This window comes from Kogia breviceps, chromosome 1 (assembly GCF_026419965.1).
Source record: "Kogia breviceps isolate mKogBre1 chromosome 1, mKogBre1 haplotype 1, whole genome shotgun sequence".
Lineage (NCBI taxonomy): Eukaryota > Metazoa > Chordata > Mammalia > Artiodactyla > Physeteridae > Kogia > Kogia breviceps.
In genome coordinates this window covers 115,481,514-115,553,602 of record NC_081310.1, presented here as the reverse complement: position 1 = coordinate 115,553,602, position 72,089 = coordinate 115,481,514, and the positions used below count along the sequence as shown (strand labels likewise).

The 72,089-nt window shown below is 36.5% G+C and overlaps 1 protein-coding gene across 2 annotated transcripts; it reads left to right on the top strand.

The window, feature by feature from the left end:
* Positions 1-49,203: 49,203 nt before the first annotated feature.
* On the top strand, positions 49,204-64,716 carry LRIF1 (ligand dependent nuclear receptor interacting factor 1). 2 transcript variants are annotated; one of them, XM_059081768.2, is made up of 4 exons: positions 49,231-49,749; positions 60,469-61,978; positions 63,184-63,456; positions 64,258-64,716. In XM_059081768.2, exons 1-4 carry the CDS (start codon positions 49,682-49,684, stop codon positions 64,693-64,695), a joined length of 2,289 nt encoding a protein of 762 aa, XP_058937751.1. In that variant the 5' UTR covers positions 49,231-49,681; the 3' UTR covers positions 64,696-64,716. The 2 variants fall into 2 exon arrangements, with proteins under 2 accessions (XP_058937757.1, XP_058937751.1); XM_059081774.2 differs by lacking the exon at positions 60,469-61,978 and having other exon boundaries at positions 49,204-49,749.
* The last annotated feature ends 7,373 nt before the right edge of the window (positions 64,717-72,089 follow it).

Sequence of the window (72,089 nt, the reverse complement as noted above, 5' to 3'; positions counted from 1 at the left end):
TTTTTATTATTATTTTTTAGTTCTACTAACTTTGCATTTATTTGTTTTTCTTTTTCTAGTTGTTTTAGGTGAAAGGTTAGGTTGTTTATTTGAGATTTTTCTTGTTTCCTGAAGTATGCTTGTATTGCTGTAAATGTCCCTGTTAGAACTCCATTTGCTGTGTCCCATAGATTTTGGGTTATTGTGTTTTCATTTTCCCTTGTCTCCAGGTATTTTAAAATTTCTTCTTTGATTTCATCAGTGATTCATTGTTTGTATAGTAGCATATATTTAGCCTCCATGTGTTTGTGGTTTTTTCCACTTTTTTTATAGCTGATACCTGGTCTTGTAGCACTGTGGTTGGAAAAGATGTTTGATATGATTTCGATTTTCTTAAATTTACTGAAGTTTGTTTTGTGGCCTATTATGTGATCTGTCCTGGAGAATCTTGCATGTGCACTTGAAAAGAAAGTGTATTCTGCTGCCTTGGGGTGGAATGTTCTATATATACATAAGTCTATCTGTTCTAACGTGTCATTTAAGGCCTGTGTTTCCTAATTGATTTTCTGTCTGGATGATATTTCATTGTTGTAAGTGGGGTGTTAAAGTCCCCCACTGTTACTGTCTATTTCTCCCTTATGTATTTTAGAATTTTCTTTGTATATTTAGGTGTTCCTGTATTGGGTGCATGTATGTTAATGAGTGTAATATCCTTTTCTTGAAGTGTTCCCTTTATCATTATATAGTGCCCTTCTTATTTTTTCTGATATGAATATTGCTACCCCACTTTCTTGTCATTTCCTTTTGCATAAAATATCTTGTCCCATCCCTTTATTGTCAGTCTGTGTGTGTTTTTAGCCCTGAAGTGAGTTTCTTGTAGGAACCATATTAAGTGTTTTTTTTTAAAAGTCCAATCAGACATGTATGTCTTTTGATTGGAGCATTTAGTCCATTGACATTTAAAGTAATTTTTTTTAATTAATTAATTTTTATTTTTGGCTGCGTTGGGTCTTCATTGCTATGCATGGGCTTTCTCTAGTTGCAGCAAGAGGGGGCTACTCTTTATTGTGGTGCATGGACTTTTCATTATGGTGGCTTCTCTTGTTGAGGAGCATGGGCTCTAGGTTCATGGGTCCCAGTAGTTATGGCAAATGGGCTCAGTAGTTGTGGCTCATGGGCTCTAGAGTGCAGGATCAGTGGTTGTGGCTTATGGACTTAGTTGCTCCACAGCATGTGGGATCTTCTCACACCAGGGCTCAAACCTGTGTCCCCTGCATTGGCAGATGGATTCTTAACCACTGCATCAAAAGGGAAGTCCAGTAAAGCAATTACTGATGGTTATGTACCTATTGCCATATTATTACATGGTTTCCAGTTGTTTTTGTAGTTCTGTCTTCATTTCTTCTTTTTATTTATTTCCTTGTGGTTTGATGATTTTCTTTAGTAGCATTTTATGTTCATTTCTTTTTGTTGTTTTCATATCTATTTTAGGCTCTAGATTTGTGGTTACTGTGGGGATTATATATGTTGACCAATAATTATCTCTACTTGTTTTATTCTTGGAGTCATTTAAGTTCAAACACATTCAAAAGAGCTATATTTTTTACTCTCCTCCCCAAATTTTGTATTTTTCATGTTCTATTTTATATCTTCATGCTTATCTCTTAACTGTTCATTGTAGTTATATTCACTTTTACAATTTTTTTTTGCTTTAATCTACATACTGACTTATTTAAGCCATCTTCAATCCTTACTATATATTTTCCTTTTCTAATGGGATTTTCCCTTGCCTATAGATTCTTATTTCTTTACATTTCTAACATTTCTTTTATGGTAGATTTAGTATTGATGAACTCTTTTTGTTTCTGCTTGTCTGAAGAATTCTTTATCACTCTTTGTATTCTAAATTATAATCTTGCTGAGTAGAGTATCCTATGTTGCAGGTTTTTCTCTTTCAGCACTTTGAATATATCACACCATTCCCTTCTGGTTTGCAAAGTTTCTGCAGAGGAATCAGCTGATATTCTTATGGGGATTCCCTCTTATGTGACTCTGTTTTTCTCTTGCTTCATTTAGAATTCAGTCTTTATCTTTCATTTTTGCCATTTTAATTGTGATATGTCTTGACATAGGTCTTCAGATTTGGGAACTTGTTTAGCCCTAATTTCTCCAAATAACTTTTTAAATCCCTTCTCTCTCTTCTCCTTCTGGAACCCTATAATGAAAATGTTGGTATGCTTAATGTTATCCCCAAGATCTCTTATATTGCTTTCATTTTTAAAAATTGTTTTTCTTTCTGCTGTTCTAATTGGGGGATTTCATTATTCTATCTCCACATCACTTTTGTGTTCTGTATTATTTAATCCACTCTTCATTCCTTCTAGTGTGTGTTTCATTTCAGCTATTGAATCATTCACTTCTGATTGGATCTTTTTTTGAATTTTCTAGTTTCTTGTTAAAATGTTCAAGTTTTAGATAAATTCTTTCCCCTAATTCAGTTAATATTGTTATTACCAGTGTTTTGAATTATTTTTCTGATAAATTGTTTATTTCTGTTTCATTAGTTATTTATTCAGGGGTTTCCTCTTGCTTTTTCAAGTGAGAGTAGTTTCTCTGCCTTTGCATTTTACTTAACTTTCTCTGCCTCTATGAATTTAGATGAAACAGTTACCTATTGTGGTCTTGAAGTGGTGTTCTTATGTAGGACCCTCCTGTGCAGACTGAGTGTGTCCATTGCCTTTGGTGGGGGGGGCTAGATTTGATGTGGACACCAGTCAAGTCTTTCATCACAGTGCGCTGGTAGCTATCACCTTGGTAGTGGGTGGGGCTGGATATGGAGTGGCTAGAGCCAGTGCTGAGTTGGGACTTCCTCTCTGCTCAGTGGTCATTAGTACCCTGTCAGGAACAAGATCTGTTCCCATTGCTGGAGCAGAAGCCTTAAGGGTCAGGCTGAAAGTGGCTCTGTCTCACGTAAGTGTTTGTTTTTCCCTCTCCCTGCACTGGGAGGGTAGTGCTAATGCAAGTAGGGCCTGTGTGCATACAGAGGTCTGATGCTCTGCCTCTGTAGGCATATGCAAATCTGCTCAGATTCAGCCCATGTTTCTGTATTTTCTCTGGACATGGCCACCCCAGATCTAGTGCCACACTGTGGTGTGCAATGAGTCAGGCCAAATTATTCAGTTGGCTCGGGCTTGGGCACACAATGAGGTTGTTGCAGGAAACTTGGCATCCTCTAAGGCAGACCTCTCTCCATCCTTCTTTGGGTTAATACCCCTTTGTCTCTAACCACTGATCCCTGTCCCCAGCCTCTTCCATTCATGCCCTGATGTGGAACTGCTCTGCAGGGCAGGTGGGCCTATGTGGTTTCTCTGCATGTATCAGGGTGTGTGCTGTGGTGGAGTGGCTGCCATCAGATTTCTAGTCTTCTTCTGGGCACTGCTTGAGTAAGCACCAACAATGGCCACCACTGCCCCAGCCAGGCTACACCCCAGGAATGGGTCACCACCTGTTCATCCCAAGGTCAATTCTTTCCCCTGGTTCTGGCCACCCCAGATCCAGTTACACACTGTGGGTTGGAATGAGTTGTGCCAGAGCATTCACTTGGTTTGGGCTGGGGAGCCCAAACCATCCCATATTGAGGCAGTGGCTGGAAACCTGGAAACTGCTAGAGTGGACCTCTCTAAGCCCTCCCTTGGGGGCTGTCGAGCATATGCATTCTCCTCATGCAAAGAGTCAAGACTTCTCTTGTTTTTCTATCTGACCCAGCATCATCCAGCCAGCCAAAGTGCTTGTATCCTCTTTGTAGGACCACAGGACTAGGACGTCCATTATGTGTCTTGACCTGCTTACTCCCCAGGGTGAGTGTCTACCCCTGAAATCTCCCTTTTCCTCTGAGTCTCCTCCCAGGGGCATTGGTCCTGACCCAATTGCTTTCCCACCATTCCTACTCAATTATGTGTGTATCTTTCTTACAGCCTTGGTTGTACAGGAGTCCTGCCAGTTTCCAGTTACTTTTCAGTGACAATTTTTCCACAAGTAGATGTATTTTTGATGTGTTTATGAGAAGAGGAGAGCTTCATGTTGTCTTACTCCATAATTTCGATCCTCCCCAAGATGAACTTATTTTGCAGCCTTCTTCTTAGATCAAAAAGATAAGACCTAATTATATTATGTTTAAAAGAAACACACATTAAGTGTAAGAACCAGGTTGAAAAAAGGATAGAAAAAGATACAACATGAGAATACTAATTATAGAAGAATCCAATAGGACAATATTATTATAGGGGGAAGTAGATTTCAAGACAAGGAATATTACCAAAGATAAAGACTACATTTTGAAGTGCTAAGAGACATTTATGAAAACATAAAAACAATAAATTTATATGCATTTAATAACATGGTTTTGGGCTTCCCTGGTGGCACAGTGGTTGGGAGCCTGCCTGCCAATTCAGGAGGCACAGGTTCGTGCCCTGATCCGGGAGGATCCCACATGCCGCGGAGTGGCTGGGCCCATGGGCCATGGCTGCTGGGCCTGCGGGTCTGGAGCCTGGGCTCCGCAGCGGGAGAGGCCACAGCAGTGAGAGGCCCGCATACCGCAAAAACAAAACAAAACAAAATAACATGGTTTCAAAATATATGAAGCAAAAATTGACAGAACTAAAAAGACAAAAAGACAAATCCACAATCATAATGTAAGATTTAACACACCTTTGGTAATTAATAGAACAATCATATTAAAAATTAGTAAGAATTTAGAAAATTTCAATTATTATCCAACTCAACCATAATCAATATTTATGGAAGACTATGCCCAATCACTTCAGAATATACATTCTTATCAAGTGTACAAGGGAACTGTCCATATATTAGGCCTTTAAGCAAGTCTGAATACATTTCAAAGGACTGAAATCACACAGAGTATTCACTTTGCCAAAAGTGAAATAAAGCTAGAAATCAATGAAAAGAAAGGGCAACTTTTTAAAAAGTCTAAATATTTGGAAATTAAGGAACATACTTCAAATAACCAATAGTTCAAAGGAGAACTCACAGTGGAAAATAGAAAATATTTTAAGTTGAAGAATAATAAAAACTATTTCAAAACGTATGGGACACATCTAAACCAGGGCTTAGAGGGAAATGTAAAGCTTTAGACACATCAATTATAGGAGAAGAAAAGTTTAAAAATATATCCTTCCACCTTAAGAGTAGAAAGAAAGAAAATTAAACCTAAGGAAAAGTAGAAGAAAGGAAACAATAAAGACAGGAGCAGAAATCAGTGAACAGAAAACAGACACACAATGGAGAAAATAAGAAAAGTTAAAAGTTTGTTTTGAAAAGTTTAATAAAATTACTAACCAGCTAGCCAGACTAATTAAGAGGAAAAAGTGAGAGAAACCATAAGTTTTTAACATCTGGAATTTTATTTATTTTTTTAAAAGATTTTTTTTATGTAGACCATTTTTAAAGTCTTTATTGAATTTGAATTTGTTACAATATTGCTTCTGTTTTCTGTTTTGGTTTTTTTTTTCCGTGAGGCATGTGGGATCTTAGCTCCCCAACCAGGGATCGAACCCTCACCCCCTGCATTGGAAGGCAGAGTCTTAACCACTGGACTGCCAGGGAAGTCCCAATATCTGGAATTTTAAAAGATGACATCTCTAATAGGAGATATTTGCTCTTGAGGGATATGAAAATTTTAAATCAGTCTTATTTTTTCATATCTGATCTGATAGTTGGGGAACCAGGGAAACTAGCTCCTACCTGGCTGTGTAGATTGCTGTAAGGACAAATGCAAGCTTTACTCCCACAAAAGAGGTATGCTTACAGCTGTCCCACTAGCAGCTGTGGTTCCTATCCTATATCATATTGAATAGACCTCTGTCAAGGAATGGTAGCATCTGCTGTGTCTTGGAAAGACACACTGATAACAACTTAATAAGGCCAAGGGACATTGGAAAAAAGGTTTTACCAAAATTCCCACTATGTGTGGGAGCAGGTAAATCACAGCCAGTCAGCAAAAACCATTCCAACCAAGTCAGCCAGTGCATTTTTATATAGTATGAACCTCTACTGGAGTTTAAATAATGTCCTTTGTTGTCACCTAGTGAAAACTGATGGGAATGCAAAAATTTCTTAAATGATTTCAAGTGACAAACTTTTTAGAAAAATTAAGCCAAGAGACTATGGACAAAAACTTAGTTCTGAGTTACTGAGATAAGACTGTTTCAGATTGGATAACCCCCTAATTTACTGATAGTATATGAAAGAAACATTTTACTGAAAAGAGAAAAATGATACTGCACTACATTTGGATTATTAAATGTTCTGATGTGTTGATATTTGATGTAAACTTACATTTGATCCATAGGATACAAAGACCTGTGGCATTCTAAAAACTAATTGGCTAAATAAAAGTCCAATTTGTTAAGGGACAGAAGGAATGTTAAATAAGTCCCACTGAATAATAAAAATTTTGGTGATTATACAATGTATTAATTTGTCTTTTCCTAAGTTAAAGGTGCTAATGTCATGGAAGATAGAGTATGAAGAAAGGGTTAAATTTTTTTCGTTTCTGCATGAAAATTTTATCTTCAGATTGTTTTCTAGCTCTGGAAATAAATGTGGATTGTATGTATCAACTATGTTACTAAGCAACATTTGCTTCAATTAAAATGAACCTGATTGGTAAATTGAATCTGGACTTGGAGAGCTATAAATACCTCATTAAAAGCCATATTTTGGGCATTTCCTTAGTGTGAGACTTATAACTGGACAATATCCTTGAGGGAACCCTAAAAGTTACGTCTATGGAGTTGTGGTAAGCTTCTGAGCATGGGGCTTTTAAGACAGAGAAACTTCCACATTTCACTCAATGTTAATCTCATTTCTTTGAAACTGAGCTCTTATTTGTGGGGTCAGGGAAAGTAGATCTGAAGTGGCTATGTGAACTATTACAAAGACTGCTGCAAGGTTTACTTCCAAGAAGAGGAATGTGTAGCATGCTGTGGTGCCTGTCTCATAGCCTCTGAGTAGACTAAGGGTGGCCTATAATAGTTTTGTAAGACTGAGTGCTTAGTTAAACCTGAAAAAAAAACTCAGTTTGAGAGGTGACATCAGCAAGATGATGGACGTGGGGATTTCAATGCTTGTCTCCCCCACAGAAACAACAAATAAACAGCTACAAACCAACAAAAACAGCTCTGTAAAAGCTGTGGACTGCAATGAAGGATCAGCAGAAATCCCATGGAGCACAAAAACTTAGGATGGCTGCATAAAAAAGTATAGGTAGTATTTTACCAGTATCACCCCATCTTCCAGTCCAAAGCATCTCAGCACCAAGAGGAATTCTTTGGAGGGAATTTAGGCATGGCAAAGAGGAGAACAGGAGGAGTCCAGCAATCTTTGTCACTGCTGGAGCATCTGTAACCTTTGCTACTAAGAATACCCACAGTCTTTACCAACTCTGAATGCACTTGATATAGCTGCCCAGAGCCCCGTGTCACTACATCTCTCCCACTCCCCCAGGGCTGTCGCTGTTTCTGTGCTGAGACCTGCTCCCTAGGACATGAGTCACTGCTGCATACCAATTTCCAAGATTTGGATGTCACAGTCTCTTACCATATATAGGACCAGAGCTGCTGCTGTGCTGTGCCCCATCCCCTGAGTCCTGAGTCAGGGCTTTGACCCACCATCAACAGTGCTCACTGCCACTGCTCTGGGCTCCAACTCTAGGGCCCAAGCTGTGTCTGTGACCGTAGTTTTGCTGCTCTGCACTCAGATACCTGAGGCCTGAGTTATAGTTATGACCTGACATCACCAGAGCTGCACTCCTGGTGCACCCTGTCCCCTAGGTCCAGGCTACCACTGCACCCTGTTATCCCAGGGCCCATGTCACTACTTCATCACCCCCACTCCACTCCCCTGGGGCCCAATTCACCACAGCAAGCTCTAACTTCACTTCTTTGGAGAGCCTCACATGACTGTATCTCAGACACTCATGCCACCACAGCATCAAATGTGTTTTGTGCCCCCAGCTCCAGGCACTATGGTAGTTATGCATGCTCCTGAGCACAAGACACCAGCTTTGCTGCTAATCTAAGTGTCATTGTTTGAGACATGGTGCCAGAAAGGATCTTATTGGCTAGAGTTTCCTCTCACAGACAAAAAGAACAGAAGGACCCCAGCAGACTTTGTCACCAAGAACCCCAACATCCCTAGTTACCACTGCCACCAAAGATACCTGCAGCCTTGGTCGCTAAAGATCCCACAGTCTTCGCTGACATTGACTACAGGTGATAGAACTTCATGGAGACTATATCATTGTGCCCTTCCCAGAACTGGAGACTGCACCTCATCAATCACTGCCCTTGCAACCACCTGCAGGTTAAAGTCTTTCCTCACTGAAGCCAATCCAAAAGGGCTTGAAGAGGTGATTGAACTCTCAGATGTACAGATATCAGCACAAAGCCACTAGAAACAGAAAAATATAAGGAAACCTGACACCACCAAAGGAACAAAATAATTATCCAGTAACTGACCCCAAAGAAGTGGAGATCTACCAGTTACCTGAAAAAACAAAAACTCAAAAGAATTAACTTAAGGAAGCTCAGGGATTTTCAAGTGAACACAAATAAACAGCTCAAAAAACTCAGAAAAACAATACATGAACAAAATGACAAGTTTAACAGAAAGATATCATGAAAACAGAACCAATAAAAAATGCTGGAGCTAAAGAATACAATGAATGCAATGAAAAATGCAAAAAAGAGTTTCAACCACAGACTTGATTAAGCAGAAGAAAGAATCTGTGAACTCGAAGATATATCTCTAAATTATCCAGTCAGAGAAGAAAATAGAAATAGAAGTGAAAAAGAATGAAGAAAGCCTACAGGATTATGGGACACCATTATGAGAGCAAATATACTCATTAAGGGAGTCCCAGAAGAAGAAGAAAGGAGTAGAAAGCTTATTTAAAGAAGTAATGGCTGAAAACTTTCCAAATCTGGGGAAAGACATGGACATTCAGGTACATGAATCTCAAAGGTCCCCAAACAGACTCACCTCAAAGGGTCTTCATCAAGACACACTATGATAAACTCAAAAATCAAAGATAAAGTGAGAATTCTCAAAAACAGTGAGAGAAAAACGTCTTCATTTACAAGGGATACTCAATAAAGCTATCAGAGGATTTCCCAGTAGAAACATTGCAGGTCAGGAGACAGTGGGATTATATATTCAAAGTGTTGAAAATAAAATAAATTCCAACCAAGAATACCTTGCCTGACCAAGTTGTCCTTCAGAAATAAAAGAAAGAAAAGGCCTTCTTTAGACAAACAAAAGCTGAGGGAGTTCATCACCACCAGAAAAACTAACCCCAAAGATAGCAGAAGGAAGGCTACAACAAAGATTAGAGCAGAAATAAATTAAATAGAATACAAGGAAAATAGAAAGGATCAATAAAAAAAAGTGTTGGCTTAAGAGGTACAAACTGCTATGTATAAGATAAATAAAATACATGGATATATTGTACAGCACAGGGAATACAGCCAATATTTTACAATAACTTTAAATGGAGTATAACCTATAAAAATATTGAATCACTGTTGTACACCAGAAGCAAATATATTCTTGTAAATCAACTATACTCTAAGGGGAAAAAATGGTTTGTTTTTTTTTGTTGTTGTTTGTTTTTTGCAGTACGCAGGCCTCTCACTGTTGCAGCCTCCCCGCTGTGGAGCACAGGCTCCGGACGTGCAGGCCCAGCGGCCATGGCTCATGGGCCCAGCCGCTCTGCGGCACATGGGATTCCCCCTGGACCGGGGCACGAACCCATATCCCCTGCATCGGCAGGCAGACTCCCAACCACTGTGCCACCAGGGAAGCCCTGGTTTCTTTTTTAAGATAAAATTGACAAGCATTTACCTAAGCTAAATTTTTTTTAAAAGACTCAAAATTATAAACAAAAGAAGAGACATTACAACTGATACCACAGAAATACAAAGGATCATAAGAGATTACTATAAGCAATTGTATGTCAACAAATTAGGTAAAATAGAAGAAATGATAAATTCCCAGAAACATACAACTTTCCAAGACTGAATTAGGGGAAAAAAAAAACAGAAAAAGTGAAAAACACTAATAATGAGTAAGGAGATCAAATCAGTGACCAAAAACCTCCTGATAAGGAAAAGTTCAGGATGAAATAACTTCATTGGTGAATTTTACCTAGTATTTAAAAAATAATTAATGCCAGTACTTCTCAAAATCTTTCAAAAAGTTGAAGAGGAAGAAACACTCCTAAGCTTATTTTGAAAGGCTAGCATTACCCTGATACCAAAGCCAGAAAAAGACACAAGAAAAGAAAGTTACAGCCCAATAGTCCTAATAAACATTGGTGCAAAAATCCTCAACACAATACTAGCAAACCAAACTTAAGAGTATGTTAAAACGATCCTACATCATGCTAAAGTGAGATTTATCCTTGGGTTGCAAAATGGTTTGATATACGCAAATCAATCAATGTGATATGCCACATTAACAGAACAAAGGATACAAATATAGGATCATTTCAGTCCATGAAGAAAAGCATTTGACAAAATTCAACAGCCTTTCTGGATGAAAGCTCTCAACATATTAGGGACAGAAGGAACATACCTCAACATAATAAAAGCTGTATATGACAAGCCCACAGCTAACATAAAACTCAACTTGAAAAGATAAAAACTTTTCCTCTAAGCTCAAGAACAAGAGAAAAATGCCTACTCTTGCTAATTTTATTCATCATAGTATTAGAAGTCCTAGCCACAGCAATTTGGCAAGAAAAAGAAATAAAAGACATAGAAATCAGAAAGGGAAAAGTAAAACTATCCCTATTTGCAAATTATATAATCTTATACATGGAAAACCCTAAAGACTCCAAAAAAAACTTTTATAACTAATCAATAAATTCAGGAAAGTTACAGGATACAAAATCAACATATAAAAATCAGTTGCATTTTTATACACAGTGAACTATCTCAAAGAGAAATTAAGAAAGCAATACCATTTAAAGCAGCATCAAAAAAAAAAAAAAACAATTAGGAATGAATTCAACCAAGGATGTGAAATATCTATACAATGAAAACTATAAGACATTGATTAAAGAAATTGAAGAAGACATAAATAAAAGGAAAGATATCCTGTGTTCTTGGATTGGAAGTACTTATATTGTTAAAATGTCCATAATTACTCAAAGCAATCTACAAATTCAATAGGATTCTTATCAAAATTCCAATGGCATGGCTTCCCTGGTGGTTCAGTGGTTAAGAATCCACCTGCCAATGCAGGGGACATGGGTTCGAGCCCCAGTCCAGGAAGATCCCACATGCTGTGGAGCAACTAAGCTCATGCACCACAACTACTGAGCCTGCGCTCTAGAGCCCATGAGCCACAACTACTGAGCCCAAGTGCCACACTACTAAAGCTCACGCACCTAGAACCCATGCTTTGCAACAGGAGAAGCCACCCAATGAGAAGCCTACACACCACAACAAAGAGTAGCCCCCACTTGCTGCAACTAGAGAAAAGCCCGTGCACAGCAACAAAGACCAATGCAGCAAAAATAAAAATAAATAAATAAATAAATAAAATAAATTTATTTTAAAAATTCCAATGTCATTTTTCACAGAAGTAAAAAATGCAATCCTAAAATTTGTATGGAACCACTAAGGACACTGAATAGCCAAAACAATCTTGAGCAATGAATCCAAAGGAACCCACACTGAAACACATTATTATCAAAATGTTCAAAGACAAAGGCAAAGAGAGAATATTAAAAGCAGCAAGAGAGATACAACTCATATATACAAGAGATTCTCAATAAGACTATCAGTCTATTTCCCAGTAAAACCCTTGGAGATCAGAGGGTAATGGGATGCTATATTCAAAGTGCTGAAAGAAAAAGTACTGTCAACTGAGAAGTCTATATCTGGCAAAACTGTCCTTCAAAAATAAGGGAGAAATTGACATTCCCAGATAAACAAAAGTTGAGTCAGTTTGTTACCACTAGACCTACCTTGCAAGAAATGCTAAAAGTAATCCTTAAGTTTAAAGTGAAAGGAAACTGGACAATAACTCAAAGCTGAAGAAAAAAAATGTTTGGTAAATACAAATGCATGGGAACTTGTAAAATTCACTATTATTGTAATATAACTTCACTTTTTCACTTTTATAGCTTCACTTTTTATTTTCCATAGGATTTAAAAGATGTATACATAAAAAGCAATTACTAAACGATGTTATTTGGCACTTCATGTATAAAGATGTAATTTGTGACATCAATAACAGAAAGTGGACAGAAGTATGTAGGAGCAGAGTTTTTGTATGCTTTTGAAGTTAAATTGGCATAATTTCAAATTGTATTTTTTTAAGTGTAAGATGTTATAAACCATCTGTATAGTAACCAAAAAGAAGATATGTATAGAAAATACATTAAAAAATTGGGAAAGGAATCAAAATATTTCACTACAAAGAACAGCTAAACACAAAAGGCAATAATAGAGAAAATGAGGGATAAAAAAGCTATGTTACATAGAAAACAAATAGCAAATTGGCAGAAGTTAAGTCCTTCCTTATAAATAACTACTTTAAATGTAAATGAATTAAACTCTATAATCAAAAGACAGATATTGGCACAATGGATTTTTAAAAATGATTCAACTATTTGCTGTTTACAAGAGATTCACTTTAGATCCAATGACACAAATAGGTTGAAAGTAAAAGTATATAAAAATTTATTCCATGCGAATAGTAACCAAAAGTGTGTTGGATGGCTATAATATCAGACAAAATAGATTTTAAACTCAAAAAAAGATTACAAGAGATAAAGAAGGACATGGTATATTGATAAAGGCTCAATACAGCAAGAACATATAACAATTATAAACATTTATGCACCTAATAACAGACCTTTAAAATATTTGAAACAAAAATTGACATAATTGAAAGGGAAAATAGATAGTTCTACAATAATAGTTGAAAACTTCAATACCCCACTTTCAATAATGAATAGATCAATCATTCAGAAATAAGTAGGAAAACAACAGATTTGAAAACATCATGGACTAAACTTAACATATATAAGAGCACTCTACCCGAGAACAGCAGAATATATATCCTTCTCAAGTTCACATAGGACATGCTCCAAGATATACTGTATGCCAGGCCATGAAACAATTCTCAATAGATTGAAAAAAATAGATGCCATACAAATTATTTTCTCCAATCAAACTGGAGCAAAGTTAGAAATAAGTAACAAGAGGAGTACTGGAAAACCCCAAAGTACACAGAAATTAAACAACAAAATCTTAAACAATGAATTGGCCAAAAAAGAAATCATGAGGGAAATGAGAAAATATTTAGAAGGAGATGAAATGGAAACACAACATACAGAAAATTATGGGATGCAGCAAAAGCAGTGCTCAGAGGGAAATTTATAGTGGTAAATGTATACAATTACTAGGAAGAAGGATCTTAAATTGATAACCTAACTTTACATCATAAGAAACAAAAAGATCAAACTAAACCTAAAGCTACCTGAAGAAAGGAAATAATAAACATTAGAGTGGGAATGAACAAAACAAAGAATAGAAAACCAACAGAGAAAATCAATTGAAACATAAGTTGTTTCTTTGAAAATATCTACAAAATTTACAAACTCTAGCAGGAATGACAAAGAATAAAATAGAGAAGACACAGTTATTAAAATTAGAAACATAAGCAGGGACTTTACCAGTGACCTTACAGAGACAAGAAGTTATAATAGAATACAAGATTAGGTACCTAGAAGAAATGAAAAATATTCCTTGAAATATACAAATGATCTAAACTGATTCATGAAGAAATAGAAAATCTGAAAAGACATAACTAGTAAGGAGATTGAATCCATAATTAAAAGCTTCTAAAGAAAGAAAAATTATAGACTTGAGGGCTTTATCAGTCAATTCTACTATATATTTAAAGAATTAACACCAATAATTCTCTAACTCTTGCAAAAAGTGGAAGAGGAAAAACTTCTAATTCATTCTATGGACCAGAATTACTCTGATAGGAGAATGAGATGATATCACAAAAAAAGAAAATTTAGTGTACCTTATGAATAGATTTCAAATCCTTAAAAATATTAGCAAACTGAAGTATCACCTCACACCAGTCAGAATGGCCATCATAAAAATGTTTACAAATAATAAATGTTGGAGAGGGTGTAGAGAAAAGGGAATTCTTGTACACTGTTGGTGGGAATGTGAATTGATGCAACCACTATGGAAAACATTATGGAAGTTCCTTAAAAAACTAAAAATAGTATTATGATATTATCTAGCAATTCCACTCCTGGGCATATATCCAGAAAAGATGAAAACTCTAATTTGAAAAAATACATGCACCCCAATGTTCATAGCAGTACTATTTACAATAGCCAAGGAATGGAAGCAACCTAAGTGTCTATCAACAGATGAATGGATAAAGAAGATGTGTTGTGTGTGTGTGTGTGTGTATATATATATATATATTCCATTGTATATACACAATGGAATAATACTCAGCCATAAAAAAGAATGAAATATTGCTATTTGCAGCAACATGAATGGACCTAGAGATTATCATACTGAGTGAAGTAAGTCTGACAAAGACAAATATTATATGATATCACTTATATGTGGAATCTAAAAAATAACACAAATGAACTCATTTACAAATCAGAAGCAGACTCACAGACATAGAAAACAAACTTATGGTTACCAAAGGGGAAAAGGGAGGAATGATAAATTGGGAGTATAGGATTAACAGATACACACAACTATATATAAAATAGCTAAACAACAAGGATTTACTGTATAGCACAGGGAACTATATTCAGTATCTTGTAATAACCTATAATGGAAAAGAATCTGAAAATGAATATATATTCATATATATATTCTGAAACTGAATATATATATATATATATATATATGAGTATACACACACAAAATCACTTTGCTGTACACCTGAAACTAATACAATGTCATAAATCAACTATACTTTTAAAAAGTTAGCAAATAGGGCTTCCCTGGTGGCGCAGTGGTTGAGAGTCTGCCTGCCAATGCAGGGGACACGGGTTCGTGCCCCAGTCTGGGAGGATCCCACATGCCATGGAGTGGCTAGGCCCGTGAGCCATGACCGCTGAACCTGTGCATCCGGAGCCTGTGCTCCACAACGGGAGAGGCCACAACAGTGAGAGGCCTGTGTACCACACACACACAAAAAAAAGTTAGCAAAGAGAATCCAACAGCATATTAAGAGGATTATTCACCCTGAGGAAGTGGGGTTTAGTTCAAGAATGCAAGTAGGTTTCAACATAAGAAAATCAGTCAATGTAATATATCACATTAATAGAATAAAAGGGAAAAATACATTTGACTATCTCAATTGATGCAGAAAAAACATTTGACAATATCCAGCACCCTTTCATGACAAAAACTCTTAGTAAACTGGGAATAGAAGAAAACTTCCTCAACATGATAAAGGATATTTATGAGAAACTCAATGTCATATCATACTCAGTGGTGAAAGACTGAAGACTTTCCCTCTAAGATCATGGACTTCTCTGGTGGTCCAGTGGTTAAGACTCCATGCTTCCACTTCAGGGGCATGGTTTCGATCCCTGGTTGGGGAAGTTCCACATGCCATGCCGTATGGCCAAAAAAAAAAAAAAAAAATTATATATATATATATATATATATATATATATGGAAGACAGCTATGACCACATTCAGCACCATTATGGAAGTTCTAGACAGAGCTATATGACAAGAAAAATAAAGGGAATCCAAATTGGAAAGGAAGAGGTAAAACTATATTTATTGGCAGATGACACAATACTGAAAATCTTGGAGAATCTCCAAGAAAGCTACTAAAACTAAAAGTTCACAGAGTACAAGATCAACACACATAAATCAGTTGTATTTCTATACACTAGCAATGAACAATCCAAAAAAGAATTTAAGAAAGCAATCCCATTTACAATACAATAAGTCCCCTACATACAATGAGTTCCATTCTGAGAGTGCTTTCATAAGTCCAATTTGTTCATAAGTCCAACAAAATTAGCCTAGGTACCCAACTAACACAATCAGATATATACTACTGTACTATATTAGGTTTATAATACTTTTCACACAAAGAATACATAAAAAATAAACACAAAAAATAAAGAAAAATAATTTAATCTTACAGTACAGTACCTTGAAAAGTACAGTAGTACAGTACAACAGCTGGCATACAGGGGCTGGCATCAAGTGAACAGGCAAGAAGAGTTACTGACTGGAGGAGGGAAAGGAGGTGGGAGATGGTAGAACTGAAGGATTGTCAACAATAGGAGATGGAGGGCAAGCTGCAATTTCACTCATGCCTGATGTTGATGGCACAGGTTCTAGTTCCTTGCTGGATTCAACTCTATCTACTCTCTTGAAAAATGATCTAGTGATGTCTGGGTAGCAGCTTTTTTTTTTTTTTCTCATCATAGATGACATGGTGGCCCTGGATTGCATTCTGAAAGGCTGCTGAAAACTGTGTACTGTTCTACGTTTGGGTTCTGTGCCTCCAAAACTAACAGTGCCTCTTCAAATAAAGAAAAACCCCTTGCCATTTCCTGCATCATGAGTCTGTTTGGTTCTTAAGTTACTTCTACTTCCTTTTGTCTCTCTCTCTTCATCCTTTCTCTGGGCCTCCAATTCCATCTTTTCACCTTGCTCCACTTTCTCAATTATTTTCACTTTTGTTTCCATCATTATCACTGGGCGCTTCTTAGCAGTACCAGCTACATCACTGCTGCTTTTATGCTTGCTTCCAGACATCCTGAGCTTGAAATAAAAATACTGTATTACTGTACTCTATACAGTACTGTACAGTAAAGTACACAAAAGCACAACCACTTATAGAGGACACACACACACACATAACAATGTATGCCAGACACGTGAACTAACGTGATTGGACATGTGAACTCACATTTGCATCTTTGAAAATTTGCAGCTTGAAGGTTAATATGTAGGGGACTTGCTGTAGCATCTAAAAGAATTAAATGTTTAAGAATAAATCTAACCAAAGGGGTGAAGATTTGCATGCTAAAAACTACAAAACATTGCTGAAAGAAATTAAAGATCTGAATAAATGGAAAGGTTTCCCATGTTCATGAATAGGAAGACTCAACATTGTTAAGATAGCAATACTACCCAAAGTAATCTACAGATACAACACAATCCCTATCAAATTCTGAATAGCTATATTTAGAGAAACAAAATCCAATATTCAAATTCATATGGAATTATAAGGGTTACCAAATAATCAAAACAATCTTAAAAAATGATTAAAGTTGGAGGTCTCATAATTCCTGTCTGAAACTTACTGAAAAGATACAGTAATTAAAATAATACAGTACTGGCGTAAGGACAGACATTACACCAATGGAATAGAATGTAGATCCCGGAAATAAACATTCACATATTGAGCAGCTGACTTTCAACAACAGTGTCAAGATTATTCAATAGAGAATGGAGAGTTTCTTCAACAAATGGTGCTTGGAAAACTGGATAGCTTCATGCAGAAGAATGGAGTTGAACTCATACCTTACACCATATACAAAAATTAACTGAAAATGGATAAAGATCTAAACTTAAGAGCTAAAACTATAAAACTGTTATAATAAAATATTGGGAAATATGACATTTGACATGACACCAAAAGCATATGCAATGAAAGAATAAATAAATAAATTGGATTTCATCAAAATTCTGTGCATTGGAGGATCCTACCAAGAAAGTGTATTGTAAATTTTAAAACCATTTTTTTTCTTTTTTTTTTGCGGTACACGGGCCTCTCACTGTTGTGGCCTCTCCCGTTGCGGAGCACAGGCTCTGGATGCACAGGCTCAGCGGCCATGGCTCACGAGCCTAGCTGCTCCGTGGCATGTGGGATCTTCCCAGACCGGGGCACGAACCCGTGTCCCTTGCATTGGCAGGCGGACTCTCAACCACTGCGCCATCAGGGAAGCCCAGTGAGAGTGTTTAATATGGGCTTGGAGCACCTGCCTTGGGCTGCAGAGATTAACCACCATCATTACTAAAGATTCTAAAATGCATAATTTGCTTAAAGATTCTTTGTCTCTTGGAACTCGATTCTTACAAGATATTTAGGTCTGAAGGTACCCAGGGAATATAGAGGGCATTCTCAAATCCAGGGAAAGTATGATAAACAGGTCAATGCTTTTGAGGAGGTTATAGAAGCTTCAGACCCTTCAGTATTCCAAAGCCTTTCCACTGCTAACTTGGATTTTCATGTCTTGGCAGTAAGCTCACCCCTCCTTTGCGATCACTGCTGTTAAGGCAAATGCCCAATGGAAAACTATGGTGGAGATCTGCATGCTCTTTGCAAAACTGGTATGGTTCAATTGGTCTATCATTTCTTTGAACATTCAGACAAGGAAGATCCTCAACACATTTCTAAATCAGAGGCAGCCCCCCTTTGACACAGACTCCATGGAATAGTTCCTTGCAGGGCACCCCTCCCAGCTACCAGGTGGAATTGTTTAATCTCATTGGCATTTCCCACACCATATGGGAAACCATGAATGGAATTGATCTTCTGGCTCTCCAGGAGGGCTCAGCCCACCCTGACTCACAAATTCTGATCTGTTAAACTCCGCGTCCTGGAGCAACAGGAACCCTGCTCCTCGCCACACACCCCCACTTAAACCAATTTTCCTGTTATTTGTTTTCTAACTCACTGACTCTCCCTACAGCCTCTGAGCAATCAAACTCTATTTATTGGCAATTGAATAGTGTGAGCCTCATGAAGTAATTACTAGACAGGTCATGTCCAAATCACAACTAAAGGAGATTGCATTAAAAGGATCTCATCATTTGACCACATATCTGGTGGCCAAGGGAACCTAAGATGTGTCCAGCCAGTACCCAGACCTCTGAAACTGGCAATTGCTTCAAACTCTTCAATAGGGATTTGGCCATTCCCAGGCCACGTCCCACCACCTTGGGGTAATTGCCCATATATGACTCTGGTGGTTAATCAGAACTCTAAAAATAAAGAATATTTTCTAGCTTTACCAGATATAGAAATTCAAGTTACCATCATTCCAGGCAACTCACCCAAATTTAAAGGAGGTATCTCTTTTAATCTGCAAGGTAATGTGGGTAAAACCATTCATGGCAAGAACAGATTCCTCTAGATGTCACTATTGGAACAATTCTTTCTTTCTTTTCTTTTTTTTTTAAACATCTTTATTGGAGTATAACTGTTTTACAATAGTGTGTTAGTTTTTCCTTTACAATAAAGTGAATCAGTTATACATATACATATGTTCCCATATCTCTTCCCTCTTGCATCACTCTCTCTCCCATCCTCCCTATCCCACCTCTCTAGGTGGTCACAAAGCACAGAGGTGATCTCCCTGTGCTATGCGGCAGCTTCCCACTAGCTATCTAATTTACATTTGATAGTGTATATATGTCCCTGCCACTCTCTCACTTCATCACAGCTTACCCTTCCCCCTCCCCATATCCTCAAGTCCATGCTCTAGTAAGTCTGCGCTTTATTCCCGTCCTACCACTAATCTCTTCATGACATTTTTTTCCCCTTAGAGTCCATATATATGTGTTAGCATACGGTATTTGTTTTTCACCTTCTGACTTACTTCACTCTGTATGACAGACTCCAGGTCCATCCACCTCATTATAAATAACTCAGTTTCATTTCTTTTTATGGCTGAGTAATACTCCATTGTATATATGTGCCACATCTTCTTTATCCATTCATCTGTTGATGGACACTTAGGTTGCTTCCATGTCCTGGCTATTGTAAATAGAGCTGCAGTGAACATTTTGGTGCATGAGTCTTTTTGAATTATGGTTTTCTCAGGGTATATGCCCAGTAGTGGGATTGCTGGGTCGTATGGTAGTTCTATTTGTAGTTTTTTAAGGAATCTCCATACTGTTCTCCATAGTGGCTGTATCAATTTACATTCCCACCAGCAGTGCAAGAGGGTTCCCTTTTCTCCACACCCTCTCCAGCATTTATTGTTTCTAGAGTTTTTGATGATGGCCAATCTGACCGGTGTGAGATGATATCTCATTGTAGTTTTGATTTGCATTTCTCTAATGATTAATGATGTTGAGCATTCTTTCATGTGTTTGTTAGCAATCTATATATCTTCTTTGGAGAAATGTCTATTTAGTTCTTCTGCCCATTTTTGGATTGAGTTGTTTGTTTTTTTGTTATTGAGCTGCATGAGTTGCTTATAAATTTTGGATATTAATCCTTTGTCAGTTGCTTCATTTATAAATATTTTCTCCCATTCTGAGGGTTGTCTTTTGGTCTTGTTTATGGTATCTTTTGCTGTGCAAAAGCTTTTACGTTTCATTAGGTCCCATGTGTTTATTTTTGTTTTTCTTTCCATTTCTCTAGGAGATGGGTCAAAAAGGATCTTGCTGTGATTTATGTCGTAGAGTGTTCTGCCTATGTTTTCCTCTAAGAGTTTGATAGTGTCTGGCCTTACATTTAGGTCTTTAACCCATTTTGAGTTTATTTTTGTGTGTGGTGTTAGGGATTGTTCTAATTTCATACTTTTACACGTAGCTGTCCAGTTTTCCCAGCACCACTTATTGAAGAGGCTGTCTTTTCTCCACTGTATATCCTTCCCTCCTTTATCAAAGATAAGGTGACCATATGTGTGTGGGTTTATCTCTGGGCTTTCTATCCTGTGGAACAATTCTTTCTTAAACAGCTTTCTTAAACATCTTGGTGGCTCTCTTGGCTTTGAGTTTTCCTATTGTAGGCATAAATGTTACTGCATGCCAGGTGCAACACTGGAACAAACTGAAGTCCCTGGCCCTACTAGTGAGACCCTGTGGGGATGCCCCTGCCAGAAAAGGTAGTGAACATGACACAAAATCCCATGACAAGACACTGTTGGCCTTCTACCTGTTTGTCAAGATTTACTAAAAGAAGGGAGCGATTATTTCCACTATTTCTCCTTTCAATAGTTCTCTTTGGCCAGTCTTAAAGGCTTCCACCAACTGGTTGTGCTTAACTATTAATTATCGAAATTTCAGTGTTCAGGTTCCACTCATTAAGGCTCCAATACCTAACATAATCAAATTAATTAAAGATATGCAAAGGTCATCTGGCTACTATTTCACCATGGAGTACCTGACCAATATGTTTTATTCAGTGCCTATTGCCAATCAGTCAGTCTCAGTTTAACTGTGCCATTTATTTATTTGTAAATTTATTTACTTATTTATTTATTTTTGGCTGAATTGGGTCTTCATTGCTGCCCACGAGCTTTCTCTAGTTGTGTTGAGCAGGGGCTACTCTTCACTGCGGTGCATGGGCTTCTCATTGCATTGGCTTCTTTTGTTGTGGAGCATGGGCTCTAGGCACACAGTCTTCAGTAGTTGTGACACATGGGTTCAGTAGTTGTGGCTTGCAGGCTCTAGAGCACAGGCCCAGTAGTTGTAGTGCACAGGCTTAGTTGCTCCATGGCATGTGGGATCTTCCCAGATCAGGGATGAAACCTGTGTCCCTTGCACTGGCAGGGGATGCTTAACCACTGCACCACAGGGAAGTCCCTGCCTTTGCCTTTGAAGGAACCCATTATACATTTACCCTGCTGTTCATGGGTTATTTAAACCTAGCCATTACCCATGATTTGTGCCTTCAGGACCTGGACATGATCCCCTTCAAGACTTCTCTTTGCTGGCTCTACATAGATAATATCCTGATACAGGGTTCCCTTTAAGGAGACTTTACATATACTTATACATCATTTCCAAAAACAGGGTTGGGCAATAGCTCCACACAAAATCCAAGGCCTGGTGACCTCAGTTTAATTTTTGGACATAATCTGGTCTTCTGGTGGTCACCAGATCCCTACTATAGTAAACATCAGCTTTTAAAGCTCAGCCTGCCCCAGGTGCCTTGTTAGGCCTGTTAGACCTCTTCATGTCTGGAAACATCACATTCTATGCCTTTCCATTTTAATTCTGCCTATTTACGAGTTCCCTGAAAAGTTGACCATCTTCCATTGTGGGAAGCACCAGCAAGGGGCATGGAAATTAACTCAGCAAACTATACCACAAGCCAGGCCACTGGTTCCCCCAAACTGATTTTGTACTTGAGCCATTGATCACCCCTTACTATGCTTCCTGGAGACTTTGAACTAAGCATGGTCAAAAATGCTCTTTATGGGCTTTTGAAGCTGAAGGCCACCATCATCCACTGCCTGATACAAACCTTTAGAGAGCCAAATATTAGCTGTCTACTGGGCACTGATAGAGACTGAGGCTCTCACTGTCCCAAACCAGATTTCTATCCTGTCATGGGTGAGAGATTCTTCCCAGGAGTGTCTTGGCATGACCATGGAAACTACTTTGCTTAAGTGGAAAAGGAACCTTCAGTAATTGGTTAAACCTTACAAAGAGGGTCTTTCTAAGTTACAGGAGTATGTGGCTTCCCCCTTGCTCAGCACCTTGCCCATGAACCTGGAGACAGCGATGGTGCCCCCATTGCCTCATCCTCTGGCAAAATGGGAAGCCCCTTGTGACCAAATGTCTGACACAGAAAGGAAGTTGGTGTTCAATAGCAGCACCACCAATATATGCAATACTGTCCACTGGAGTGCTGCAACCTATCATCCGGCCTCAAGTGACTAGGGATGATGTCCTTGGGCCTGCCCAGCTTACACTACAGGATGCCCTTTGCTAGGTAGATTCCCTATGTCTGGATTCTTATTGCTTCATGGGTGGTTGCAAATGGCCTTGTGGTCTGATGAGGCCAATAGCAGAAAGATGATATCCCAGCACTCCTGAGACTGGCACCCCAAAGCCTACATACATACATACCACATGTACATACCTACATGCACACATACCACTCCCATGAACACCTCTGCTCCCTGTCTCCACTCACTTATATTATATCAACTACCACGCCACCCTGGCTGCAAACCAAGACCTCTAACTCATATGTACAGGCCACTGAAGTTTCAGTCATGATACAAGCCCTTTAAAACTGTTGGGCTTGCCACCAAGTCCCTCTAGAGATGGGACCCCACCTTAATGTCCTCCTCATCAACACCATGCTAGACTAAGTTCTATCATGACTTCCAAGGAAAGCCCATATTCACTTAAACACACCTGCCTTTATTCCTAACTCTACTCACGTGGGACAGCTGCACATGATAGTCAAGTCATCCCCAAATTCTTAACCAATTTCACTGAGGAGTCAACTGTACTTGGCCACTTCCCCATGCTGAGGCTTTTACCCTTCTTATGATAACAGCCTCAAGGATACATTGTGCTCTGAATAATGGCACCTTCCAGTTATATTGTGGTCCAAACTCACAGGCATAACACCTCATGTATTTTTTCTTTGCCAACTTACCCACGTTTTCCCTAATAAAACCATACCCCAGTGTCCAATGATTACATAGGGTATTCCCCTATTTCCTTGTCCACTGAGTACCTCCTTGTTTCTATCAACCCAAAGACACCAGGCAAAATGGGCTATATTTATCCCTATCTTTTTTTTTTTAACATCTTTATTGGAGTATAATTGCTTTACAATGGTGTGTTAGTTTCTGCTTTACAACAAAGTGAATCAGTTATACATATACATATGTTCCCATTACTCTTCCTTCTTACGTCTCCCTCCCTCACACCCTCCCTATCCCACCTCTCTAGGTGGTCACAAACCACCTAGCTGATCTCCCTGTGCCATGCGGCCGCTTCCCACTAGCTATCCCCCCTACGTTTGGTAGTGTATATATGTCCATGCCACTCTCTCACTTCATCACAGCTTACCCTTCCCCCTCCCAATATCCTCAAGTCCATGCTCTAGTAGGTCTGTGTCTTATTCCTGTCCTACCCCTATTCTCTTCATGACATTTTTTTTCTTAGATTCCATATATATGTGTTAGCATACGGTATTTGTTTTTCACCTTCTGACTTACTTCAATCTGTATGACAGACTCAAGGTCCATCCACCTCGCTACAAATAACTGAGTTTCATTTCTTTTTATGGCTGAGTAATACTCCATTGTATATATGTGCCACATCTTCTTTATCCATTCATCTGTTGATGGACACTTAGGTTGCTTCCATGTCCTGGCTATTGTAAATAGAGCTGCAGTGAACATTTTGGTGCATGAGTCTTTTTGAATTATGGTTTTCTCAGGGTATATGCCCAGTAGTGGGATTGCTGGGTCGTATGGTAGTTCTATTTGTAGTTTTTTAAGGAATCTCCATACTGTTCTCCATAGTGGCTGTATCAATTTACATTCCCACCAGCAGTGCAAGAGGGTTCCCTTTTCTCCACACCCTCTCCAGCATTTATTGTTTCTAGAGTTTTTGATGATGGCCAATCTGACCGGTGTGAGATGATATCTCATTGTAGTTTTGATTTGCATTTCTCTAATGATTAATGATGTTGAGCATTCTTTCATGTGTTTGTTAGCAATCTATATATCTTCTTTGAAGAAGTGTCTATTTAGTTCTTCTGCCCATTTTTGGATTGAGTTGTTTGTTTTTTTGTTATTGAGCTGCATGAGTTGCTTATAAATTTTGGATATTAATCCTTTGTCAGTTGCTTCATTTGCAAATATTTTCTCCCACTCTGAGGGTTGTCTTTTGGTCTTGTTTATGGTATCCTTTGCTGTGCAAAAGCTTTTAAGTTTCATTACGTCCCATTTGTTTATTTTTGTTTTTATTTCCATTTCTCTAGGTGGTGGGTCAAAAAGGATCTCACTGTGATTTATGTCATAGAGTGTTCTGCCTGTTTTCCTCTAAGAGTTTGATAGTGTCTGGTATTACATTTAGGTCTTTAACCCATTTTGAGTTTATTTTTGTGTATGGGATTAGGGAGTGTTTTAATTTCATACTTTATTATGTACCTGTCCAGTTTTCCCAGCACCACTTATTGAAGAGGCTGTCTTTTCTCCACTGTATATCCTTCCCTCCTTTATCAAAGATAAGGTGACCATATGTGTGTGGGTTTATCTCTGGGCTTTCTATGCTGTTCCATTGATCTATATTTCTGTTTTTGTGCCAGTACCATACTCTCTTGATTACTGTAGCTTTGTAGTATAGTCTGAAGTCAGGGAGCCTGATTCCTCCAGCTCCATTTTTCGTTCTCAAGATTGCTTTGGCTATTCGGGGTCTTTTGTGTTTCCACACAAATTGTGGAATTTTTTCTTCTAGTTCTGTAAGAAATGCCAGTGGTAGTTTGATAGGGATTGCATTGAATCTGTCGACTGCTTTGGGTAGTAGAGTCATTTTCACAATGTTCATTCTTCCAATCCAAGAACATGGTATATCTCTCCACCTATTTGTATCATCTTTACTTTCTTTCATCAGTGTCATAATTTTCTGTAGGATCTGCCAGAATTGGCATCAGAACAGCAGTCTCTGTAAAAAAAAAATCAAATTATAACTACAAAGTAGCACCTTTTAGTTGACTTTTCGGTAATATTAAAAGGCTGGTCAAAATATTGTCTTTTTACAACTAGTCGATTAGTCTCTAGCCCAGGTGGTAATGGATAACGGACTGGCTTGTAGTTTTACTAGACAGGGAAGGAGGGTTTTGTGCCAGTCAGGATACCTCCTGTTGTATGTGTATGAATAAGTCTGGACAGGTACAGACCAAACTATGAGGAATGGCCAAGAGGTAAAGATCTTTTGTAATATAACCAACATCTTCCAACAGATTTCCTTAATCCATAGGTGCCTTGATTTCTCCCACAAAGTATGGTGCCTGGTTGTGAACTAGGTACCAAACCTTCATAATATGCCTAATAGAACTCTTCCTAGTTGTCACCTTTATCAAAATTTGCCTTCAGTGGCTAAGTCAAGCTGTTCTATTCACCTTTAACATCACCAGAAGCCAAGGGGAAAGCATTATCCATTCTGAATTCCCAATTAGAATTGTCAGTGATGTTGAGCCCCCAGGGTCAACTGTATTGTAAATTTTACTTTTTTAATTAATTAATTTTATTTATTTATTTTTGGCTGCATTGGGTCTTCATTGCTGTACTTGGGCTTTCTCTAGTTGCGGTGAGCAGGGGCTACTCTTGGCTGCAGTGCACGGGCTTCTCATGTGGTGGTTTCTCTTGTTGTGGAGCATGAGCTTAAGGCATGCGGGCTTCAGTAGTTGTGGCATGTGGGCTCAGTAGTTGTAGCTCACAAGGTCTAGAGCACAGGCTCAGTAGTTGTGGTGCACGGACTTAGTTACTCCATGGCATGTGGGATCTTCCCAGACCAGGGCTCGAACTTGTGTCCCCTGCATAGGCAGGCGGATTCTTAACCACTGTACCACCAGGGAAGCCCCAACTGTATTATAAATTTTAAAACTTCATTTGTTCCTGCTGCCTCAACATCCCCACCAATAGGCTCTGAGCACCCTGCCCAGGTGAGCAAATATGATAGGGTTGGCCCTTGCCACAAGTTCCCCTTCTTCTGTCTGTCACCTACTGACATTGAAACACACCAATGAAATCCCCTGGCACTTTTTGCTTGTGTACTCCACCCTAACCCCCAATAAAAGCACTTGCTCACAGGTTCTCTCTCTCTCTCTCTTTCCTTCCTATCTTCTTGTTGAGTCCTCTCCCTCAGCATTTCTCCCTGTGACCTCTTAGCATGTTGTGCCTCTGCCTCTTTAGGACCTATGAGTATAGCAAACTTTGTTTCCCTTAGTCTCTCCTGTGTTCCCTCTTGTTGCTGCACCTGACTCACCATCACCTAAAAGAATACGGAACAGGAAACTGGTTTAAGATTTTGGTGGAGGAAGCTCTGAATTCACCTATTCCCACAGACATAACAAATTTAGAGCTACATGTGGAATAATTATCCTCTGAAAAGGACCTGAGAACTAGATGAACAGCATATCCACAACAAAAGATAAAAGAGATGCATCAAAATGAGTAGGAGAGCCAGAGACTTATTCTTGCCCAGGGCTCAACCCCTGGGATAGTATTATGATTTGGGAAGAATTCCCCAAATACAAAATATTCTGGAGAGAAGTGAAGGGACTGTGACCTACCATAGACATGAACCCCAACTCGTGGATCTGGCACCAGAAAGACAAACCCCCAAAATATCTGTCTTTGAAAATTAACAGGATTTAATTAAGTCTAGGAACTACAGGGAATGAAGAACTTGCTTTTAAATGGTTCATGTGCAGACCCACTCACCCTGAGATCTAGTGCAAAAACAACAGTCTAAAAAGCACCTAGATCATAAGTGAGGGAGACCTACTCGCTAATCCTAAAGGAGCTGCCAGAGAGACAGGAACTTGCCGTGACACAGAAGCACAACTGCAAACCACTTTTGTGCCTTCTCTGTAGCCTACTACCACCTGTGGACATGCTCTGCACCCCACCCACCCCCCACAACAGCTACCCCTCAGGCAAGCACATTGTGCCCTACCATATGTGAGCAGCAGCTGCATGCAACCAGGCTGGGCAAGTGTCCTGAGCCCCACCACCCTACACAGCAGCCACACCACAGCCAGGCAAAGGCCCCAAGCCCTGCCCTTCCCATGCACCAGCCATGCCACAACTGGGCCAAGGGAATGCCTTGAGCCCTGTTCACCCTAAGCTGTATCTATGCCACAGCTGTACCAGGTGAACACGTCACACCCCACCCTCCATGTGCAGTATCTGCAGCCCTGCCATAGCTGGCAGGGGAACACTGCCTGCACAAGAAATGCCTCTTGAGCATCTGGCTCTGAAGGCCATAGGAGATTGTGCTTCTGGGCTCCATGGATTGTCTCCTACACAAAACCACTCCTTCAAGACTGGGAGAGGTAGCTGTTTTACCTAATATATATAGACAAACACAGAGAGTCAGGAAAAATAAGAAGACAAAAGAGTATGTTCCAAACCAAAGAACAAGACAGATCCCCAGCAAAGGACCTTAATAAAAGAAGGTAGGTAGGCGGGGATAAATTGGGAGACTGAGATTGTCATATACACACTACTATATACAAAATAGGTAATTAGGGCTTCCCTGGTGGTGCAGTGGTTGAGAGTCCTCCTGCTGATGCAGGGGACACGGGTTCATGCCCCAGTCCAGGAAGATCTCACATGCCACGGAGCGGCTAGACCTGTGAGCCATGGCCACTGAGTCTGCACGTCCAGAGCCTGTGCTCCGCAATGGGAGAGGCCACAACAGTGAGAGTCCCATGTATTGCAAAAAAAAAAAAAAAAAAAAGTAACTAATAAAGACCTACTGTATAGCACAGGGAACATTACTCAGTACTCTGTAATGACCTATATGGGAAAATAATCTAAAAAAAGAGTGGATATATGTATATCTATAACTGATTCACTTTGCTGTACAGCAGAAAGTAACACAACATTATAAATCAACTGCACTCCAATAAAATTTTTTAAAAATAATAAAAACTAAATTTTTAAAAAAGAGATAAGCAACCTATCTGATAAAGAGTTCAAAGTAATGGTCATAAAGATGCTCACTGATCTCAGGAGAAAAAGGGATGAAAAAAGTGAGAACTTAAACAAAGAAATTAAAACAATAAGAAAGTACCAAACAAAGCTTATAACAATTGAAAAATACACTGGGGGTTTCGACAGCAGAATGGATGAAGTAGGAGAACCAATCAGTTAACTGGATGACAAAGCAATAGATCTCACCCAGACAGAGCAGCAATATTAAAGAATTTTTAAAAGTGAGGACAACTTAGGGGATCCCTGGGACAACATCAAACAGAATAACATGTGTATCATAGGGGTCCCAGGAAGATAAGAAAGAGAGAGAGAAAGGGGCAGAAAAATTATTTGAAGAAATTATGGATGAAAAGTTCCCTAATCTGGGAAAAGAGAGAGACATCCATATTCAAGAAGCCCAGAGATTTCCAAATAAGATGAACCAAAGAGAACCACACCAAGGCACATTATAATTAAGATGATAAAAGTTAAGGATAAAGACAGAATTTTAAAAGCAGCTAGAGAAAAAAACAATGTATTACATACAAGGGAAACCCCATGAGGCTATCATCAGATTTTTCAGTAGAAATTCAGCAGGCCAGAGAGGAGTACTGCATTCCTCTCTGGATATATTCAAAGTGCTGAAAGAAAAAAAAAATCCAGACCAGAATTCTCTACCCAGTAAGGTTATCATTCAGAATTCAAGGAATACACTAATTAACTATAAGAAAACATACAAAAGTAATACTCTCGGGCTTCCCTGGTGGTGCAGTGGTTGAGAGTCCTCCTGCCAATGCAGGGGACATGGGTTCGTGTCCCAGTCCGGGAAGATCCCACATGCTGCGGAGCGGCTAGGCCCGTGAGCCATGGCTGCTGAGCCTGCATGTCCAGATCCACAATGGGAGAGGCCACAACAGTGAGAGGCCCACATAAGGCAAAAAAAAAAAAAAAAAAAAAAGTAATATTCTCACTGGAAAAGTCAATAAAAAGTAAAGTAGTGGATCAATCACTTATAAAGCAAGTATGAAGGTCAAAAGATAAAAGTAGTAAAATTAAAATTATAATAATTAGTTTAAGGGCTGCATAAAATAAAAATATGTAAAATGTGTCATCAAAATATAAAATCTGGGTGGAAGAGTAAAAATGTAAAGCTTTTGGAATGTGTTCAAATATAAAATGCTATCAAAATGTTTTGAAATATTGTATGCATTGGATGTTATTTATAAAACACTTGGTAACCACAAAGAAAAAACTTACAGTAAATACACAAAAGAAAATGAGAAAGGAATCTAAACATAACACCAAAGAAAGTGACCAAACCACAAAGGAAGAGAGAAAGAGAAGAAAGGAACAGAGAGGAACTACAAAAACAGCTGGAAAATAATGAACAGAATGGCAATAAGTACATGCCTATCAATAAGTACTTTAAATGTAAATGAACTAAATTTGCTAATCAAAAGACATAAAGTGGCTGAATGGATTAAAAAAATAAGACCCATCTATATTCTGCTTACAAGAGACTCACCACAGAAGTAAGGAAACACACAGACTGTGAAAGGCAGGAAAAAGATATTCCATGCAAATGGAAATAAAAAGAAACCTGGAATAGTCATATCAGACAAGATAGGCTTTAAAACAAAGACCATAACAAAAGACAAATAAGGGCACTAATTAATGGTAAAGAGGCCAATAAAGCAAAAAAATATAATATTTATAAATATATATGTACCCAATGTAGGATCACCGAAAGATATAAAGCAAAAATATTAATGGACCAAAAAGCAATAAAATAGTAGTAGGGGACTTTAAATACCCCACTAACAGTAATGGATAGATCATCCAGACAAAAAAATCCATAAGGAAATATCAGCCTTAAGTGACACATTAGACCAAATGAAGTTAATAGACATATACATAATTCCATCCAAAACCATCAGAATACATATTCTTCTCAAGAACACACAGAACATGGGCTTCCCTGGTGGCACAGTGGTTGAGAGTCCGCCTGCCGATGCAGGGGACGTGGGTTCGTGCCCCGGTCTGGGAGGATCCCACATGCCGCGGAGTGGCTGGGCCTGTGAGCCATGGCCGCTGAGCCTGCATGTCTGGAGCTTGTGCTCCGCAATGGGAGAGGCCACAACAGTGAGAGGCCCACGTACAGAAAACAAACAAAAAAAAAAATACAAAAAAAAAAAAAAAAAGAACACACAGAACATTCTTCAGAACAGATCATATGTTGGGCCACAAAACAAGTCTCCATAAATTCAAGAAAACTGAAATCATACTAAGTATCTTCTCTGACCACAATGGTATAAAAATAGTCAGTTACAATGAGAAATATGGAAAAACCACAAAAAAACATGGAGATTAAATGACATGCTACTGGACAACCAATATCAAAAAAATCAAAGAAGAAAATGTAAAATACCTTAAGACAAATGAAAACAGAAATACTACATACCACAATGAAAGAGGTTGTAGAAGAAAGGAAATAATAAAGGTGAGAGCAGAAATAGATGAAATGGAGACTAAAAAGCCAATGGACAACATTAAAGAAACTAAGAGCTGGTTCTTTGAAAAGATAAACAAAATAACATACCTTTGTCTAGACAAAGCAAGAAAAAAAGAGAAGGCTCAAATAAATAAAATCAAAAATGAAAGGAGAAATTACAACTGATACCACAGGAATAAAATGTATCATAAGAGATTACAACAAACAATTATACATCAAGAAATTGGACAACCTGAATAAATGGACAAGTTCCTAGAAACAAAATCTTCCAAGACTGAATCATAAAGAAATAGAGAACCTGATAGACTGATTACTAGAAAGGAGATCAAGTCAGTAATTAAAAATACCCCCCAAAACAAAAGTCCAGGACCCGATGGCTTCACTGGTGAATTCTTCCAAATATTCAAAACATCTTTCTCAAACTCTTCCAAAAAATTGATGAGAAGGGATAAATTCCAAACATATATTATGAAGCCAGTATTAACCTGATACCAAAGCCAAACAAGGATGCTATAAAAAAAGAAACTTACAGGTCAATATCCTTGATGAACATACATGCAGAAATCCTCCACAAAATATTAGGAAACTGAATTAAACAATACATTAAAAGGACCATAAGTCATGATCAAGTGGGATTTATTCCAAGGACACAAAGATGCTTTAACATCCACAAATAAATCAACATGATACACCATATTAACAAAATGGAGAATAAAAATCAAATGATCATCTCAATAGATGCAGAAAATCATTCTATAAAATTCAACATCATTTATGATAAAAACTCTCAACTAAGTGCATATACCTCAACATAATAAAGCTATATATGACAAACCCACAGCTAACATCATACTCAATGGTAAAAAGCTGAAAGCATTTCCTCTAAGATCAGGAACTAAACAAGGATGCTCACACTGGCCGCTTTTATTCAACATGGTATTAGAAGTCTTAATCACAGCAATTAGTCAAGGAAAAGAAATAAAAGACATCTAAATCAGAAAGAAACAAGTAAAACTGTCTCTATTTGTAGACATGATACTATATATAGAAAACCCTAAAGATTCCACAAAAACACGGTTTAAACAAATAAATTCAGTAAATTTGCAGGTTACAAAATCAATATACATAAATCTGTGATGTTTCTGTACATTATCAACAAACTATCAGAAAGAGGAATTAGTAAAACAATCCCACTTACAATTGCACCAAAAAAGAATGAAATACCTAGAAATAAACTTAACCAAGGAAGTGAAGACCCATAGACTGAAAACTATAAGATATTGATGAAAGAAACTGAAGAAGACTTGAAAAATGGAAAGATATTCTGTGTCCATGGGTAGGAAGAATTAATACTGTGAAAATATCCATACTACCCAAAGAAATCTACAGATACAATGAAATCCCTATCTAAATTCCAATGGAATATTTCATAGAACTAGAACAAATTATTCTAAAATTCATATGAAAACACAAAAGACCATGAATAGCCAAAACAATCTTGAGGCAAAAAACCCACAGCTGATGGTACCACACTGCCTGATTTCAAAGTATAATACAAATCTATAGTAATCAAAAGAGTATGGTACTGGCACAAAAACAGACACATAGATCAACAGAACAGAAATAAACCCATATATATATAGACAATCTATGACAAAGATGCAAATAACATAGAATAAGGAAAGGACAATTTCTTCAATAAATGGTGTTGGGAAAACACAGCTGCATACAAGAGAATGGAACTAGACCACTAGCTTACACCATACACAACAATTAACTTGAAGTGGATTAATGACTTGAATGTAAGACCAGAAACCATATAATTCTGAGAAGAAAATACAGGTGGTAAACTCACTGGTATCAGTCTTAGCAATGTTTTTGTGGATCTGACCCCAAAGGCAAGGGAAACAAAACCAGAAATAAACAAATGGGATTATATCAAATTAAAAAACTTTTACAAAGTGAAGGAAACCATCAACAATACAAAATGATCAACTACTGAATGGGAGAAGATATTTGCAAACAATATATCTGATAAGAGGTTAATATTCAAAATATAAATAGAACTCATACAGCTCAACTTCAAAACAAACAAACAACCCAATTATAAAATAGGCAGAGGACCTGAATAGGCATTTTTCCAAAATAGACATACAGATGGCCAACAGGCACATGAAAAGACACTCAACATCACTATTCCTCAGGGAAATACAAATCAAAACCACAATGAGATTTCACCTCACACTCATTAGAATGGCTATTATCAAAAAGACTACAAATAACAAGTGTTGGAGTAGACATACAGATGGCCAACAGGCACATGAAAAGACACTCAACATCACTAATCATCAGGGAAACACAAATCAAAACCACAGTGAGATTTCACCTCACACTCATTAGAATGGCTATCATCAAAAAGACTACAAATAACAAGTGTCGGAGAGGTTGTGGAGAAAAGGTAACTCTCATATGCTGTTGGTGGGAATATAAAATGGTACAGCCACTTTTGAAAACGGTGTGGAGATTCCTCAAAAAAAATGAAAAATAGAACTACCATATGATCCAGCAGTTCCACTTCTGGGTATTTATCCAAAGAATATGAAAACACTAATTTAAAAAGATATATGCACCCTTATGTTTATCACAGTAATATTTACAAGAGTCAAGACATGGAAACCACCTAAGTGTTCATCAATGAATGAATGGATAAAGAAGATGGGGTGTATATATATATATATATATATATATATATATATATATATATATATATATACACAATGGAATACTACTCAGCCATCAAAAAGAGTGAAATCCCACCATTTGTGACAACATGAATGGACCTTAAGGGTGTTATGCTAAGTAAAATAAGTCAGAGGGAGAAAGGCAGATACCATATGATCACTCACACTTGGAATCTGAAAAACAAAACATAAAAACAAAATAAACTAAAATAATAAACTAAAATTCACAGATACAGAGCACAAATTAGTGTTTATCAGAGAGGACGAGCATTTGGGCAAAATGAGTGAAAGGATTCAATAGTATGGTGATGGATGGTAACTAGACTTGTGGTGATGATCACTGTTATGTACATAGATGTTAAACTATCATGCTGTACACCTGAAAGTTATATAATAAAAAATGGTCAAAATGGTAAGTTTTATGACGTGTATATAGCCACAATAATAACACTTAAAAATAAAATGATACAGAACAAAAATTAAAAAGGCAACTTAGTCAATGGAAGAAAATATTGGTAAGTCATCTCTCTATTAAGGGACCGATATCCAGAATATATAAGAAAACTCCTAGAACTCAATTTTTAAAAACCCAATTCAAAAATGGGCAACGGACTTGAATAGACATTTGTCCAAAGAAGTTATACAAATGATTGATAAACACATGAAAAGATGTTCAGCATCATTAATCATAAGGGAAATTAAAATAATAACCACAATGAGATACCATTTAACACACGTGAAGGTGACTATAATTTTAAAAAACTGGAATGTAACAAGTGTTGGCCAGGATGTGCAGTAATTGTAACTCACATACATTTCTGTGATAGTGTAAAATTGTGTATCTGCTGTTAAAAACAAGTTGGATATTCCTCAAAAAGTTAAATTTAAAATTACCAGAGAATTGAAAACAGGTGTTCAAACAAAAGGCTGTACATAAATGTTCATAGCAGCATTATTCACAATAGCCAAAAAGTGAAAACAACCCAGATGTCCATCAACAGAAGAGTGTATAAACAAAATGTGGTATATCCATTCAATAGGTCATTATTCAGTCATAAAAAGAAATGAAGTACTGATACATGCTACAATGGATATGAACTTAGAAAACATTATGCTATGTAAAAGAAGCCAGACACAAAAGGTAATATATTATGATTGCATTCATATGAAATATCCAAAATAGGTAAATCCATAGAGGCATGGATTAGTGATTCTCAGGAGCTCAAGTGAGGGGGAATGAAGGGTGATTGCTAATGAGCATGGGTTTCTTTTGGGATCATAAAAATGTTTTGGAACTAGATAGAGGTAATGTTGCACAACATTGTGAATGTACTAAATGACACTGAATTGTACACTTTAAATGGTTAATTTATGTTACATAAATTTCACCTCAATTAAAAAATAGCCAAAAAAGTAACATTACTAGAAATACACCTAACAAAGATGTGCAAGATCTTTAAGAAGAGAATGGGGGCTTCCCTGGTGGCGCAGTGGTTGAGAATCTGCCTGCCGATGCAGGGGACACGGGTTCGTGCCCTGGTCTGGGAAGATCCCACATGCCGCAGAGTGGCTGGGCCCATGAGCCATGGCCGCTGAGCCTGCGTGTCTGGAGCCTGTGCTCTGCAATGAGAGAGGCCACAACAGTGAGAGGCCCGCATACCACACACACAAAAAAGGAGAGAATTGTAAAATTTTATAACAACATATCAAAGACAATATGAGTAAATAAAGATATATAACATTTTTCATGAGTAGAAATACATAACACCATAACAATGCAAATACTCCACAAACTATATATTCAGTGAAATTCTGATTTAAAACCAAAGATTTAAAACGAAATTTGTAAAACAAATCTAAAATTCAATTCACACAAGGCATTTTCCTGTGACCAAAATAGAATTAAGAAACCAATAATAGAAAGATACTTGGAAAAATCTCCAAATAATTTCAAACTAAACAGTACAATTCTAAATTACCCCTTGGTGAAAGAAGAAATCAGAAGGGAAATTGGAAGGTATTCAAAATTTTTTTAAATTGAAGTATAGTTGATTTACAATGTTGTGTTAGTTTCAGGTGTACAGTAAAGCGACTCAGTTCTGTGTTATATATATTCTTTTCCAAATTTTTTTCCATTATAGGTTAATACAAAATATTGAATATAGTTTCCTGTGCTATACAGTAGGTCCTTGAAGTCTATCTATTTTATATATAAAAGTGTGTATCTTTTGATCCCAAACTCCTAATTTATCCCTCAACCCCCTTTCCTCCTTGGTAACCATAAGTTTGTTTTCTGTGTCTGTGAGTCTATTTCTGTTCTGTAAATAAGTTCATGTGTATCATTTTTTTCAATTCCACATATGAGTCATATCATATAGTATTCATTTCTCTTTCTGACTTACTTCATTTAGTATGATCATCTCTAGGCCCATCCGTGTTGCTGTAAAAGGCATTATTTCATTCTTTTTATGGCTGAGTAATGTTCTCTCTCTCGTTAGATAGATAGGTAGATAGATAGATAGATAGATAGATAGATAGATAGATAGATAGATAGAGATATATGTATTCTTTTTAATTCTCTTTTCCATTATGGTTTATTACAGGGTATTTAATATAGTTCACTGTACTATACAGTAGGACCTTGTTTATCTATTTTATATCTAGTAGTTTGTATCTGCTAATCCCAAACTCTTAATTTATCCCTCCCCCTCTTCCCCTTTGATAATCATAGGTTTGTTTTCTATGTCTGTGAGTCTGTCTCTGTTTTGTAAACAAGTAAATTTGTATCATATTTTAGATTCCACATATAAGTGACATCATATGATTTTTTCCTTTCTCTTTCTTAATTCATTTAGTATGATAATCTCTAGGTCCATCCATGTTACTGCAAATGGCATTATTTCATACTTTTTTATGGCAGAGTAGTATTCCATTGTATACATACCACATCTTCTTTATCCATTCATCTGTTGATGGACATTTAGGTAGTTTTCATATCTTGGCTATTGTAAATAACTGCAATGAACATTGGAGTGCATGTATCTTTTCAAATTAGAGTTTTCTCTGTTTTTATGCCCAGGAGAGGGATTGCTGGATCATATGGCAAATCTATTTTTAGTTTTTTAAGGAGCTTCCATACTGGTTTACATAGTGGTTGTATCAATTCACATTCCCACCAACAATATAAGAGGGTTCCCTTTTCTCCACACCCTCTCTGGCATTTATTGTTTGTAGACATTTTTATGATGGCCATTCTGACTGGTGTGAGGTAATATGTAATTGTAGTTCTGATTTGCGTTTCTCTAATAATTAGTGATATTGAGCATCTTTTCACATGCTTGTTGGCCATCTGTCTATCTTTTAGGAGAAATGTCTATTTAGGTCTTCTGCCCATTTTTTGGTCAGATTGTTTTGTTTTTTGGATATTAAGTTGTATAAGCTGTTTGTTCACTTTGGAAATTAATTCCTTGTTGGTAGCATCATTTGCAAATATCTTCTACCAGTTCATAGGTTATCTTTTTGTTTTGTTTATGGTTTCCTTTTCTGTGCAAAGCTTTTAAGTTTAATTAGGTCTCATTTGTTTATTTTTGTCTTTATTTCTATTACTCAAGGAGATAGGTCCAAAAAATATTGCTGTGATTTATGTCAAAGAGTATTCTGCCTATATTTTCCTCTAGGAGTTTTAAGAGTATCCAGTCTTATGTTTAGATTTTTAATCTACTTTGAGTTTATTTTTGTATGTGGTATTAGAGAATATTCTCATTTCATTCTTTTACATGTAGCTGTCCAGTTTTCCCAGTGCCACTTATTGGAGAGACTGCCTTTTCTTCATTGCATATTCTTGCCTCCTTTGTCATAGATTAATTAATCATAAGTGTGTGGGTTTATTTCTGGGCTTTCTCTCCTGTTGCATTGATCTACATGTCTGTTTTGTGCCAGTACCTTACTGTGTTCATTTTTAAAATTTTTTAAAACTAATTTTTATTGGAGTGTAGTTGATTTACAATATTGTGTTAATTTCTGCTGTACAGCAAAGTGAATCAGTTGTACATATACATATATACACTCTTTTTTCAACACTGTTTTTTCTTTTCTTTTTTTTTTACTGTAGCTTTGTAGTATATTCTGAAGTCAGGGAGCCTGATTCCTCTAGCTCTGTTCTTCTTTCTCAAGATTCTGTTGGCTATTCAGGCTCTTTTGTTTTTCCATACAAATTTTAAAATGTTTTGTTCTAGTTCTGTGCAATATGCCACTAGAACTTTGATAGGGTTTGCACTGAAACTGTAGATTGCTTTGGATAGTATGGTAATTTTAAGAATATTGATTCTTCCAATCCAAGAACACGGTATATATCTCTATCTGTTTGCATCATCTTCAATTTCTTTCATCAGTGTCTTACAGTTTTCTGAGTGCAGTTCTTTTGTCTCCTTAGGTAGGTTTATTCCTAGGTATTTTATTCTTTTTGATGCAATGGTAAATTAAATTGTTTCTTTAATTTCTCTTTCTGATAGTTCATTGTTAGTGTATAGAAATGCAACAGATTTCTGTATACTAATCTTGTATCCAACAAACTTACTGAATGCATTGATGAGCTCTAGTAGTTTTCTGGTAGCATCTTCAGGATTTTCTATGTATAGCATCATGTTATCTTCAAACGGTGACAGTTTTACTTCTTCTTTTCCAATTTGGATTCCTTTTATTTATTTTTCTTCTCTGTTTGCTGTGGCTAGGACTTCCAAGACTATGTTGAATAAAAGTGGTGAGAGTGGGCATCCTTGTCTTGTTCCTTATCTTAGAGGGAATGCTTTCAGCTTTTCACTGTTAAGTATGATGTTAGCTGTGGGTTTGTCATCTATGGCTTTTATTATATTGAAGTATGTCCCCTCTATGCCCACTTTATGGAAAGTTTTTATCATACATGGATATGGAATTTTATCAAAGCTTTTCTTGCATCTGTTGAGGTGATCATATGGGTTTTATTCTTCAGTTTGTTAATGTGGTGTATCATATTGTTTGATTTGTGACTATTGAAAACTCCTTGCATCCCAGGAATAAATCCCACTTGATCTTAGTGTATCATCCTTTTATTGTATTTTTGAAGTTGGTCTGCTAGTTATTTTGTTGAGGATTTTTGTATTTATGTTCATCAGTGATATTGGCCAGTTATTCTTTTTTGTGGTATCTTTGTCTGGTGTTAGTATCAGGGTGATGGTGGTCTCATAGAATGATTTCAGAAGTGTTCCTTCCTCTGCAATTTTTTGGAATAGTTTCAGAAGGATAGGTGTTAACTCTTCTCTAAATGTTTGATAGAACTCACCTGTGAAGCCATCTTGTCCTGGACTTTTGTTTGTTGGGAGTTTTTAAAATACTGATTCAATTTCAGTATTTTTAATTAGTTTGTTCATATTCTCTATTTCTTCCTGGTTCAGTTTTGAGAGATTGTCCTTTCTAAGAATGTGTCCATATTTTCTAGGTTGTACATTTTATTGGCATATTGTTGCTCATAGTAGTCTCTTATGATCCTTTGTATTTCTGTGGTGTTGGTTGTAACTTCTCCTTTATCATTTCTAATTTTATTGATTTGTGACCTCTCCCTTTTATTCTTGATGTGTCTGACTAAAGGTTATCAATTAAAAAAAAACTTTTCAAAGAACCAGCTAGGAGTTTCATTGATCTTTTAAATTAAAAAAAAAATTTTAGTCTCTATTTCATTTCTTTCTTCTCTGATATTTATGATTTATTTCCTTCTACTAAGTTTGGGTTTTGTTTGTTCTTTTTTCTCTAGTTGTTTTAGGTGTAAAGTTAGGTTGTTTATTTGAGGTTTTTCTTGTTTCCTGATGTAAGTTTGTATCACTATAAACATTCCTCTTAGAACTGCTTTTGCTGTGTCCCATATGTTGTGAATTATGTGTTTTCGTTTTCATTTGTCTCTAGATATTTTTTATTTTACTTCTTCTTTGACTTGTTCAGTGACCCATTGGTTGTTTAGTAGCATATTGTTTAGCCTCCATGTGTTTGCAGTTTTTTTTCTTATATTTGAATTCTGATCTCATAGCCTTGTGGTTGGAAAAGATGCTTGATATGAGTTCAGTTGTCTTAAGTTTACCAAGCCTTGCTTTGTGGCCCCACATGTGATCTATCCTGGAGAATGTCCATTTGCACTTGAAAAGAATGTTTATTCTACTGCTTTTGGACAGAATGCTCTATAAATATCAATTAAGTCCATCTGGTCTAATGTGTCATTTAAGGCTTGTTTTTCCTTACTGATTTTCTATCTGGATCATCTGTCCATTGATGTAAGTGGGGTGTTAAAGTCCCTCACTATTAGTGTGTTAATGTCAATTTCTCCTTTTGTGCCTGTTAGCATTTGCCTTACACATTGAGGTGCTCCTATGTTGGGTGCATATGTATTTACAATTGTTGTATCTTCTTTGATTGATGCCTTGATCATCATGTAGTGTCCTCTTTGTGTTTTATAATAGTTTTTATTTTAACCTCTATTTTTATCTGATATAAGTATTGCTACTTTGGCTTTGTTTTAGAAAGTATTTTTAACCGAGTGGGTAAAAAAGCACAGCATGTCAAAAGTAATATGATACTCTTAGAATATATGTAGGAGAAAATCTAAGTGACCTTGGGTTTGTTGATGACTTCTTAGATACAACACTAAAAGCATGATTCAGAAAAGAAAAAAAATGATATGTTGGACTTCATTAAAATTAAAAACATCTACTCTACAAAAGACATTGTTAATAGAATGAAAAGACAAGCCCCAGACTGGGAGATAATCTTTGTAAAACACACATCAGATGAAGGACAAGGATCCAAAGTATACAAAGAACTCTTAAAATTCAACAAAAAAAATGAACAACCCAATTTAAAAATAGGAAAAAGATCTAAAAAGACATCTCCCCTAAGAAGATATACAGATGGCAAATAAGCATATGAAAAATGCAATTGTGGGGAGAGTAAAGGGGTATATGGCAACCCTCTATTCTTTTCAGTCAGTTTTTCCTATAAACCTAAAATTGTTCAAAAAATAAAGTCTATTAATTTAAAACAATTTAATGGGACACCTCTAAAGTTTTACTTAAAAGGAAATTTATAGCAGTAAATGTCTATATTAGAAATGAAAAAAAAGTCTGAAATCAATGACTTCAGTTTTCTCCTTGTATTGGTCAGGGTTTTCCAGAGAACTAAGAGAACTTGTATGTATATATACACACAAAAGTGAATTATTTTAAGTAATTGACTCACACGATATGTAGATTGGCAAGTCCAAAATCTGCAGAACGGACCAACAAACAAGAGATCCAGGAGAGAGCCAATGTTGTAATTCAAGTCCAAAAGCCATCAGGCTGGAGCATTCCTTTTTGCTCTGAGGAGTCTTCAGTTGATTGGATGAGACTCAGCCACATTGTGAAGGACAATCTGTTTTATTCAAAGTTCACCAATTTTTCATCTTCCAGTTTTATTGAGATATAATTGACATACAACACTGTATAAATTCAAGGTGTACAGCATAATGATTTGACTTGCATACATCATGAAATGATTATCACAATTCATTTAGTGAACATCCATCATCTCATACAGATACAAAATTAAAGAAATAGAAAAAAAATGTTCCTTGTGTGAGAAATCTTAGTATTTACTCTCTTACATACAACTTTTGTATGTAACATACAGCAGTGTTCATTATATTTATCATGTGTATCTTACATCCCTAATACTTATTTATCTTGTAACTGAAAGTTTGTACCTTTTGAATACCTTCATCCAATTCCCCCTCCCCTGAACCCCTACCTCTGGTAACCACAATTCTGATCTCTTTATCTATGAGTTTGTTTACTTTTGAGGTATAATTGACCTACAACACTATGTTAGATTCTTTCACATAACATAGTGATTTACTATTCCTATGCATTTCAAATTTATCACCACAATAAACCTGGTAACAATATGTCACCATACTAAGATACTACAGTTATTGACTATATTCTCCATACTGTTCATTTCACATCCTGTGACTTACTTTGTAATGAATGTTTGTACCTCTTAATCTCTTTCACCTATTTCTTTCTGCCCCCACTCTCCTCCCTCTGGAAACCACCTGTTTGTTCTCTGCATCTATATCTCTGTTTCTGTTTTGTTATGTTTGTTCATTTGCTTTGTTTTTTATATTCCATGTATAAGTGAAATCATAAAGTATTTGTATTTCTTTGTTTGACTTATTTCACTTAGCATAATACCATGTAGGGCCATTCATGTTGTTGCAAATGGCAAGATTTCATTATTTTTTATGGTTGAGTAATATTCCATTGTGTGTGTGTGTGTATACCATATTTTAATCCATTCATATGTTGATGGACACTTAGGTTGCTTCCATATCTTGGCTGTTGTAAATAATACTGCAATGAACATATGGGTGCATGTATCTTTTCAAATTAGTGGGATTTTTTCTTCTTTTTTTTTTACTGCACCACTCAGCTTGCAGGATCTTAGTTCCCTAACCAGGGACTGAACCTGGGCCATGGGAGTGAAAATGCTGAGTCCTAACCACTGGAACACCAGGGAATTACCCAATTTAGTGTTTTCACATTCTTTGGATAAATACCCAGGAGTGGAATTGCTGTGTCATATGGTACTTCTATTTTTAGTTTTCTGAGGAATCTCCATACTGTTTTCCAAAGTGGCTGTACCATTTTATATTCCATCCAACAGTATATGAAGGTTACCTTTTCTCCACCACCTCTCCAACCCTTGTTATTTGTAGTTTTTTTTGATAATGGCTATTCTAATGACTGTGATGTGAAATCTCATTGTAGTTTTGATTGGTGTTTCCCTGATGATTAGTGATGTTGAGCATCTTTTCAGGTGCCTGTGGCCCATTTGTATGTCTTCTTTGGAAACATGCCTATTCAGGTCCTCTGCCCATTTTATAATTGGTTTGTTTGTTTTTTAATATTAAGCTGCATGAGTTCTTCCTATATATTTTTTAAATATTAAGCCCTTATCAGATATATGGTTTGCAAATATATTCTCTTGTTCAGTAGATAGCATTTTCATTTTGTTGACAGTTTCCTTCACTGTGCATAAGCTTTTTAGTTTGATGTAGTCCCATTTCTTTATTTTTGCTTTTGTTTCCCCTGTTTCCCTGAGGAGACATATCAAAAAAAGTTACTAAGACTGATGTCAAAGAGATTACGGCTTATGTTTTCTTCCATTAGTTTAATGGTTTTCAGTCTTACATTTAGGTCTTTAATCCATTTTGAGTTTATCTTTGTATATTCTGTGAGAAAATTTCTTTTTTAAAAAAATTATTTATTTATCTTGCTGCACCAGGTCTTACTTGCAGCATGTGGGATCTTTTTAGTTGCAGCATGTGAGATATTTTTAGTTGTGACATGTGGGATATAGTCCCCTGACCACGGATCAAACCCAGGCCCCCTGCATTGGGAGTGTGGAGTCTTAACCACTGGATGACCAGGCAAGTCCCAGAAAATTTTTATTTCTAATTTCATTTTTTTTTTACATGTAGCAGTTCAGTTTTCCTGGCACATTTATTGAAAAGATTGTCTTTTCTCCACTGTATATTCTTGCCTCCTTTTTCTATTAATTGACCATTTGTGTGTTATTTATGGCTCTGTATTCTGTTCCATTGATATATGTGTCTGTTTTTGTGCCAATACATACTCTTTTGATTCCTGTAGCTTTGTAGTATAGTCTGAAGTCAGGAAGTGTGATACCTCCAGCTCTGTTCTTCTTTCTCAATATTGTCTTAGCTATTCAGGGTCTTTTGTGTTTCCATACAAATTTTAGAGTTTTCGGTCTAGAGCTGTAAAAAATGCCATTGGCATTTTAATTGGTATCACATTAAATTTATATATTGCCTTGTGTAGTATGGTCATTTTAACATTATGTATTCTTCTAAATCAGGAATGTGACATATCTTTCCATCTGTTTGTGTCATCTTTAGTTTCTTTTATCAGTGTCTTATAGTTTTCTGAGTACAGATCTTCTACTGCCTTAGGTAGATTTATTCCTAGCCCGCACTAGCTTCAGGACCTGGCTTCACCCACCAGTTGTTGGGCACCAGCCCCAGAGTCTCCTGGACCCTGACTTCACTCACCATTGAGTGAGGACTAGCCCAGGAGCCCACCAGGATTCCACAGCCAGCCACCTCTTGATGTGGCCCCATCAACCGGTGGCCAACAGCCTCTCCACAAGACAACCAACCAAGCCTACCAGACCACTCTTAGAAATCATCCCGCAACAACAGAAGGAAACATGCACTGGTGACAAGAGGGGAGTGTGCTGCTGGGACACAAAGGACTCTCCTACAGAAGGCCACTTCTCTAAAGTTGGGAAACTTAAATAACCTTCCAGATAAATAGAAATAAAAACACAAGTTAGGAAAAATTAGGCTACAAAGGAACATGTTCAAAATGAAGGAACAAGATAAAACCCAAAAAAAGAACTAAATGAAGTTGAGGTAGGCAATATACCTGAGAAAGAGTTCAGCGTAATATCCAGAATCAAGCACACAGAAAAAAGATAGGAAATATTGAATAGATCATAAGAGACATATGAGATATTGATAAATGGTCTAACATATGTGTAATTGGATACAGTAAGGTGTGTGGGAGAGAGGGGGGGATTGAGAAGCAATATTTGAAGAAATATTGGTGAGCAATTTTTGAAAATTAAATTATCAAAATACAGATTAAAGAAGGCCTATAAATCCTAAATAAGATAAATACAAACAAAACCATACCTAGGAACTAAGATCTTACATCTAGTTTTGTTTGATTATTTTCATTATGGATCATATTTTATTACCTCTTTGTATGCCTGATAATCTCGAACTGGATTCTAACATTGTCACTATTACCTTATTGAGTGTTGGATATTTTTGTATTGCTAAACATTTTCTTGAGTTTTGCTCTGGGATACAGTTATTTTACTTGTAAACAGTTTGATACTTTCAGGTCTTGTTGGTATGGTGCATTAGGTGGATCTGGAGTGTAGAGATACTATATACAGCACCCATGAAATATGAATTTTTCCAGTCCAGATGTGAGAATGGGTACTGATTCCAGCCCTGTGTGTGTGTTAGATACTGTTTCCCTCTATTCCTTTTGGATGGTTCTTTCCCCAGTTTTGGATTGTTTCCTTATGTGCTTATTAGTATTCTGCTGAATACTCGAGGGACTGTACAGATCTCTGGGATTCTCCTTCTGTGCAATTATTTCCTCTAATAGTTTATCTTATCAACTCTAGCTGCCTTGTATCCTGGACCACCAGCTCCATCTTCACAACTCAGCTAGGCTTACATGTTCTTCCTCAGTTTCCCCTCCCTGAGCTGTAGTATGGAAACTTTCTCAAAGCAGTAATCTGAGGCATTTGTAAGATTTACCTCATTTGTTTCCCATCTTTCAGGGATCACTGTCTGATGGGAATTTTTGCATCCCTCTAAACTTGTATGTTGAAACCCTACCCACCCCCCATGTGATGATATTTGGAGATGGGCTTTTGGGAAGTAATTAGGAGAAGGCATGAGAGTGGAGTCCTCATGAATGATTAGTGCCCTTATAAGAGTCAAGGGAGAGCTTGTTTCCTTTCTCTGTTCTCTTTCTTGTGAGGATACAATGAGTTGATTGTCTGCAACCAAGAAGAGGGCCCTCAGCAGAATCTGACCACACTGACACCCTGATCTTAGACTTCCAGCCTCCAGAACTGTGAGAAATAAATTTCTGTTGTTTATAAGCCACCCATTTTATGGTACTTTGTTATGACAGCCCAAGCTGACTAAGACATTGTTCATTATTTGACTGTCTTGAAAAGTGTTGTTTCATGTATTCTTGTCTGGTTGTTGTTATTGTCATTGCTTCAGGTAGGAGGGTAAATCCAGTCCCTGTTACTCTGTCTTGTTCAGAAGTGGCTTTAAAAAGATTTTACTATTTTTGTAGTCACTTCTGATATAACATGACATATACATTCCTAAAATTCACCACACTATGCAAAATTATGCAATAAAGACCCATTTTACTCAAGGGAAAATTAGGTTATGAGCACAACACCAAAAAATTCTGACATATTAAACAAAAGACAAGGACTAAATAAAAATATAAGTACAGTTTTTAACATGTTAAATGACTAATAAATACATAAATACTATAGTAAACATGACACTTTACCTTGTGAAAAACCTGAAATTTACTTGCGGAAGGGCATGCCCTTCCTGCCAGCCTGCCCACCTCCCAATCCCAGCATGCTGTATGTGTGAGGAAGAGAACAAAAGAGATTTTTTTAAAGTGAAAGAAATTGGAATTAAAAAGAAAAATAACAAATCTGGACTATTCCTTAACTTGCTTCTGAGTGGACAGACATTGATAATCCCAGGGCAATGTGGGAGAGAGACAACAGAAATAACTTAAACCTGTCTTTTTCCGACCTATTCTTTTCCTGTTTTCTGTGCTTGGACTGCGGCTACTTTCTTCCCTACACATACATTTTAAGACAGCCTTCAGCTCTCTCAGGAGTTTTCAAAATTTCTCTTAGTTCTTAGAATATATGTTTCCCTTTTCTAATTTAGAGAAAGAAACCAGCAGCTCATAGTAGTTCATCATTGTAGCAGGATTCAGCAAATGTTGTATTATAATTGTTATGTATAATACTTGCTAAGAAAAATCCCTGTATTTATAGTTATTTCTCCTTTTCATTCTGTATTTTGCTTACTTGCATCTTTTCTCTTTTTTGCTTGATTAATCTCGCTAAAGGTCTATTTCTATTATTGATTTTATCAAAGAATCAGCTTATGGCTTTGTTAGTTTACTGCATTATTTTTGTTGTTATATACTTCACTTACTTATTCTTGTTTCCTTTGGTATTCTCTCTTGCTTTTAAAAATACTTCTAAATTGGATGCTTAACTCATGTGTTTAAACATTCTTATTTTATGACAAATATGTTTAAATCACTTAATTTCCATTATGATTTCATCTTTAACCCAAGGGTAACTTAGTAATAGGTTATTCAGTTTCTAAATATGTCTTAAAACTATTCTTAATTATCTGGATAGCTAATTTTAATCAATTTGTGGTTGGAAAACATTGTATGTATAGAATTAATCCTTCAGCCCTAGTAGAGCTTCCTTTGTAGCCTATCACATTATTTTTATACATATTCTATATGTGCTCAAAAATAATGTGAACTATCCGATGAGTGGATTATTTATACATCTGATGTCTCAACCTGGTTTACTGTATTGTTTAAAATTTTGATATTTATGCCTATCTTTCTCTGCTTCAACTATTAATTTCTCAGAGATGTACGTGTGTAAAATAAGCCTCTACATTTGTTGACTTATAAATCTATTCATTTCTGTCAGTTGTTTTTTAAATTTGTCACTCTTTTAGCTAACAAGAACTATATTTTAATATGCTCTAATTTCTTTTTGGTCCCTTGTCCCTTTATCTGTGCTGTTATGCTATTCTCTGTGCATCTGTTGCTTCATCTGAATGTAATATTTTTTACTAGTTGTTAAGAGTAAACAAGTTAATATTTGTAAAGCACTTAGAATAGTGCTTGGCGTGTAGTATTACGTGTTTGGTTAGTATAAAAATGCCTAGAGGTGGTCATTGAAACCACAGGCATGGTTGAAATCACTTGAGGAGACAGGGCAGTTTGAGAAAATAAGAGGATCAATCATCAAGATTTAAGGAACTCTTCTGTTTAATGGCCAAGTGAGGGATAAACCTTCAAAAGAAACTGAAAAGGAGTACATAAAAAGGTAGAAGGAAATCCAAGAAAGTATATTACCAATGGCATCAAGAGTGAAGAATTAATTAACAGCGCTGCTGAATAAAGATTTGAACAAATCTTTATACTATGTGATAAATAGTATCAATTGAAACAGCTAAATGGGTGGTTTAATGAGTACAGTGGACACTCTGATGCATCTCCCAGACCTCCCTTGAGAAATGAAGGTCTTATTCTGCAAGTTACTGGGAGTGCTGCCAGCAGACATGCCTCAGCTATCAGCCTCCTTGAGGAATTACTTTGGCTAAGATCATCCTTGCCTAAGGTCATGCACCCTTCCATGGCAAAGCCTGCATCCCACTGGGGAAAACTTTAAAAGTTCATCTTTAAAAAAGGGGGGGGCATCTTAATTTTAGAGCTCTATGTGGGATAGTCTAAGGCCTTTGTTGAGACTGGGCATCACAACCCAACGTCTCCCTCTGCCCAGTTTTGCTCCCTTTTCTTCCCTTCTAAAGATACTGATCCCTAATAAACTTCCTCCACACCAAAGTTCATCTCAAGAGTCTGCTTCCCAGGGAACCCAATCTGTGACAATGAGTTTCATTTATTAGAAGTGCTGATGGATATGAGGAGAAGCCAAAATGCAAAGTTAAGAAATGAATGGTGAGAAAATGGAACAAGCCAAGAATAGGCAACTCGTTCAAGTATTTTTGCTTTCACAGATAGGATGATGATCGGAACCAAGACAGTATTAAGGGCTCACCACTCTGCCCTCTCTTTAGTATGGGAAATATTTGACTGAAAGATAAATGCCAGTTACACACACAGAATTCGACATCGCTAAAATTAACCTTTAACAAAGAGTGAACAGTAGTTAAAAAGTATTACTTTCTGTATCAGAACATCAAGATCTTTCATCAGTACTAGCTGACTAAGGAGTTAGGAGAATGAGTACCCAGCATTTTAAAAAAAACCAAAATAAACATTTTAACGTGGCTACCAAACATCAATCTCCTAAATTTGAGCCAGTTTACATTTTTATTGCCTCTAGCTGATAAAACTGGATCTCCTAAACCACTCCTCCCACAACTTCCTTCTAGTCCCATCTGAAGCCAGAAACGTAACGTGTTCCTCAGATAACAGATTTTAACAGCAGGAATCAAGAGACTTCTGCAAAGTTTTTCTCTGGAGATCCAAATAAAGATGCCAAAAACTAAGTCTATATGGGGAATTAAACTTTTAGAGAATCAAGTAGTTAACTATATGACAATAAGTAATTTCGAGCGAGGATTAAGGGTGGGGTGGAGAGAGAGATTAGGTTAAATCTCGAGGCAAAGCTTCAAGAAAGGAAAAAAACCAAGAAACCCTCAGGAAGTAGCAATAATACAGGCGCTTGCCACAGGCAGGCGTCTAAAATTTTCTCACGCCAGTAGTGCCCATGGCTTCAAAAGAGCCCTCCGATGTCTTTTAAAGCACTGGCGAGAGAGGAAACTTACACTAGCGGCGAATACAAAGGCAGAAACTTTGCGATTGACCCCGGAAACATTTTATTTTGCGTAGGTATCTGGAGAATTTTCTTTTGCGATTCGTTCCTTGATCCGGAAGAAGAGACAGCAAACATCACCTGCGATTGGATCACAATATAAGGGCGGGGCGTTAGCGAGCCATTCACCTTGGCGACCGGATGTGACGATGACGGAAGCTGCTAGGCTAAGCTTTGCTCTCGCTGGCGGCCTTGGTGGGCGGGGTCGGCCGAGCTCGTCTGGCTTGGTCTTCACCACTGACCCGGCACCGATAGGGGCGGTGCCATTAAGGCCACGCCTCCCGCGCTGATTCCCGGTGACTCTGGAGCGACGTCCTAGGCGCTGAGGAGGCGGAGACTCAGGGCTGTTTTCTCAGAGGTTAGGGACGGACCCGCCCCGTCAGCCTCTTCGACTCTTCCGGTTTCTGGTCGCTGCACCGCCTCCCTCCGAAGCCTGAGGATACGCCCTCTCGAGAGCCCGCCTTCGCTCTCCTTTCAGCTTCTAACCCCTCTGAGCGGCTACGGGGCAACTCCATCCCTACATTCTCTCGCTCTGGTTCTCGCCACTTGGAGGACCTCGGCCCCGACACTGCCCCCTTTCCTGGATGTACTGGCCCCTCCCACTCCTCTAAAATGTCCAATAACCTACAGAGGGTCTTCCTGAAACCTACAGAGGAAAAGTCAGGCAACGCCTCGCGTTGGTAAGTACCGGTTTCGAATCTCCCTCGACATGGCTGCACCCCGCACGTCTCTTAGCAGGACGTCGAGCCGGCCGTCGTTTCCTGACGTTCTGCAGTTCAGATGCCTTTGATGCCGCTGGGTGAGCACTCCAGGGGAAGTGCGCGGCAGTTTGGCTTTTAGAGCCCTTAGAGCACGTCCCTGTCGGAAACGTAAAACCTCTTAAGAGCCTGACGCAGTCAGCCTCTGCCCTGGCTCCGCAGGACTCCAGCGTCTGAAGTTTCATAGGCTGATAGAGTAGATCTCCACGGGAGAGGAAAATCAACATGGCCGGCGCGCCTGTGTGAGCAAAATCTTCTGGAAGATTCTCGCGCACTCGCAGAAAAATACGCAGCAATCCGCGCGGATTAGCAAGTGCAGCTCAGGTGGCGCTGGACCTTCAGGGAAAATAGCTGTAATTTAAGAGAGTTAGTGAGAAGGAAAGGACATATTTTTGTGTAATTGATAAGAGTATATGAATATAGAAACTGAAAAATTGTTCTGGAATAAGGGAATCGATTTTTTTTTAATTTTTCGAATAATACCTTTATTTGAAGATAAAGAAAAGTGAAAATAGAGAAATTATGTAAAAGTTAATCCCTTCGAACAGCATATCTGAAGCAGGTGTAATGAGAATGTCGTCTCGAATTGGATGTTTATGTAGAGGAACACATTTGTCAGGGGGAGATTCTAGTATTTCTTAGACACTTATTTGTAAATTTAGACAATAGTTTATCACTAACTCTGTTTTTTTAAGCTCATATTAATCAAGAAGAAATAAAACTGGAACAAAATTGTTTGATAAGGTAGAATATTTTAAGTTGTACTCTCCATGGTTAACGAGGTAACGAGTCCCTGCAGAAGGAAAATGTGAAGAAGAAAGCATGGAAATGGAGATGTAAAAATCATGGAAGAGCATTTATGGTTGAAGAAAATCGGGCTCACTAGGTTTAATGCTAGCTTTGCTAGTTACTATTTGTGAGGCCAAGTGACCTGGTTTCCAGTCTGTAAATAAGAGCACCTAGAGGTATTTAAAGGATTAAAAGAATGAATATACTAAAATACTTAGTGTAGGAAAAATAGAAAAGCATTATTTAAATGTTAGCTATTATTATTATCGTAAGGATACAACTTTACTTCTGTACAAATTTTAGCCCAGGAAGTAGGTAGTTACAAGTAGATATAACCTAATTGTAATAAACACTTTAAAGAAGTATGCATAATATTCTAAAGAGAAATGGTCACCAAAAGTGTTGAGCTAAAGCCATATGGAAGAACTGCCAAGAAAGAACCATTGTATTTCAGATCTTAACAAGAGCCAGCTTTTGTGCATGTATGTTTTTTGTTGGCTTATTTTTGGTGGAAGTTGAGGGGGAAGGCAGAGGTAGTGCCCCGTATAGATATGCAAAAATAGAATTAGTCTTTAATGATTGTTCATTTCTTCTATCTTGTTTTAGTACCTGGATATTTGATAACATCTGATTTACCCTAATTTAACACAGTTTGTTTCAGGATTGCATTTTTTTTCAATATCAGAAATTAGATAGAGTAAGAACCTTACTTTTTGTGTATTGTGTAATTTAACTCTATTATCCAGTTTCTACTTCTTTTGGCTATTTTTAAAACATTACAAGTTGAATTCTGTTTTAGTTACATTCATCAGTTATCAGGAGTTCATTAACTCATTGGTTTATGCCTTATTTGTATCATCTTTGAATGCATTTATTTCTTCAAATCCTCTAGATTTTAAATCACATACTTTGGACATTAACAAGATGCCTTTCTGAAACCATTTGACATTTACTTTGGTTATTGATTGCATATTTGATTCTATTCTTTTTTATAAGTAACAATCTGCATGATGTCCAAATATACTTTTGCAAATAGTTGGATTAATGTCATCTCTTTAGTTTATTGGAAGCTTCATTTTCTTATATTTTGATGGTACAAAATCATTTTTTTCATAAGTTTAAAATGACTATGTGATTTTATTATTTTCTATAGATACTTGAATTTTTCTTGAGTTACTTCTTTCCTGTTGTAAGGTTTTCAGTATGTGATACAGAATGTTTATTGTTTAAAAAGTACCTCTTCATCAGTGCATAAAATGTAAAACCCAAATTTACTCTTATTGTACAAAGGGAAAATCTGGAAGATATTTGTGACAGTAAACATTAAGTTTATTTAGATTTGGACTTCATATGCAAAGAGCAAAGCAGGAGTCAGAATGGTACAGTAGAGTTACAAAGACCTTGGTAGAGTTACAGAAACAAGGTAGAGTTACAGAGACCTAGGTTCATATTCTAGGTCACCACTTATTATCTGTATCGTTCAAACATTTGGTTAAAAAACGTTCACTGAGTGCCTGCTATGTGACAGACTATGCTAAATGGAGAGACTGACTAAAGAGTAGGATATGGGCCATGCCCATGAAAAACCTTAAGTCTAGAGGTGGATATGATGTAATACACTTTTTAATAGTGTTATGCACAGGATGATGCTGTGAGGGCATACAGAAAAGGAATTGTAGGAAAGGTTTCTGGAGTGGCTGAGTTGGGGAATGTAAGTATCAGCTATCCAATTGAAGATGAATGCAGGCTATGCCCAGGAAGAGGGGATTGATTTTTTTAAAAAAGCAACAGTATGACTTATTACTAGTAATAAGTAGGATAAATAGAGAGCTCTTAAGGGTTTGCCGAAAAGATTAGACTTCATCTGTTGGAGAGCCTTCAGAGGATTTTAAGAAAAGAACTGTCATGGTCAGGTGTCGTTTTAGGTAACTGATGGCAGTGTGGATTTGGGGGTGAGGGGTCAGGCATATAAGGATTCTATTTCAGTTGTCCTTTCAGATATTCTGAGCCTGCACTAGCTAATGTAGAGCAAGGGTTGGATTCAAAGAAATATAGAAAGGAAAATAGGCAGACCTTGTCAGTGAATTGGCATGAAGAAAAGTGGATCAATTATGATGCCAATTTTCTGGGTAGATATTGGTAAATTAATTGAGGTGAGGAACACACCAAGAAAGCAATCAGTGAGATATTTGAATCTGAAACTCAGGCAGGGTCAGAGCTGAAAATAGAGAGTGATAGGCAGTTGGCTTCTATCTGCCTTTGACCCTTTGTTCTTAAATAGGAAGCTAAAATGGGTGTCCTCAGCAGGGGGCTTGGTTTGGTTAGACAGATGATGTTTCATTGTCAGTTCAGTGTGCATTTACTTTTGTACAGTGTGTTATCTTTGCTTTTGTGATTTGTGTGTGTGTGTACGTGTATGAGAGGCAGAGAGAGAGAGAGACACACACACACATACCATAAGGCTAACTGAAATCTATTTCTCATTAATCTCTCAGTTTATTCATGAATTTCTGGGACCCTGTTATATTAGGGTTATGCTAAAGTAAATACAAGAAAATGCATGGGATTGCCTAAGAAAACATGTCGCTGAATAAGTTATTTAATATTACTAAGTCTTCATTTTCTCAACTATAAAATAGGAATGGCAATACCTACCTTGTTGGACTGTTTATTAGGGTTAGAGTTAATGACAGCTGTTTACAATAACATATCTATTATGTATATAATATTATATGGTAAATATTATCATATATTATTACATTATATACTTGTGTATGTTATGTATGTACATAATGTTGAATCAGAGAGTAAGATGAAAAAAGTCTCTTAGCAGTTGAAAATTTTGCAAAATTATCTATGAAATGTTCAGTAACCTGCAAAATTTTTATCATTCCATATCTAATCTGTAAATGCTTCACTCAAAATTAGAATAGTCAAAAATATCAGAAGTCATATAATAAGTATGTTTAATGTATCTTTTATTAAATTTCTCACATTTTCAGAAGATTACTTGATGCATTTACTTGTTCTTGGACACCAATTGTATATTTTAGTGGAAGATGATATCTAGCGTATATTGGGAGCTTATTAGAATCCCAACCAGTTATAGCAAACCTTTACAAATGAAGAAAGATTCAAAGAGGTTAAGTAAGTTTACCACAGTCAATCAACTAATAATTGGAAGAGGCCAGGATTAGAAGCCCATAATCTTTCTAATGTATTCCTGTGTTCTCTTTTAAAGCCTAAACTGTATTAGTTTTCCAGTGTAGTTTCTCAGTTCAAATCCTAGTTGGTTTAAAGTAATTAGCATGTTGATTACTCTTCTTTTTAAGTGACCTAACCAGAGCATGGGATGCAAAGTCCGGTTCTAGTTTTAGTTCTAACCTTAGCTAACAGAATATGATCTTTAAGAAAACAGAATCTTTATAGGGTTTTAGTATGTTAAGTGGAAGGTCTCTTCTATAGCTGAAAAAAATATATATTGATTGAAGAAGTATGAATTTCACCCTGATTTATCACTTCTTTCCTTAGCATTCTGCATTTCAGTTTAATTTTTAGAACTCATTCCATTTGTTACTAGGAAATCACAGATTTTTTAAAAATTAGAGCTTGTAGGATTCAATTCAGCTAATATTGTCTACAGTGTGCCAGTTGCTCTATTAGGTGTAAAGACTGTAGATATGAATAGGATAACCTACCCTTAAGGAATTTATGGTCTCTGGTAGATTGTATGAATCTCTACTGATACACTGACATAGAAGAAACTGTATTTTCCTTCCCTTTTTTGGAGGGGAAATAGAGAAGAGAGGAAAAATCTGTGATTAGATTTGAAAAGAGTTTGTGCAATATAAATGTTTTTTATAAAGCAGAAATATAGGGGCCATATAATAAAGTATGTGAATGAAGTATCAGAAGCCTGTGTGATTTGTTTAACTAATATGCCAATTAAAATGTGTTTACCCCATGCAAATAATTAATTATAAAAGTGTGTGTTCTGCTCTGTTGAAGCTTCTACTCTGTTAGCCAGGTGTTACTGACAAATGAAGTACATAAACTAAATGAGACTAAACAATAAAGGTATTGAGACATTTCAATATGTTTGAAATATTTGAAAGAGCTGCCTTATTTTTATATATAATTTTTTGAGGGCCTACTGTGCTTGGTTTTGGAAGAACAGTTACAAAATAAATGATATAGTCTCTGACCATAAGGGGTTTCAATCTCACTGAGGAAAAAAAATACTTTACTCATTTTAAAAAATTAGCTCATAGATCAAAGGCCATATAGAAGGCATTATATAACTCCTAGCATTAGTGGCACCAATGAGAGTGCTTTAGGGATTCCAAGTTGGAAGAAATTAATATGAGTTTGAGTGACTAGCAGATATTTCATGGAGAAGATGGATTGATCCTCAGTTTATAACTATGTTTTAAATTATTAGAGAAGAAAAAAAAAACTTAAAGAATACTTAGAGTAAATAATGTACATGAGACAATCCAGAATAGTAGAGACCTTTCTGGTAAGACCAGAGATTTTATGCTGACGTGTTCTAGGTGGTACTGTTGTAGAGATTGGTTGGGGCTAGATTGTAGATGATTTTCATGTGAGGCTGAATTGGCAATGATGGATTACTGAAACTTTGAGCAAGGAGGTAACAGGATGAAAACAATTATTTAGTCTGCCAGAGTTACATAATGATAATGGCCACAGTCAGAAAAACCAGTTTAAAAGTCAGAGCCAAACATAGGGATGAGATAATGAGGACTAGATACAAGGTGATGCAGGTCTGATCTAGGAAGTAGAAGTGGCAAAGGTGAAGAAAGACAATATGAATAAGAGCTGTAAAAAAAAAACTTTATAGACTTGGTGATTCATTCAGTATACATTTATTGAATGTTTATCCTTTGTAAGCATCTATACAAAGTACTATGGGTGAATTGAAGGTGAATAAAGAGGGTGGTAAAGATAGAGATTACTAGGTGATTTAAGACCTAAGTAACCTGAAAAAAAGTAGTGCTGACACATGACTGGATGGTAAGATAGAGTAGTAGTTTTCAGTACAGAGTAATTTTAACTTTAAAGTAATGGTATTAAAAGTGAAAATGTTTGGTCAGACATCACAAATATGGAATTGAGGTCAATATTAGGGGATAGAATAAAAGGATATAACATGAGAGTCATTATTGCAGAAGAGATAGTTGAAGGTAATAGTTGAAGCTTTGAACTCTTACCTTGGTGCAGTCTTTAAGGAAGACTTTTTTACATTTTATTTTTTTAATTGAAGTATGGTTGATTTACAAAGGAAGAATGTGTTAAAGAAAAAACAGGGTCAAGAACTGTACTTTGGGGAGAAGTCATAGTTGGATACTTAAAATGCAGAAAATGAATAAGAAAGGGAACATTAAGAAAGACAAGAAATATTGTACACAATGGAAATTGTAGTAGGAAGAGGTTCAAGATGGAGGGATAATCAGCTACCAGTGTTAATTTCAGCAGAGAGCACCTAGGGAATGAGTACAGAGTAAAGCCAGATTTAACTGTGAGGAAATATTTCATAATCTTTGAGAATAAGGTGTCATAGAATAATGGGAAAGAAAATAGATTGCAGAAGACAGTGGGCTTCAAGACAACTTTTTGGCATATCAGTGACAGGAAGTTGGTACATGGTCCTAATTATGGTTCATTGACACCATCTACCAACTTTCTGTCACTGAACTTGGCACCCACACCCCAATCTTCTCTCTAATCCTACATAACTTTAGCATCTGTATGGATAACCTCTTTGTCACCTGGTCTTTCAGTACAAAGATCTTTTTCCTCAGTGTTTTCTCCATTCTATCACCAGCTATCCACTTCTGTAGTTCTTGTTATCAGATGAAATTGCTGCATCTACAAAATTCTTGATTTAATCATCCAGCTTTCCAAACACCAGTTTCTATATTTTAGCTTAGTTGTTTAAGTATTCCCACTCTGACTGTTCTTTATCTGGCCCTCAGTCCATTCCCTTTATTTTCTCCCTATATATTAGCCTTTTATGTTCTCATTTCCTTCCCATCTAGCATAGATTCTGCATTTCATCATTTGATAAGTTTTTTCAGTACCCTAAAATCTTTTGCTCCTCTTTGATTTTTGTTATGCCCTTCTGAAGCCACCCCAATGTTGGATGAACTCAGTGATTTACTTTCTCTGCCTATACCTGGTGAAACAAGGAGACTCTCATAAGCAAAGGTTGGTATTACTATGAATTCATGATCATTACCTATCTCTCTGGGCCATCAACACTGCCTGATGACTGATATTTTCTGAGGTCAGCTTATTTTTTCCCAAAACTGTTTCAAATCTTTTTGATTATCCTCAAATCTCTCCCTGTTTTTGCTCTTCTTAGCAAATGATGTCATGTCCTTATTTCATAGTGCAAGTAAAAGCCACTAGATCAGATTTACCTCAACCTTCTAACGCCAAAGCTTTAAACTTACCTGCAAATGCACCTAATCTCTCTTCCAGTTCCGATGAAAAGAGATACTTCTCCAGCTCTCTTTAAGGTTCAGTCCCTTCAACTGTCTTATGGTCTCAATTTCCTACCTCGTTTTCAAACTTTACATTATTAATTACCCCTCTTTCTCCTTTATTACCAGTCTCTTCCTTTCATTGACTCACATGAGCATTTATGCTCTAGTTCACCTAACATTAAAAAAAAGAAAAAAGATCTTTTCTTTGACCCTATTTAATTTCCAGCTGCTTTCCAGTTTTTCCTCTTCCTCTTACAAAGTTTATAAAAGAGTTGTCTATCCTTGCTGTCTTCATATTCTTTCTTCATATTCACTCCTACCAAATTCTTTCCCCACCAAACTGCTCTTTTAAAGCCATTAATGATCCTCATGCCATTAATTCCAGTATATATTTTTAACCTGCATCCTACTTGGCCTCTCAGAAACTTTCAATAGAACTGCCTAATTTTTTTGAAACTCTTTTTTTCCTTTGGCTCCCATTGCATCAGAATCTCTTGGTTTTCTTTCTACCACTCAAAGAAAGTGGGAAGCTGATGAAATGTTTTAAGCAGGGAAGGGCTAGTGTTAGAGTGCTGAATAATTTGAAGAGGAGATGGTAGGCTGAAGAAAAGACCAGTTATGAAGCTACCATAATAGACCAAGTCAGAGATGGACTAGAATGGGAACAATTGATTTGTAAATGATTGAATAGATCAAGAGAAATTTAGGAGTTAATATCAACAGGATTTTGTGATAGGTTGACTACAGATGGAAAGAAAGCTGGAGTTACTTGTTCAGATTTAGGCATCCATCTAAGATAGTTCGGATGCCATTTACTGAAGGAAAAACACTGGAAAAGACCATGTTGAGTTTTAGGTGCATTTGAGATTCTGAATGGAAATGTCAAGAGGGAAGTTGGACATATAAGCCTGAATCTCAAAAGAGCTAAGATATAACTATTTGAATTGTTGATATATAAATGGTAGTTTAATTGAAGTCATGCATATAAAATAAATCATCTGGGGGAAAGCTTACAGAGTAAGAAGAGAAGAATGTAAGCTTTGGTGAATTCCAACATTTTAAGGTTGATTCAAGCAGGATGAGTTGGCAAAGAAGACTGAGGAGTCACTACAGGGATAGAAGTATGTCATATCTAGGAAACCTTAGCAAGAAAATGTTTAAAGAAAAGGAGTGAGCATTTTTGTACTCTTTCAAATACATAATTTATCTCAATAAAAATTGCCTATTTACATGTCCATGTACCCAGCATTTTAAGTTTTTTTAGGGATTGTGGGTTGAACTAGCTTAGAGGCTAGCAAACATTTTCTGTAAAGGACCAGATAGTAAACGTTTAGGCTTTATAGGCCATGTGATCTTTGCTGCAACTACTTAACTCTATTGTTGCAACAGAAAGCAGCCATGTACAATACATAAAAAATGGGTGTGACTGTGTACTAATAAAACTTTATTTATGGATACAGAGTTTTGAAACTCAATTTTCATATATCACAAAATGTTATTTTTGTGATTTTTAAAAATTAAAATATAAAGACCATTCTTAGCTTGTATACTATACAAAAACAAGGAGGGGGCCAGACTTGGCCCCAGGCTGTAGCTTACTGAGCTACATAACTGAGTCTGGTGCCTAAACCATAACAGACACTCAGTAAATTTTGGTTTAATAAATTAAGTTCTGATCCAGTTTATATTTGCTTTTTGGGGGATAGGGAGGAGGTGAAGGTGGGTTTTCTTATTCAGGCTGTCAAAGCAAGAATTCATACTTTTCTTTATGTTCATACTTCTTTAGAGATTAACTTTTAATTTATTGAAAGTAAATATAACATTTTGAAGTGCTATCAAAGGGCCAGAAAACTTTTAAATATTTATAAGTATATAATTATGTTATTTGGGGTTACAGAAAGGTAAAGCTGAATCCAGTGCTTCCTAGGATGCATAGAACTTTTGGCTTTGATTTGTATTAATACCTGAGGCTTTAAGAACACCTATAGGCAGTAAAACACACCTTTACACTACTGAGAATTCTAATTATTATTATTTTTCATTCTTAAATTTTTTTCATTTAATCTTAGTCATGTAAGGCCATATTGGGTCTATAGGACATGGACTCTGTACCCATATTGCTGGAATTTAGTATGAGAGACAATATGTAGACCAGTGGAAAAAAATTAATATATGATGACAACTTGTGATATGTACCATGAAGGAAACTAACAGATGTAATATTATTACCTGTGAAGGAAGAGCAAGGCTAGTTAAGGTGGCCAGAGAATGTTTCTTCTGGGAAGTATAATTTATGTTGAGAGTTGAGTATATGGGTGGGTGAAGAATAACTAAGTAGCATGTGTGACTACCCTGAGTCCCATGAGGGTTTAGTATTTTCCAAGAACTGAAGGATGGTTTCAGGTATGTATAACTTGAGGTGTCTGCATTTAAGTAATCTACAAATAATTGATTATACAAACAGATACAGATTACTATTGGATGTTTTTTTAAAAAATCAGATGATCTGTGCTAAGTAATAGCTGATAACTATTAATAGAAGCAAAATAGGCAAAGTTAAAAAAATTATTGACTTCCAGTATATTCCACATTCACTGAAAACCATTCAGCTGAAATGATGTTGCTGTTATAAATATGGGTTGACCGACAATTGGAACTAATATGAGTAATTGCCATACCAAGAGCTATTTAACACCAAACATCAAACATGCTGGAACAATAAATCAAAGAAGAAACTGGTTCCTACATGAGTAACTCAGTTTAGTCTCCAGAAATGTGGCAAACTAAGGTATCATCTTAAGAGATGCCTTAAGCAAAAGAATGGCTGACAGTAGAACTTGTCATTATCAGTGGGAAGAATACAGAACAGATTGGGTAGGGGGAGAAAAGAGTGAGGGAAATAGAATAAGCATAAATGGAGGTAAAATAAGAATCCTCGTCAATAATAGTAAAGGAGAAGGACTAGAGGAAAGAATTTAAGGAAAAGAAGGAAGGATGCTAATAGTTTAAGAGGAGCATATTTTAGTAGCTGAAATTTTATACAGGGTAAAACTTAGAAAATTCTACTTTTAGGAATAAATGGTAATATCTTATACCCATTGCCTAATCATGTGAGGAGATCTGTATCAAAGCTGACCATACCTTTGATTATCTCGTCTACTTCTTCAAAATCTTTCTTTTGCAGTATTTCACTTTGAAAACTCAAAGTGACATATTACATACTTACGTTATTATATTTTATAAATTTTTATTTTTAAAACATAGTATTTGCAAATACTTGTTTTTAAATAAAATGTATATACCATGTAGTATGTTGTATTTATTTACTCGATGTTCTTTTAAGTGTTTCAGGCTGCATGTACCAAGTAGTTCAGACGATTGGCTCGGATGGAAAAAATCTTCTGCAATTACTTCCAATTCCTAATTCCTCTGGAAATCTTATACCACTAGTTCAATCTACAGTCATGTCTGATGCTTTGAAAGGGAATACAGGAAATCCAGTTCAAGTTACTTTTCAGACTCAGATTTCCAGCTCTTCCACAAGTGCATCAGTTCAATTGCCCATTTTTCAGCCAGCCAGTTCTTCAAACTATTTTCTTACAAGAACAGTAGACACAGCAGAAAAAGTTAGAGTTACTTCTGTGGGAACTGAACATTTTACCTCATCAGTTTCTAAAGTTCAGAGTCATGGTGTGAAAATTGATGGACTCACCATGCAAACGTTTGCTGTTTCTCCCTCCTCAACACAAAATGATTCATCTTATATTTTAGTAAATACCCAGAGTCTTCCAATGACTGTGAAGTCTCCGGTTTTGCCTTCTGGGCATCATTTACAGATTCCAGCCCATGCTGAAGTGAAATCTGTACCAGCGTCTTCATTGCCTCCTTCAGTTCAGCAAAAGATACTTGCAACTGCAACCACAAGTACCTCAGGAACAGTTGAGGCCTCCCAAATACCAACTGTTATTTATGTATCTCCTGTAAATACAGTGAAAAATGTAGTTACCAAGAACTTTCAAAACATTTACCCAAAACGTGTTACAGAAATAGCAAAACCAATGATACTAAATACCACACAGATTCCAATGAATGTTGCTAAAGAGACACAATTAAAAGGTGGTCAGCATTCTCAAGCTGCTCCAGTGAAATGGATTTTTCAAGAAAATCTACAGCCTTGCACTCCATCTCTTGTTCCTGTTAAATCTTCAAATAATGTGGCTTCAAAGATTTTAAAAACTTTTGTAGATAGGAAAAGTTTGGGAGATAATACTGTAAATTTGCCACCATTGAGTACCATCAGTCCTAGTGGGACACAATCCAAAAGTATGCCTATTAAAGATAATGCTTTGGTTATGTTTAATGGGAAAGTCTATCTATTGGCTAAAAAGGGGACAGATTTTTTGCCATCACAAATTGACCAAGAGAATTCTGTTTCTCCTGATATTCCACCAAGAAAAGATACATCACAGATAGTAAGTTCAAGTCCAGTCACAGAAATATCCAGAGAGGTTGTAAATATTGTTTTGGCTAAAAGTAAATCTTCCCAGATGGAGACAAAATCACTTTCAAATACCCAGCTTGCTTCCATGGTCAATCTAAGGGCAGAGAAGAATAAGAAAGTGGAGAAACCATCTCTTTCTACCCCAAACCCACATAGTATGAACCAATCCATTAACTACTTAAAGCAGAGTAAGACTTTATTCTCAAAGCCAGACTTTCCAGATGGATTTAGTACAGGACAAAATTCCCCCAGAAAAGGAAATATCATCCACAGCATAGAGAAAATAAGTTCCTCTGTTGATGCAACAACTGTTACTTCACAACAGTGTGTTTTCAGAGACCAAGAACCAAAGGTAATTTTCCCATGTTAGGGTGTTCTTTTTATCTATGTATATAGAAAATTTTTCTTTCTTAATTCTCAAAGTTAGTTATCTATGATACCTCTCTTTCCCTCCTCTCCCATCCTCTTCATCACACACATACCATACGCGCATGAATGCTTAATTAAGTCAAAGCTTTCATCTGAAGGAAATGTTTGAGGAGTGTAATAGAGAGAGCTGAAGCAGTATTTTTCTCTAGAATCATGTGGCATGCCAATTCTTCAAAGCAAAATTAAACAAACAAATCACAGAGCAACAAGATTTAGAAGTTGGAGAAGGATAATGTGAATTCAAAGCTTAGTAAAATTGTGTGTGTGTATATATATATGTGCATACTTATCTTTGTACACATAAATACATATATACTTAAGAGCTTACTTTTAGTATATGAAGAGATTAATATTATGCACAGAGCAGAGCTGGGATTTGTTTGTTTATTTTGTGGTGGTAGGGAGATATCTGGCAACTTTTTTAGGTAGATAGTAGAAGGGGCAGGACATGGCTAATTAATACCTTTCAGTCATTTGTGGAAAAAGAATTTATCAACATCTTGATTGGGTTGTTTGGTTGTTGTTGTTTTTTTTTTAGTATACAAGTCTCCTGTTCCTCTTTTTAGCCCTTCTTTCTGACTCAATCAGTTACTCAACATATCCACATAGTTATCCTTCTGTTCTACTTAAGATATGTGTATGTGTAGTCACTAAATATTTGTACCCACATTTTTCTTCTTAGAGATCTACTTAATAATGGTCAGTATTTCTCCCCTTCAGTACAGAATTCAGTGAACTCCAGAGATGTAAGGAGGTAAATTCTGATTAAGTACAAGATTGATTAAAGCTATAAGGGTTTTCCAAAAGATGACAATTTCCAACATAATGTTATATTGATTATTTTTAACTTGTCATTAGTCTGTGTTCTCATTTCATTTGTTTGAGAATTAACTACCTGTTACTTTCCTAGTACAAGAAAGTAAAATTGTAGGAGAACATTTTGGTTTTGCTCAGTTAAGTTCAGCTTTTCAAGTGTGGGTGGTAAGGCAAGAGTAATACAATCCAATCATTTAGGACTTTAAAGCATAGCATTTTAAGTAAGATGAGGTAATCACTTAGTTGCTAGTCTGATAAAATAGCTTAAGTAATTGGCAGTATTGTTTGTGTGTTTTCTTTTCCTGTTTCCAGATCCAGAATGAGATGGCATCAACATTAGAAAAAGTTACTCAAGAACGAAATGACAAGAACAATTCCCAAGGAAGAAGCAATAAGGCGTCATATCTGAACAATGATGCTGAACTTAGAAAGATATTTGGTCTCACTAAAGATTTGAGCGTGTGCCTTACTCGGATTCCTCACCATTTGGGCTCTGGAGGAGGTTTTGATTCCTTTAGCTGTTTGGTGAAAAGTGATACTTACAAAGAGACAGAGTTTATAGTGAAGGAGGAAGGGAGAAAACAGGTAATAGATTTTAAAGTGTCATTTTTAGGTACTCCAAAGATATATGAATGTATTTATTTTCTTGATTTTTTTTTTTTTTAGTCTTGTGCATTAATATGAATGATAGTTGTTACCAAATTTGCATGTATATGTATTATAATAAAACAATGTTAAGAAGAACCATATATGCACAGGTGAAAATGCAGCCCCAGTTAATTAAAAATGTTGCTTTAGGGAATTCCCTACCAGTCCAGTGGTTAGGACTCCGAGCGCTCACTGCTGAGGGTCCCAGTTCAATTCCTGGTCAGGGAACTAAGATCCCACAAGCCACATGGCACAGCCAAAAAAATAAAAAAGAAAAAGAAAAGAAATGCAGGGAAAATATAAGCATGCAGATACTGCAGTATTACTTTAATTTAAACATCTTAAGAAATCTACACAACAGTGATGAAAATAAAATCCCTATAACTTTGCTTACTGTCATTCTACTTATAAATATTTCATTATTATATAATATCCTGAACTTCAGATCTGAAACCAGTCAACCTTTTACAGTGATAGTCTTCCCTATGTGCTTACTCTGCAGAGGAAAAAAAAATTAAATACTATTTCTTATGCTCTTCACAAATGGTTGTTAGGTTTTCATAGTAGATCAATATAGCTTCTAATATTTGACTTAAGCAGGAATATGTGAATTATATTTTGTTGAGTTGTATTTAATGGCTAAATATTTGTATCTGCAAACTTTGTTAAATTCGCGAGCACACTCTTCAGCAATAATATTTTGTTTTTCTTTTGGAATCTTACTCAACATTGCAACAGCGTTTTGATAAGAAAAGAAAAGCAAAAACCAAAAAGAAGATGGATCACACAAAGAAGAGAAGAACTGAGAGTGGTTATAACACAACTGTAAATGGAGGAACTAACGTCACCAGTTCCCAACTCGTTAGCAATATTTTACCAACTTCAAATGTATCACACGATAACATTCTCAGAGGCCGCAACAAAACCAGGGAAGAAAAGAGATCTGAGGTAGAACACTGTACGCATGGGAGCCAAGAGAAAGGCACACTGAGTTCAAATACAGCTTTTGAGCAAAGCCATTCCTTCAATAAAAATTATACTGAAGATATTTTCCTCATGACACCACCAGAGTTAGAAGAAACCATTAGAGATGAAAAAATAAGAAGACTTAAGCAGGTGCTGAGAGAAAAAGAAGCAGCTCTTGAAGAAATGCGTAAGGAGATGCACCAAAAATAATAAAATGTTGCTATACATAAAGACTTCAGTGAAATAGCTGTGTTTTTTCATATACTTTTGCATTAAGTTAATTATAGTTGCATTCTGAAAGTGTCTTTGAATATGAAATTTGTCTTTTCATCAGTTGATTATAACATTTTATTTAAGGAATACAGAAAAGGTTGATTATATGACTTTTGTGAATAATCTCATGGGGTATCTGAATCTTTGTCTAGATACCTTTTTTTGGAAGGAAAAGTTTTCTATTTTTCTATTACTTTAACTTGAATTCCCCAAGTTTGAATATTTGTTATTGTTTGTACATTTAGCTAAATTACTCAGATGTTATTCCAACAATAGATAATTGTTGTGTACTTTTTAAATTACACAATCCAACAGAGGAAATCAGCTCTAAACTTAACTTTTCCAATGGGTTTGTATATGTATATGTCTCTTTACCCATAAAATGATACATTCTCACCATTGTAAGTTTTTTTAAAATTTCATGAAAGAAAATGTATTATAGCAGCATTATTTAAAATTTCAAACATTTCTCAAGAGTGAGGGACATTTGTTTTGTAATTTTTACAAAGTAGTTTCATATAATACAAAATGGGTTTTAGAATTCAGGCTATATAGTGTATTGTTTGCTTAAAGTGATATGTTATTATTCCTAGGCAAATGCTTCCATTTTTGGTGGTGGGGGAATATGTACATATGTGACTTGGATTGTGTGCTAAGTAAATCGGAACATGGCCACATTTAATACTTTTTAAAATTGTAAAGTGTAGTTTTTCATAATAGAGGCAGACATTTTCCTATCTGGTTATCTTTGATTTGTCGAGTTGGAGAATGGTGTAGAGATGGGGATTAAGGAGGAGGAAAAGGTTATTTTTTTAAGATGATTAACAAATTCCTGGAAGTAGGGTCAAATAATACCTGGACATTGGCAACAAAATAGAAAACAGTAAGTCGGAAAATACTGAGAGGGAGTAGAACAAATGCAAACTGAGCATCAGCTAGATTCTCTTGCCTTTTGGGATTTTTGTAACAGCTTTATTAAGATAATTTGTATATCATAAAGTTCACCCTTTTGAAGTGTACAACTCAGTGGTTGTTATATTCACAGAGTTGTGCAACCATCAACATGATCTAATTTTAGAACATTTTCATTACCCCCAAAAAACCTCATACCCATTAGCAGTCACTTCCCAGACCCTCCTTTCCCCAGCCCGTGGCAACCACCAACACTTTCTGTCTCTATAAATTTACCTGTTTGGGATATTCATATGCATGGAATGAATCATTCAATATATGTCCCTTTGTGACTGGTTTCTTTCACTTAATGTTTTCAAGTTTCATCTGTGTTGTGGCATGTATTAGTACTTCCACTGTATGGATATAACACACTTTGTTTATCATTCATTTGTCTATGGACATTTGGGTTGTGTACACATTTGGCTACTAGGATGTTATATTGCTGTGTTGCTCTGAATGTTTGGGTACATGTTTTGGTGTGGACATAATGTTTTCAAGTCTCTTGGGTATACACCTAGGAGTGTAATTGCTGGTCATACCCTAACTCATTGAGGAACTGCCAAACCATTCCAGGCAGATTTTTCTCCCCCTACTCCACCAAAATGGATCTTGTTAAGGGCACCAGTGACTTCCATGTTGCTAGAAGCAGTGGTCAATTGTCTTAATTTATCAGTGGGAATATAATTTCATGAATTATTACCTCCTTTGAAAAAATTTTAAACATTTTATAAAAGAAGCAGTATATGTCCATTGTGGGAAAATTGAAAATACAAGCTAAAATACTAAAAATTCACTTTCCCATCAAGCTAAAACATTAAATTTGGGGGCTAGGAGATACATAGTTAAAGGCTATCAGTAAATACATATTATTTGAAGTCATAGGTCTGGAAAACTTCACTTAGGGAAACAGTATAAACAGAGAAGAAGATAAAATTGTGGGCTCATGTCAGAGTACATTTAAAGGTTGAAAAAAGGGCAATTTCAAATGAATTTTGAGGATTGGAAGATATTGAATGAATTGTATTTATAAATCCTTGAATAGTGCCTGACACATAGCAATGTATCAGTGTTCGTTAAATAAAATAAATTCAACTAAAATCATCCTAATAGACATGTTGCATCCATTTTCATTTCATTTCATTTTCTTCTCCTTTTGATGTTTTCTGCTTTTATTATTAAGGCTTTGCTGCTCATGGAATCTTCAAGCACCACATTTCTTCTGATAATAAATTCCATGGTATGGAAATGTGGCTTGATTTCTTTATGGCAGAATTCTCAAAATTTGTTTATACTGATGGTCTCAAACTCCTACTTCTTATTCTGAAATTCTCTCAAATTAGGGTTTTGTCTTTACCACTCCACTAAACCTGTTTTTCTCAAGGTCTTCAACAATCAACATATTGCTAAATCTAATGGTCAGTTCTTAGTCTTTATCTTATTTGACCTGTCAGTAGCATTTGAAACTTTTTATAAGTCTGTCATTGAAATTTGTTCTTCACTCTGCTACCAAGACACCATATTCTTGATTTCTTACTACCTTATTGGTTGCTCCTTAGTCTCTCCGGTTGATTCCTTCCCTTCTCCATGATCCATTATATTGGAGTTACATACAGCTCCGTCCTTGTATGTCTTTTATTTTATACCTATACTCAGTCATGATAGTCTCATCTAGTTCTCATGGATCAAATTACCATCCATATTCAGGAACTCTCCTCTGAACTTCAACATTGTGTATCCAACCACCTTCTTGACATTTCTATTTAGAAGTCCAATGGGCATCTCAAAATTAACACAGGCCAAACCTAGGTTCTAATTATCCACACCCACAATTTGCCTCAACCAAGATCTTCTCTATCTCAGTTAATGACAAATCCAGGCTTCCACTTGTTCAAGTGTACACACTTGGAGTAAACCTTGATTTTTCTTTTTCTCATACCCTAGTCTGTTAGAAAATTTTCTCCATTTACCTGGAATCTGATCATTATTTACCACCTCTACTGTGACAACCTTGCATTATCTCTCATTTTCATTATTGAAACCACCAACTGTCTCCCTGCTTCCATCAGTGTCCTCCTACAACCTTTATCACAATAGCCAAGTAATTTTGTTAGAAGTATAAGTAATGAGGGGGAAAGGACAAAAAAAACAATAGGAAAATGGGAAAACTATGAACAATGTATGATAAAAGATATAATAATGACCTTCAAACATGAAAAATATTCAGATTCACTGGAAATTAGGTAAATGCAAATTAACACCACTCAGCATTTTTCATTGGTCAGAATGGAAAATATTTATGAATGTGGAAACATTATTTTGGCAAGGCTGTGAAGAAATAGACTTGTTTATACGTTGCTGATGGGAATACAAATTGGTACAATTTTTCTGGAGGGAAATTTGGTGGTGTCTAACAAAATTACATATGTATTTACCTTTCAACCAATGGGGCCAGCAATTCTTGTTTCTAAGAATCTATTCTGAAGATATACCTCCAACAATATTAAACTATATATACAGAAATATATTAATTACAATATTGTTTTTAATTGCAAAGTATTAGAAACAACCTAAATACCCATTCATAGGAAAGTGGTTGAAAAAACCATGATATGTCTACACAGTGGAATGAGGAAGAGCTTTATGAACTGATATGAAGTGATGTCTAAGACATACTATAAAATGAGAAATAGCAAAGCACAAGAGTATTTATAGCATGCTACCCTTCATATAAGAAAGAAGAGCTATAAGAAAATACACAAACATCTGTTCATTTGTACAAAAAAAAATACAGGAAGGATAAACCAAAAGTTAACAAGACTGATGCCTAAAGGAAAGGGTTAGAAAGAAGAGGGGAATGGCAGTAGGTTAGCAAGGTGAAGTAGAGTAACATTTCTCTTATTGTATCTTTTTGTAGAGCTCTTAGAATCATAGTAATGTCTTGCATACTCTTCACATACCCCTAAATAAGCAAATGATTAAAACCAAGCAAGAAATGATGACAACACAAACTGGAATGCAAATACTAACAAATGAAAGTAAATGTATTGTGAAAGAATAACATGACCATACTTAAGGGGCTGGGAAAGAAACAACTAACCTAAGTAACTTAGAAGCAGTATCTTCAGTGAGCACAAAGCTAAAGACTTAAGCACTGTAATCTAGTTAGTAAATGTTTTTCTCACAGGGATATGAGTTAGCAATCCTGAAACTACATTTGTGTGTATACTAGAATTGAAAAGTAAGTACATATATTGTAGATAGTGTGAGCCAGGCTTCTTACAGTTGGAGAAAGACAGGAAAGGAAGAAGGCTAAAATAAACCCTGTGGTATTGGATTACAGTAAGAGGCATCAGTATAAATTCATGGTTTTTAATATATATTCAGACAGATAAATATACACATATGGGGCGGCAGTTAGTATACATTCATATATTTCTTAACTAACTCTTTAATGAGAAGGCCTAGAGGCAGTGACACTCCAGAACAATGAGCACACTTAGCACCAGATCTTGGTTTCTAAACATGATTCTCTAACATAAGGAACCAGGGTTCCTTAGATAATTTGATTTCAGGGCAGGCTGGAGCAAAGAAAATACAAGGTGAACCTAAAACATTTTGTGATGTCAGAAGGTATGGAAATTCTCCCCCAAAAGATGGAGGCTTATCAAAAACAGAGGAGCTAATCTAAAAGAGCATCTTATGGCCAAAACTGGAATAATGTGAATAACAACAATAGTGTTTGAGTTTAAACCCTAGAATAATATATACCCAATGAGTATGCAAATATAAAAATCAAATGCATAAATGAAGGAGAAGGGACAGCTTTTCCTCACAATTGAATTTCAATTAATAAATGTAGATGGAAAGGGGAAATAGAGAATTATCATTGTAAGTGGCCTAGTAATACCTGTTGCAGACAAGATTCACCAATGGATGCTAAAATTAGGGGGCAAAAGTTTGAGGAGAAACAGGATTTGCAGTCTCAAAACATCTCCCCAGGGCTTCCCTGGTGGCGCAGTGGTTGAGAATCCGCCTGCCGATGCAGGGAACACGGGTTCGTGCCCCGGTCTGGGAAGATCCCACATGCCGCGGAGAAGCTGGGCCCGTGAGCCGCGTCCGGAGCCTGTGCTCCGCAACGGGAGAGGCCACAACAGTGAGGCCCGTGTACAACACACACACACAAAAAATCTCCCCAAAGATACTTATTAATATAAAGGGAAATAAAGTAACTTTATAGGGGAGAAGCCTAGCAGACACCAACCTATCCAAATGATCAAGATAAATATCACCAGTAATAAGATATATCAATATCATGAATCCCTGGATATGATGAATAAAGATATTTTTGTAGCAGTTAGTCTTTCCAAAAATACAAAACCTGTTATAAACTGAATGTTTGTGTCCCTTCTAAAATTCATACATTGAGGCCCTAACCCCGAGTGTGGAGATGGGGCCTCTAAGGAAGTAATTAAGGTTAAGTGAAGTCATAAGGATGGGACTTTGATCCAATAGGATTAGTGTACTTATGAGACTTCAGAATGATCCCCTACAACCAGCCCTGCCAGCAAAAGGCGTTGAGCCAGCATGCTCACACTGAAGAAGATCAAATGAGGACATAGTGAGAATGCTGCCATCTGCAAACCAGGAAGAGAGCTCACACTAGAAACTGAATTGGCTGGAACCTTGCTCTTGGACCTTGAACCTCCAAAACTGAGAGAAATAGATATCTGTTATTGAAACCACCCAGTCTGTGATATTTCATTATGGCAGCCTGAGCTAATACTCTTTCCAATGATGAGAAAATATGAGATAAACCCAATTTGAGAGGCATTCTACAAAATTACTGATTAGTATTCTTCCAAAGTGTCAGCGTCATGAAAGACAAGGGAAAGAATGAAAAACAGTTGCTGACTGGAAGAGACTAAGGATGAAAAAACAAAACAAAACAAAACTGCATGTAATATGGGACCCAGAGCAGGATTCTGGAACAGAAAAAGGACACAGTGAATGAAAAAATATGAAATTTGAATAAGACCTGTAGCTTAGTTAATAATATTGCACTAGTATTAATTTCCCATTTTTGATGTAAAATGTTAACATAGGTGAAGTGGGATAAGGGATATAAAGGAACTCTTTGTACAATTTTTATAAGTTTTCTGTAAGTCTAAAATTAGATCCAAAAAAACATTTATAAACAAGACAAAATATTTAAAAAGTGTAAATCAGAACATTCCCTCCCCTGTTCAAAATCCTCTAGTAGCTTTCTATCTCACTCAAATTAGATGCCAAATTCTGCACAATGGTGGAAAAGCCCTATGCTAATTGTTCCCCTGCTTCCTCTCTAATTTCATCTCCTACTAGTCTCCACATCCCCACTGAACTTTAGCCAAACTAACTTGTTGTTGTTCCTTAGATATAGCAGGTACATTCCTGGCTCAGGTCTTTGCTTTGTTTATTCCCAGATACCACTTGTTCTTCCTTTAGCTAACTTCATGGCCTGCTCTTTCACATTTTTCATATTTACTCAAATGTCATCTTATCAGTGAAAGTTTCCTCACCACCCTATTTTATTTTGCACCCACCAGCCTCCTGGAGTTCCATATTCTGATATTATTTTTCCCATATCCCTTATTATCATCATCAATATTCTGCATATTTTACGTATTTAATTATATTTTTATACATTGATATACAGCAGAATTGAAGCTGCACCTAAGTTAAAGTTAGGGAGAGGTCTGACTGTTTTGTTCACTGATATATTGCCAGTGAACATGAAGAGAGAATGAATAGTCATGTGGAGGCTGCTTCATCTCCAATGTCTTATTCCAGTTTCAAGAGCAGGAAAAAAGAGGCAAAAAAGAAGAGCTATATTAGGAAAGCAAAACCTCTCTTCATGTGTTATTGGATCACTGGCCAAGCTACGTTACGTGGCTACCTCTAACTGCAATGAAGGCTAGGAATTTTTTTTTTTTTTTTGGCTGGGAACATTATTGTGTACCTACCACATTTTGACAAAAGGTTTAGGTTAGAAGGACAAAGAATGAATACTATATTCAGACAAAAAATTAACATTGCTTAACAGGTAGCCAAAAACTTTCATAAATTTCTGCTTTTGTTTCAGGAATATTAAGGGAAAAATAAAAACAGCACAAATTTTACAGTTCTGAGGGAAAAAATTGTAAATGAAGAATTTTCTACGTACCTAAGTTCTGAATGAAATATGATATCAAGAAAAAGATATTCTCAAATATTCAGGAGCCCAGAAAATATACTTCTCATCTTTCCTTCTTGAATAAAACTACTTTAACATGTGCGATTACAGCTTATTTGGTCTTTTTTTTTTGTCCCCACAGCTTGCAGGATCTTAGTTTCCTGAC

Excerpts from the sequence above, each read along its gene's own strand:
- LRIF1 (XM_059081768.2), top strand. The coding sequence starts at position 49,682 with ATGTCCAATAACCTACAGAGGGTCTTCCTGAAACCTACAGAGGAAAAG. Across the intron at positions 49,750-60,468 it reads TCAGGCAACGCCTCGCGTTG|TGTTTCAGGCTGCATGTACC; the intron begins GTAAGTACCGGT and ends TGTTCTTTTAAG. Across the intron at positions 61,979-63,183 it reads TCAGAGACCAAGAACCAAAG|ATCCAGAATGAGATGGCATC; the intron begins GTAATTTTCCCA and ends TCCTGTTTCCAG.